Source organism: Dermacentor silvarum, chromosome 11 (assembly GCF_013339745.2).
Source record: "Dermacentor silvarum isolate Dsil-2018 chromosome 11, BIME_Dsil_1.4, whole genome shotgun sequence".
NCBI classification, from domain to species: Eukaryota; Metazoa; Arthropoda; class Arachnida; order Ixodida; family Ixodidae; genus Dermacentor; species Dermacentor silvarum.
The window spans coordinates 27,132,841-27,204,929 of record NC_051164.1 but is presented as its reverse complement, the minus strand read 5'-3'; the positions used below and the strand labels follow the sequence as shown (position 1 = coordinate 27,204,929).

Sequence of the window (72,089 nt, the reverse complement as noted above, 5' to 3'; positions counted from 1 at the left end):
AGTAGGTAAAAAATGACTTGTTTAATTAGCTACCAAACTCCGGTGGTGATCTTGCTAGCGATGTCCGCTGGTGCAGGTAATTCATCGGCAGTATTATTATTCAAAAAAAGTATTATAGGATTGCTTCTAAAATTGTTCGAAGTAATAATGAAACACGCACAAAAAGCGCGCACTGCATATTTGTAAAGGTACCAATATAAACTTTTAATTACATGCAATGCCACCGTTTTTATTGTTTTCCTCAACATTCGCGCTTTTTCACCAATGTCTGTGACATATTTAAAACAGGAGTCGTCTAACATGGTCATGCGCACCGCTTTTTAAGGCATGTTGCCATAGATTATGTAGATTTATTTCGGCCAACATGTGCACCACCATCTCAGCGGGAGTGCACAAGGTAGCATAATGAGCTTTGAGCAGAAAGGATCACTTACCACACATGTGTTTCATTGCATAACTGTTTTCAGCTGGAAAGTAACACAACATTTGTTCATCTTGACTACAGCCGTGCTTATTGTAACTTAGCGAACAAAACTGCTCCCGTATGTCATGTGCTGGAAGAGAAAACCGCATTACGCTGGAAAACATGGTTTCATTGGTATGGGTACAAGAAATACAATTATTCCACTATGCATTTAGGAAGTACACAAGGTAATCAGTCTCGCGTGAGAAAGCAGCGTTATTGATTTTACGGTGGTGTAACTCACCTGGCGCAGTTATTGCATTGACTTCAAAAAGCAAACATCACAAGTGAAAAAATCAAGAGCAGATCTGTTGAAACTTTCACAAGATTTTCATTTTTCACAAATACAGTATCGCAGCTAGTTCACGGTGGAACCCCTGCCTTCGTTGAAATTAGGACGACAGCGCCATCTACTGCGACTACGTCATCGGACCTGCCTATAAAGGATTGTCCGCAGAGCTAAGCCTTCACTGGGTACGGCGGACCAGAAGGTGGCATGTGGTCACGAAATCACCTTTTCTACTTCGTGCAGGTTAGTCCCAGCCACAACAGCTTTCGTAGTGATTATCGTGGCCTTGTGGTCCTGCCGTGCCCTCAACAGTGTTTTATGATTGCATATGACGTATTCTCGGTGTGTGTACTACTTTTGTGTGGTGATGTAGAGACTAGTCTAGGCCCTTCAACAGCAGAAATGCTGAAGGAATTGTTGGCAGAGCAAAATAAACTAGCTGAAGAAATGGCTGCACTAAGGGAACAACTAACATCATGGAAAAAAATCATGTCTGATCTTACTTTGCGCTTTCTTGAAGTAAAAAAACGGACTGCCCAGGTCGAATCACTCGAAAAATCAATGAAGATCTTGAAATATAAACTAACCGATCTGAAAGACCGCAGTAGACGATCAAATTTGGTTATTTTTGGAATGCAGGAAAATCCTAATGAGAAAGACTCGGATTTAAAGTAGAAAGTTCTAAACTTCTTTTCAACAAAACTACAGGTATCCTGCCTATCTGTTGGTAGAATTCACCGCTTAGGCAGACGAGGCAATACTAGACCAATTATACTTCAGTTTCAGGACTATAATGAGAAGCATGCAGTGTTGAAGAACGCACACAAGCTTAAAGGCTCAAAAATATCAATTCAACATGATAACTCACGTGAGACATTGCAGAACAGAAAGTTGTTATGGGCAAGTGCTAAAGGTGAAAAACAACACGGAAAGACTGTTTCGCTCATTAATGATAAGCTGCGAGTAAATGGGGGGCACTTCATTTGGGACGTAGACGCGCAAACCAGAATAAAGTCGCCTTTGTTTCATGGTAATTCTAGAATGGACTGACCTGTACGTTCCTCTAGTAGTCAACTGAAGATTATTAATATAAATGCGCATTGCGTCGTTAACAAATCAACCGAACTAGAAGCCATCCTGTTAGATTATGGTCCCCATTTTGTTGTTATCACAGAGACGAGGCTTCGTGACGACATTGATGACGTTAATGTTTTTCCGCCTCTTATATCAGGTTTATCGCCGTGACCGTCTTACTAGAGGTGGCGGCGTGGCTGTCTTGATAAAATATGGCATTCGAACATCACTGCTACGTCAGATAGAAAATGCCGAAAGAGTTACTTTGAAACTGTTCTGTTCAGGGGGCACTTTATTGTTGTCTGCGGTTTATAGAGCACCGGATGCACCACCTCGAGTTCTGAAGGATCTACGCAATCATTTAGCGTCGTTTTCGTGTAAAGAAGTAACGATAGTTGACTATTTCAATTTACCTTCTGTTTACTGGCGCTATCCATTCTCAAATACAGATCAATATTCTGATGTTGGATTCTTGGTGACATTATGCTAAACCTGGATGTGTTAACTTTTGATGTGAAACAAGGTCCAATGCTTTTCGAAAGTCACAAAAAATTACGTCAGTTTGACCAGACTTGTCCATAACACTTGCAAAATTGCGAATTTGTGTGGTTAGTTCTGTAACAGAGCCTACGCAAGTTTGTGATGCGTCCTCTTCAATCTTAGATATTGCTTTTGTTACTAGGACAATTGAAGAATGTACAGTCTCTGTGTATCCCGGTATTTCTGATCATGCATTGGTGTTGTTATCGTGCAGCCTTGAAAAACCTTGTATTGTTCCCTCCGAAATAGTTACTGTAAAATGTTTTTCTCGTGCCCAGGATGAAAGTGTTCTGGATTACATGGAAAAAATTCAACAGCTTTCAAGGCTCAGATGTCAATATACTTTGGGATCAATTTAAACGGATATGGACTTACTGTCTTGACAATTTCGTACCAAACAAAACAAAGAAAACAAGAAAATTGAATCCCAGGATCACGAGAGGTCTTACACCTAAAAAGAAAACTTAAGCTCATTAAAAAAAAGAGGAGCAGCCGCAGACATTGTTGAAGCTGCTCGAACGACATTTAATGAGGCGTTGAAACGTTCCATATGGCATTATTTTCAACATACCTTACGAATTTTTAACGAATCCCCTCAGAAGTTCTGGGACTTCTTGAATCAGAATGAAAAGTCGATTGATGGTGTTCAATTTGTTGACAAGGAGGCCATTGCGGAACATTTTAACTCGTATTTCCACAGCGTGTTTTCCATCCCTTCTGAAAGAGTCAGTCTTACCCCTGTATCTTGCTCTGATCTCGAAGATATTGTATCGCTACAAGGTATTGTGGCTATGCTTCTTAACCTCAAGACTAAAACATCACGCGGTCCTGATGGGCTTCCGAATGCGTTCCTTCGTCGTTACGCTGAAGTGCTCACCCCATTCCTTGCATGCATTTTTCGCGCATCGATATCTCCTGCGGATCTACCGGTTGACTGGTGAACGGCGCGTGTGATGCCCATACACAAGAAAGGTGACACTGCACTGATTTCAAATTATCGTCCTATATCTCTGTCTTCGTCATGCTGTAAGATGCTTGAACATATTATTGCTAATCACGTAATCACGTTTTTAACAGATAACAACATTCTGTCTTCATTTCAACATGGGTTTAGGAAGGGCTTTTCTACAGTCACACAACTAACCACACAAATTCGCAATTTTGCAAGTGTTATGGACAAGTCTGGTCAAACTGACGTAATTTTTTGTGACTTTCGAAAAGCATTCGACCTTGTTTCACATCAAAAGTTAGTTTTCAAGTTAAAATACATTGGCCTCCCACCTTTCATAATAAACTGGACTTTCGCATACTTGGCAAACCGCGTACAGTCGGTTTCTGCTAATGGTCACCACTCGCGTAGTTTTCCAGTTACTTCCGGGGTACCACAAGGTAGCGTACTGGGACCACTCTTGTTTTTGATTTTTATTAATGATATGTTTAACGTTGTTACTGAACCGGTACAAGTTCGTTTATTTGAGGATGACTGCATTTTGTTTCATGAGATTGCTTGCCGAGAGGATCAGGAAATTTTGAATAATAACCTTCACATCATTTATTCATGGGGTAATCAATTGGACACGAAGCTGAATGAAGAAAAAAACTAGTATACACGCAAATAACCAAGAAAAGACATAGATGGAAGTTCCCCTATAATCTTCCTACTCATCATCTCGTTGAAGTGAATGAATATAAATATTTAGGTGTGACAAGTACCAACAACTTAAGTTGGAATTCACATATCTCGAATGTATGTGCTGCCTCATTTCCTAAACTCTGTATTCTGCGTCATAAACTAAAACAAGCACCCCCGGAAACTAAACTTCATGCATACAAATCACTCATTCGGCCGAAATTGGAATACGCATGCACAGTCTGGGATCCACATAATAAACACAGTGTTAATGCACTTGAAATGGTTCAGCAGAAAGCAGTTAGGTTTATTTTTTCTAAGTACCGTATAAGCGACTCACCAACAACTATCATGCGCAATCAAGGTATACAGACATTACAACTACGGCGGAAAATTCTAAGGCTTAAATTTCTTTTCCTCCTCAAAAATAACAAACTCTCGATCAATCCTGCTCCATATGTGCGCACATTAACTGCAAGAGTAACCAGACATCACCACTCTGAAACTTTAACTCCCTATCAAACAAGAACTAACACTTTTAAATTTTCCTTTTTCCCCCATACTATTGAAGAATGGAACACAGTACCATTATCGTTGCTAAACAACACTGACTCAATAGACCTGATCAATTTTTAATCTGTTAATATCACAACAGAGATGTGAGCGTTTTGGTTTGTTTTCTTTTGAATGCTTGTATGCTTGTATTGTAATTCTGAATGCTCTGTTGTAATTTTACCCCTCCTGCTTGGGCCCGCATGGGCCTGCAGTATTTTGTAAATAAATAAAATAAATAAATAAATAGCGGCAGGAGGCGATGCAGGATCAGTTAAGACGGAGACAAGATAGTCGCAAGCTAGAGCTAGGGTTGCAAGAGGTGATCAAGTGTTATTTCTTGTTTGATAGGGAGTTAAAGTTTCAGAGTGGTGATGTCTGGCTACTCTTGTAGTTGATGTGCGCACATATGGAGCAGGATTGATCTAGAGTTTGTTATTTCTAAGGAGGAAAAGAAATTTAAGCCTTAGCATTTTCCGCCGTAGTTGTAATGTCTGTATACCTTGATTGCGCATGATAGTTGTTGGTGAGGTGATCACCTCAAGTGATACCTTGGGGTATCACTTGAGGGCATACTGCAAAATTCACAATGGAGAGACATGTGGCATTACCCTTTATACTGATGGCCCAGTGCGGGAATCTGACATTCTGCGAAAAGAGGATGGTAGCGTTGGGCGACACGATATATTCGCCGTCGTCCACAGGGGGACCAGGTAAGACGGAAGATCGAGGTGATCGAGACCACGATTACCGAAGATTGAGGTGATCGGCGACTGTCGTCTCCGTCAGTCCTGTCATTAGCGTTCGCTGCTGCAGCGTCTCGTAGCAATATATATATCTATATATATTATATATGTGTGTGTGTGTGTATGTATATGTATATATGGCGACTTACTATTATATTAAATGAAAGAGCATGGAAATGCGTCTGTCGGTTATTTTTATATTTACGCGACAAAGACCTATTTCTCCATCACACATGGTGTACCATGGGGGCCCGTAAAATTATTTGAATTCGCATTTATTTCTTGAAACTACGTAAAACCTCAAGATGATGCAGGGACGAAACGCATGAGTGCATGACACAGATCGGGCCCAATAGGAGCAATACAGCACTCATAAAATTGCACAATTGCTACGCACAATTCTAATAAACAAGGAATTGCACTTGGTGTGTAAGTCTGCAGCATAAATGTACCGCTAGTTAAGGCAACAGTATTATCGAGGTTATAAACAACAAAGTACAATCAACAAACTACAATCAGCAATATTCAAAAGAGCAAAAACAAGAAAGTTATATCGCATAGTTTAAAATTTTTTCCGAATAGGAATGTTCTGTTTGAAACCTCTCCGCATTTAGAGCTTTGGAGCAGTTCTTGTGAAATTTAAAAAGCTAGTGATTGATCAACACAAATGCTACTTCGCCAGAACGTTTACCATGGTGTCCGCCTTTCTCTCCCTCCCAACCAATTTTCGCAAGAACAGATATCGCCTGAGTTCTCAGTACTCCCGGGCCGCGAGATAAATTCTGATTTGTTCGTAAAACACACTGATAAAGCTCCGGGACACTGGCATAAGTAATTCTCTGCAAATGTCATAATCATTCATCTGACTGAAGTTCACGTGCATATTGCTCATAGCGTTCCCTTTATTTTCGCCAAGTATCAACAAAGTGCTTTGTTTAATTTACCCAGGATTTTGCTGAAACCAGCTAAAAACGTCTTATGAGGCATGAAATATAGAAAATGAATGACGGCTAAGTAATTACTTGCAACGCTTCTAACTACAACGGGAGGGTAAAACGTTTGTCACGCATTACACATACCATGACCCCCCCCCCCCCCTCCTGTTTATACGAAATTTAACCCTTTTGTACTGTACTTCTATGTCGCGAGCATAGCTGATAGTGGCCATATCACAGCTCTAGCACTTGAATAATATTTTTTACGAAGGCTGGGCTTGGTCCAACCGAATTTAACATTACGCAGAGAGTTTCCATGGCCTACCACGAATGTTCGTTAAATTCGGTCTTGGTGGCGTTTTAGTTCTGCCAGGGCAGCGGGCTCTATTTTGCCCCGCTCGTTAGACACGATCATAACGCTCCAGAACGCTTCAATACGTGATTTAATTCGAAAGCCCCAACAGCCCATCTATTATGAAATTTCTCTAGACATTACACATTACCAGGTACATACAGTCAGAAAACATAAAGAAGCTACCTCCCTTAGGTCAGTGAGGACACCAGGCGAACATAATATATCACGCATGCGAAAGTAAAAACAATAGCCTTTTTTAATATATATATAGCAACGATCTTGGAATAGTGGCCTCATAATTACAACCTTCCAGTATAGTCGCAGTTAAGATACAACAAGAACGGGCCTCTCAGTCATAAGAGGCTTATGATGCAGCGCCCGGCATCTGAAGACCTCACAGTTGATCACTGCCCTTAAACTGAATAAAATGATCAGAAAAAATGACACAATAAGAACCGAAGAAAAGATACTTTTTACATGCGTACTTACGCTCATTGGCCTTAGCTGCAGCAGCATTCCCATCATACGACTCTTGGCCACCGTGAACAAGCGGTACGAGTGCCAACAGGAGTAATTTCAAAGCCTTATCGGTTTAAAATCATTGGAGTCTTGATCAGAGGGAGACTAAACTCTGGACATCATATCCACTACCTGCTAATTCGCTCATTTCTTACATGCTAACTCCTACACCACTGAAGGATATTTTGGCAAAGGCGAAAAACGTTCAATTTAACTCAATATAAGTCATTATTCACTGCCCTTCTTAGCAGTTGCTCTATTAAAAAAAAAAGAAGGGTGTGGGGTGATAGGAAGCAGCTGAAATCTTAAGCACGTCGATAACATGTTTGTCTGCTACAACGTTGGCTGCACCCTTTCATCCTAAGAATGGAGGTTTCATACGACGCTCAGAAGCGAGAGACGCCGCCGTTTCCCGTGTGCTGTGGCGTGAAATTCATACGCGTACACAGGAGTTCGGGTGAGTACCGGGCGCCACGCGGTCTTCAAATCGTCCCAAGTGCGGTGCTCCGCGCCACGCTCGACCAGGACTGCTAATGAAGCGCCTATCGCTGTGATGCTCTCGGGATCTGTGAGCACGCTGACGTCCAGTCCCCATAAATCGCTTCTCGGTATGGTCTCTCCCAGATGCAGGCGTACCGACAAAGCACGATTATCCGAGATGCGGGGCGTGCCCACAGGAAAGGCTAGAGCTTCCCAACTTTCCAGGTAGCAGCTTAATTGAGGCGGGAAAAGAAATTTGTCTAGTCTGCTCGCGGACCTGGCTCTTTTCCAAGTTGGCCCAAATACGTCGTCACACAACTGCACCCACGCATCGAAAAGGCGAAACTGCTGAGCAAGCCGACGTAACGCACGCGTTCCTCGTTAGCAGCGGGACCATCCGGGTCCGCGACCCTCGTTTGGGCAACAGTTGAAATCCCCAACGTTGACCGTCGGGTGAGGCTCGAACATAAATGCATCTAATGATTCGAAGAATTCTGTGGAATTGGATCGGCGTGCGGGTGCATATATCGCTAGTGCCCTGACCCGTCGCGTGTGCAGCCAAAAGTCGACTGCTAATGTGCAGCCGTCTATACCGTACGTGCAGTGAGCTCCCTTTCTAAAATGGACGTTTAAGAACAGCACTCCTACTCCACAAGAGGCCGCATTTGTCAATGAAAAGAAAGCGTCAACAGAAAACCGGGCCGTAAAATGTGACACGTCGAGGCGTGTCCGGAAATTATTACACTCTTGCATGAAAAGCACGTCGACGACCCGCGCTCGCGGGTAGTGCAACACTGCTCTCTGTTTGTCGACGGAGCGAAACGCTTGTGAGCGAAAAATATTCTATACAACACTAAAGTAGGTCATTCTACCACTAAACTTGCTCAAACTTTGTCTTATATGCTTGACAAAGTTATTCCTCACAATTTAGAGAATGACAGCCCACAAACACATATCATCAGAGAAACCACCGACAACGCATGCCTTTTATGTTAAATCTTCTCAAACTGATATATTAAAACTGCGAAACAATAACAGAGCTAACGCAAGAGGCCGCGTTTCTGCCAAAATTTCGCCTTCGTGCATAGCGTTCCCCGCCAGCGCTCCACGGTTAGCATCACGTTTACAAAATGTACAGTTGGCCGAAAGCCTGAGAAGCAGTAAGGCATCTGCGAATGTTAACACATTCCACTCTTAAAGGCAAAGTTTAATCGTCCTGCAAGTATTAATGGAAGTAAAGTGCCCTGCACTCTTAACCTCCTGTTTAGAGTTACTTTATTTCACATCCAAAGTTAGAAATGTATGTCTAGGGCACATGCTTGGCGGTGGCTGCACCCAGTCAGGCACAAATATGAGTCCCATACAAAACCTAGTCGGGCATATCATCATCATCATCACATCAGCCTGTTACGTCCACTGCAGGACGTAGGCCTCTCCCTGCGATCTCCAATTACACCTGTCTTGGGCTACCTGATTCGAATTTCCACCTGCAAATTTCCTCATTTCATAACCCTACCTAGCTTTCCGCCGTCCTCGACTGCGCTTCCCCCCATATATGGCATATATATATCCCTCCAAATGAACCGGTCGGTTCAGCTAGCAGTCGCACTTGAGGCACGATTATTAGTGACAGACAGACCGATTATTATTCCCCGGCAGAACTGTGGAGCCATGCACCTAATTCTTGAACTTCCACAGTGAACTTCCACAGTAAACAGCCGGTAACATTTTAAGCATTGCATTATGGGCACAGTAGAAGGTGTATATTTGTGCCTCTTCTTGCGGAAGTACTTGTACGTAAAAAGTCCAAAGAAGAGACAAAGCCAGAGCGATATGCCAATGAGAACAGTGTCCCCTGCTTTTCCGGCTTACCTAAGGCTACTGAATTGTTAATTACGGTAGGCCGTACATATTCTCCTCATCGTATTGCTTGTGGGCAGTCCCAGGCAATCAGACCCAGAAGAGGAGACTGCGCTCTCAATATAGTGAATGTCTGTGCATAAAGCGACACTTACCGGATTTCATTCTTGTCGTCTTCTCGCTTCGGTCGGCGCGTGCGAACTGACTGTGCAGTCGTACAAACAGAAGTGCTTTTTATAGCGAACTGAGGGCAAACAATTCTCGCACAGGTGTTCAAAAAAGGAATTGAGGAAACTTTCTCATCTGACAATTTCGACATCGGCTGACTGTTTACTGGATGTGGAATGTGATCTTCAATATTATTCAGCTCATAAAGCAAGATATTATCAGGCATGACGAACTAAGTATTTATAGCAGTTGGTTAGGCGTTAGCAGCAGAGGCGTTATTGTGCGGTGCGTACAAGATACAGGGATATCATTTCTTTATTAGCATAATTCTTGTCCTTGAGCTGGATTATTCTAGGAAGTGTACATCACTAGCACAAGAAATCGAAACACGTATTTAACTAATGTGTATTTCGCCTTCAAAACTCACCGGCGACAAGTCGTGAATTAGAATATGGGCCGTTAGGTTAATAATTATGAAGTTAATTACCCAATTTTTGTTTATTCGTCCAACGTGTGTTTCGGTTTCTCTTGCAAGTATAGTCCGCCTGTGTGAGTAATTCAGTTGAATGACTACAATTATATTATCTGTAAAAGACTTTTTTTAAATATATGTATATATATATATATATATATATATATATATATATCATCAGTCTATATTTATGTCCACTGTAGGACGAAGGCCTCCCCCTGCGATCTCCAGTTACCATTTCTTGCTCGCATGGTACCAATTTCTGCGTGCAAATTTCCTCATTTCATCACCCCACCTAGCTTTCTGCCGTCCTCGACTGTGCTTCCCTTCTCTTGGTATCCATTTTTGTAACTCTAATGGTCCACCGATTATCCATCCTACGCATTACATGGCCTGCCCAGCTTTATTTTTTTCCCTCCTAATGTCAAGTAGAATATCGGCTATCCCCATTTGCTCTCTGATCCACACCGCTCTTTTCCGGCCTCTTATCGTTAATCCTAAAATTTTTCGTTTCATCGCTCTTTGTGCTGTCCTTAACTTGTTCTCCAGCTCCTTTGTTTACCTCCAAGTTTCTGCCTTATGTCAGCACCGGTAGAATGCAATTATTGCACACTTTTGTTTTCAACGACAGTGGTAAGCTCCCAGTCAGGATTTGGCAATGCCTGCCGTATGCACTCCAACCCAAATTTATTCTTCTGTAAATTTCTTTCTCGTGATCAGGGTCCCCTGTGAGAACTGACCTGGATAAACGTACTCCTTTACAGACTCTAGAGGCTAACTGGCGATCCTAAATTCTTGTTCCCTTGCCAGGCTATTGAACATTATCTTTTTCTTCCGCATAATAATCTTCAATCCCACTCTTACACTTTCTTTTTTAAGGTCCTCAATCATTTGTTGTAATTCGTCCCCATTGTTACTGAATAGGACAATGTCATCCGCAATCCGAAGGTTGCTAAGATATTCACCGTAGATCCTCACTCCTAAGCTTTCCCAGTCTAAGAGCTTGAATACTTCTTAGCATGCAAAGATATTGTGTCTCCTTGAATGACCCCTATCTTCACAGGTAACTTTTCTACTTTTCTTGTGGAGAACCAAGGTCGCTGCTGTAGTGGTTTACAGGATTTCTTTGACATCTGGGTGCATTTACATTGGGCAGAGCGGCCGGCGTGATAGTGTTCGATTACGTGAGCATACTACTTCCTTAAAATCCCTATCGGAACCCTCTATATACAGTGTTCATGACCCTGTTTTTGCGTACATTATTTATATAGGAACAAACGGATTAGGGAACAGGGCATATACAATTTTCTGATGGAGAGAATCTGTGTTTTCTCAGTGCGTGCTTTGTTTTGCGGACACCTCGTTTCTTAGAAAACACCGTGATGAGCGCACACTATAATGGCAGAGGCGCACATGAATATTAGGAGTAATACGTGTGTGTTATTCAGGTGTGAGCTTTTTCATCGAACGACGAGTTCACAATTATTGATTGTGCGTGAATGTGCGACGAGTATCACACACGTGGTCCCCATCGTTTTCTTTATGAAAAATCGTACAGCCATTTGCTTCGAAAAAAAAATGACCGTTTTTAGAAGGGCGCTTGTGCCGCCCTGTTTCTGTTGCTTGTCAGTTTGTGCGCTGCTCAAAAATGGCCAGCTGTGTTCTTGTTGTTTTTCTGTCTGTTTACATTGACTGTCCCGTGCGAGTCGGTTTCATTGCTGGCTAGACTGTGAGGATACGCGCGGCCGCTACTTCTACGTATACAAGCTCGCCACTCGATGAACACTCTGTAAAATTAGGAACGTGATTAACAAATCGCTCCACACCTCCGACATGCAGGTACTCCATTAGCTTCTTTTCTGTTGTCTTCAACAACAAGCGTCTACCACCACCACCAGACTCCCCCGTACCACACTACACCAATACTAGAAGAGCGACGCCAATTCAAGAGAAGCTTGACCGTGTTTCTCGAGCCAAGGTGAATGTTATCCACAAACAAATTGAACACATCCTTCAGAGAGACATCATTCAGAGGTCTTGTTGGCCCAATGCCGCTCCAGTTATACTGCTCAAGGGAGAATGGAAAACAAGGAGAATGCGGGAGATGGCGATTCAAGACGATGAGTAACACGATTACAAGGTGAGAGCAGGAGCCAACGCTTCGACAAGTGGACTTGTCTTCTTCAAGGCAGGAAGGTCTTCAAGGCAGGCAAGGAAGGAGGTTATTCATGTCGACAATCCATTGATCATAGTTGACTAAAGACTTCACGATGCAGGATGTGTATCTTCGTCATACCTGCAGACGTTAAAGATAAAGGCACCCGATTACACCTATATTTACTCCTTTTAAAATGTTATTGATTACGGTTACTAAGCACAGCCTTACGAAGGTAACTCGGGAAGCACTAAGGAGTAATTTATTTTTTAATGTTACTTTTCGCCCTACCCTTATTAACTTTGCACAAATACAGTAAATAGAACCAACTGCACGGAGTATTTAAATGTGTCCTCTGCAGCACTTCGTAAATCGTAATTGTTTTCAAAACTTTCTTTGGTAATCTTCCCTCGTTTGGCGTGTAGATATCCGCAGAGACCTTGAAAACTCGCTCGCTATTCCCGCTTGAGAGAAGAACCGCCTTGTAACTTACGCTTACCTCGCTCACTAGATATGATTTGCGAATGCACGAGCATGGTCGGACGGGACGTATATATTCTCCGCACTGTACTGCATAGCGCGAGACAGGAGACGCTGAACACTTTCAGTGGTCGAGCTCAAAATACGGAGATGAAAAGGCCACTCTGCATGAGAACCTGCAATAAAATAAAATGCGTGTCTGCAACACCTTGTGTTCCCATAAGGAGCAGTTATAATCTGCAAAGAAGCTTCAAGTTTTCTTTTTGCACTCATGAGAGAGACTGGTTTAAATGGCTAGTGGACACATATTCCAGTAACATTCAAAGAGCAATGTCCGGCCCCAGGCTAAACCCGCTATTTGCTATAGGCCACCACCACCGTAACGTTATTATGGTTACTCAATGCTGCAACTCTCGCAGGCTGGGTCCCCTATTAAGCGCAGCACTGTATTGTTGCGGCGGCTAGGGGAAGCCAATCTCGGAAAAGTCAATGAAAAACTGAAAAATCGTTCATAGGTTATTCCTGGCATGAATGTCCGAAAAGGCCGTCGCCATTCAGCCATAGACTCGTCGTTTAAATTTGTCGCCCACCATCTCGTGGACCTTGTCCCGGCCCTCTTAAATCATTAGCCATTTGGACCTGAATGACTAATTGTAACGGACGCAAGCAAACTTTCATGTGTCTTGAAAAGGTGGCCAAATATGAAATTAGTATAAATCTGTATATATACAGCCCTAAAATGCTGTTCACACGTTACAATCTACAAATTAGGTGAGAGGGACAGAAATTTTACTATAAGATAAAAGGTCACAAGTATGACTTCTAAGAAAGATGCGCAAATCTAATTGCCTGCCAAGTTAAGGATTGAGGCGTAGCTGCTGGACACTGATTGTGGTAAGGAAGTAACCCATATACATGTTTTCATCTCTTAGAACACTGTATTGGACACTGCAAAATTTAAGGGCTCAAATCTGGAAAATGTAACTCGGTACAACTAGTGAAAAAAAAAAAAACAGTAATTGAGTTACAGTGAGCGTTGCAAATTAAGCAACGTAATCAGTAACTAACGGAGATATTTAAAGCGTTGTCGCCGGTAAAGTTTTAATTTGTTAAATACTTTACTAATGGGAAAACCAGGGTCAAATATGGGATGACTGTTAACAAAGATTAGCAGTGCATATATATATTGTTGGAGTGTTGTGATAACAGCAACACAATAGAATAAAAAACAGAACCCCCCACCCTTCAATGAATGGCTGAATCCGCCACTGCCACCTTCATAATGCCGGACAGCCTCTTCAAGTTTACCGTGTTGCTTTTTGCTTTGAGTAATTGCTCCGGTCATCTTCGAATGATTGCTAGACAACGTTGTCATTTACATTCATGAAGACATTTAACAAGCAAAAGCAACGCTTCGAAATTATCGACTGCATACGGTGAGTTGTACCGATCCTAAACTAAGGAAGTACCACTTGAGCTAGCATCTAACGCCGCTTCTGCGTTTTTTCATCGATAAAGGAGGAATTCTGCAAGACTCCCAGAAGCTTTCAGTGCTGCGTGAATACAAACAGCCGAAGACGCAAAACACTTGGGCCAGCTTCTTAGCAGCTTGCGAGGAGAACAGCCAGGTTAACATTTCCAGCATAACATTAAGGTTTGTGTCTCTATTTATAAATTCGATCTGAATCATGACAAATGGGAACATTCTCGGCTGATCGTAGAATGCATATAAAGTGAAAGCGATGATTTGTTGGCAAACGCAGTGCAAAGAAGACAGGGACTAAGTAAACACGGAACACTGGACAAGCGCTAGTGTCCCTGTTTTCATTGCGCTGCATTCTCCAATAAACTATGAACCAAGTCGCCCAAATAAAAAGTTTGCTTGAACACAACAAAAATGATGTCATTTATCTACTGGTATAAAAATAAGCAGCCTCGCAATGAGCCCTGGGGAAAGCCTTTGAAAATATGCAATAACTGAGAAGAGTGGTTAGCATTAAAACACTCTAACGTATGTTTTACGGGAAATTAGTAGTAATTATAGTGGTGCAGTAGTATTTCCACAGCGCTATGAGTTGTAAAACAAAATGATTTGGTAAAGAAAGAACAATGTTCTGGAAAGTGTAAAATACGGAAATCCATGTCGTCATGTTAAATATCTCAATAAAGTTTATCAAATTATATCTCTTAAACAAGCGAAGGTATCATCGGTAGATAACACAGACCGGAATTCCCACTGAATACAATTTTATGTACTTCACAAAAATATCATCTCAGGTAGGGAAAGAAGGTTTTTGTAAAGAACAATTCGATTCTACATTATCAAAATTGATGCTTTCAAGTATAAATGTGGCTCTCTGCCACCCGATACATAATTACTAGAACTCGTTCGGATTGTATGATGAAAAGAAAAGGGGTCGTTGAATCATTCAGTAATGCATTTTGTCGATGTGATGAGGAATGCATTTATGAAAAGAGATTGAATGAGATCATGTATTTCTGAGTTAGCAATCGATCTGTAAATTGCCTCTTTTTTGCTGCTTCATCACTTCAACTGTATTATCATTTACAATAACTGAGGATGTTCCGCGGAATGTCCTAAGCTTTGGGACCTCCTACTGTAAAAATAATATTATCTATTTTTGTGTGACCAGTAATTAAAAAAAAGCTTAAACATTCTCCCAGTAATTCTGTTGACGATCTGCTATACTAGAATATTGTGCAAGCTATGTAATAATAAATATATGCCATGTTTACAGTTTTTATTTGTTATGTTGAGTTCATGTATGCTTTTAAATAGCCTGCGCTGAACGAACACACGAGCTAGAATTGCCCTATTTATTGTTTGACCTCTGAATTGTGAGACGCTGCTGATCAGCGGTTGCCGTTCGAGTAGAAAGTAGGTGTGCGATTACCGGGTAATAGTAAGTGCAACGCTTAATGCCGTACGTTCTTGCAAAGACATGACCAGTTGACCTTCCCAATACGGCCGTCGATAACATTCCTTTGGAGTCGCATGGAACTACACGTGCACAATTTCTGACGTATATACCAGCGCTGCTGAGCAAATGTTATCGCTCCAAACTCTACTACAATAGCGGTACAGATGTTCTACGGCCTTTTCATCTCTGCGGCACAGATGTAGGGGAGGACCCCGCAATGCGTCGGCTCTACGGGGCATCATTGCCAAAGCCAGAGAAAGTGGCAAACAAGCTACGTCAATACACATGCTAAATCGTGGCGACTGTAATGCGATGGCGTTATCTAGATCGGCCCCGCCACGCATTTGTTTTCACTGTTTACACGATCGGCTCGTGCTTGCTAACCACATCAAAATCCTTCTAAACATTGTTGCTTTAAAGACAATCTGTTTCTTAATAAGTTACCAGAACTTTCCGTATAGGGCATGTTTCTAGCGCTTTCCGTCGGGTAGCCCCGATGATCATGCTACCTGTGAAGAAGACGCGCCTCCGTCCAATAGCATCGCCAACGCTCGGCTCGCTCTGCTCACGCTGCTGGTCGCCGGTGTCTTTCGATACGGTGCCACACGCTGCCTCGCCCTTCCTTGAACTCGTATCGCCCTCGAAGGACACCGCCAATAAACCTCTTAACTCTCCTCCTATCCTTCGCCCTTTCGACCCGACAGCTGCAACTTAAGCACATACAGACGCTAGCGGGGTCAGTCTTGGCGCCGTCCTCGTGCAACGAAAACCCCGGCCACTCCAAATACGACGTCGCCTTTGCCAGTCGTACGGTGACAAGAGCAGAAGCCAATATACAGCGTGACTAAAAAAGTGTGCTTAGCTCTAGTTTGGCCGCTTGGCAAGTTCCGTTCATACTCCTACGGCCGCCCATTTGACCCAGTACCGGATCACCAGGCGCTTTGTCGGCTCGCCACTTTGGAAGATCCAACTGGCCACCTAGCACGCTGGCCACTGCGAATCCAGGAGTACGATATTCGCATCGTCTACTGCCACGGACGTTAAGCACACTGACGGATACGCCCTGTACCGTTCAGTTCCACCTTCTGACTCGGCCTGCGGAACCACTTGCACACAATTCATGTCATCTCTTGACCTTGACTCAATTGGCAACGCACAACGCCGTGACCCATGTATCGCTTCTCTTTTCGACTATCGTTCTGGATCATCGACTCATCCCTGTGTCCCTATCCATCCAACGCCAAGCTGTTCATTTCGCCATTGGTGATCGGCTGCTGCACCGACGCAACTACGCTCCCGAAGGCCGTAGATGGCTACTGGTCAATGCGCGCAGCTTAAGATCAAAAATCTATGCCTGCTTTCACGACGTTCCGCAATGTGGCCACGCCGTAGTATTTCAGATATTCGAACGTATGCTATACGCTACTACTGGCGTGGAATGTACACTTTTGTACGAAAGCTTGTTCAGTGCTGCCCTGACTTATTGTAGCTTTATTCCTGTTACAGTTTTTCTAGTTCGCGAATCGCTACCGCACATACGCTGCATAACTCGCTAGTAGATACTACACACGTGAATTGTGAATCCCCTTGCGTAACATATCCTGGTACTCCCGGTAGCCACGATTATTTATATCCTGGTACTCCAGGTAGCCACGATTATTTGCAGTTTTCCACTGGTGTCTGACTCTACGCTGCGCGGCCTTCGCGGCATCTAGTCGGCCGCCTGCCGAGTCCGTGCGTGTGCCAGTGTACGCATGGGGCTTGCGAAGTGCTCGCGCGGTTCTTTCTATTTGTGCGCTTTTCGTGCACTTCGCGCAACAGGGCATGCCATGGTTCTTGTTACTTGTGCAACAAAATTTCCTAGCGTACGTGAGACAGAGCAGAGGAACATCTATTTAGGCATGTGAGTGCACTAAGTAAGTTGAAGGTTAAAAGTACATAGCATTTTTTGCAGCTTAGAGTTCATGTGATGGGTTATTTACACAGCCATTTTAACCATGGCAGTGCGGAATGATTCGTGCATCATTAGTCTAAGTAGAAAATACGATTACAGGGTGACAGTGTACCAATAACCGCAGCAGTATCGGACGAATGCATGGTAACTGTATGTGGTTTCTTGAATGGTAGTGAGCAGTTGACAGGTGACCTAAAACGTGACTATGCTTTACGCGCATAGTGGCTTTAATTATTCTGGCTCCCATCCAATGAACCAAGTGATCGTTCTCATTCAGTCCAATGGCATCAACACAGTGGCCACTGGTGAAAGTGCGGGAGAACACATGAACATACATTTAGACATCTTCCCTCATCTGCTTTAAAGGGCGTTCACCAAATCGCTTAAGAAATGCGAGCAATCAGATTGCTAGCAAAGGAAGGGCGAGTGAACACAATCTACAATGGTATTACATAAGCTTGGTGCATTTAATGTAGAATATACATATGTGCTCATTTCATTGAGCAGCTTGTTCAAAACGATTCCCGCAATAATGTTTGGCCTTATTATGTTTGTCTTTATGATCCGTATTCAGTGTCATAGTTTAATGTTTTGTGTACATATCACATTCATAAGCCATAATAAATTTAGTATGTCTTTAACAATGTAGCTTAGTTTGTTGTTATATGTTTCATTGCAAGCTGCAAAAATTTGAAAGAACGTTTAGATCTTCCCACTTATCTAGCAAGCAAATCTAGAGGGAAGAAAAAGTTCAGCGCTACCTCTGGTGCTACCAAGTGAAGCGCAAGTACATATGCACGGTGTCCCAGCTAGCTTTAGCCAGAGTTAAAAGTATGCCGATGCACTCTAACGCGACCAAACCCATGTTGCTTACTATTGTATAGTGTAAGTCACTATTTTTTGTATTCTGCTTAATGACATAATTGGTCAAGAATAATTAAGAATCTCATGAAGCAACGAAGTTAGGCACGAAATTCCAATGGGAAAGTAGTACAGTGGTTTGCAAAACTTCAGATTAAACAGTTTCTAACTTTATATCATTAGAATTTCCCCGGTTACTGCAGATGCCCTCAAAATAAAAGAAAAATGCCATGTTTCATGCCCACTTGCGCGCCATGATTGCAGTGCCCCCAAATGTTCCGCGTACAAATGAACATAGCATTAAGGAGTGTGTGTAGTCGCTTAAAGGGCGACAGGCCAGCGATGCAGGCGTTGGCTGCGCGATTAACGCCAGCAACCGTTGTCGCTTGCGCTGCGATAACGCTTGCCCTGTCGCCTTTTAAGCAGCAACACACCCTGCTAAATGCTATGTGCGTTTGTACGCGGAACTTTTTGGGGCACTGCAATCACGGCTCGCAAGCGCGCATTTCACGTGGTATTATTATTAGTTTTTTTTGTATTTTGCAGGCATCTGCCTAAAGAACTCCCGATACAGCTTTCTGTTGCTCAATACTGTTCTACATAAAAGCGTTTTTCCAAGCGTGAAAAATGCCCGCGAATACATGCTAACTGGCGCGAGCGGGCATCGGCTGCTCCACCTACACGGGCGGGGTCCACCTTAGAACAGGAAATAACGCAGATCAGACAAATGTTACAACAAATAACGCGAGAAAACGCGACGCTAAGGGAGGAGATAAAAACGCTGAAAGAGGAAAACGCAAAACTTAAGAATTTAAAAAAAAGACGGAGATAACCTCTTACAGCCCCCCCCCCCCCCCCCCCCAGCTAGTACGGCGCCGACACCAAATCAAGCTCCGCCGACGCCCGTACCCACGCCGATGAGTCGAGAGATGCCGCCGCATAAGCGAAGGGCAAAGCCAAAAGCAGACGAGCAAATCGGCTCTACACTTCAAAGTAAAAGGCATGATTCCAAGAAATATTCACAGGTCTACAATAGCAATTAATCCAGATGCGCGCGGACAACAGCAGATAACGCAGATGCGTGTGGAAGTGTCGCAGCGGTTTGACGTCATCGAGGGTACAGTAGCGCAGCTGGAAATCGTGTGGAAAGACGCCCGACCCATAGGAGCGAGGCTGGTGAAGAGCTAGCCGTACTGCAGACCACCTGCGGCTGAGATCAACTGCACGGAGAACTCGAGTAACCAACATAGAGCTGTGTAACTAGTAAACAATTTGGGAGTGGAATTGTCGTAGGCTTCGCCGTAAGAGGGGCAACCTGCAGCAATTCGTAAAAACCAAGCAAGCAGCGGACGTTTTCGCCCTCCAAGATTATCGAAAATTATAGGGATACAAATCATATAGCACTTAAATGAAAAAGCAACAGTAACCACACTGATACACCGAAACATAGTGGCTGTAGAACACGACACCGGCGTACGAAACGTAGACAACGTCCTACTCGAAATCATACCCTCCCGAAAAAAGGAGGGAAGGCAATTCGTGCCGAACGTATACAGCCCATAAAGTTTGGCTCCCTTTTCCGCGAAGCGTTAAACGTGGTGAGCAGACAAGCACTGATCATTGTGGGCGACTTTAACGCACCACACGCTGCCTGGGGTTACACCACCGAGAACGTTAAAAGCCGCAACCTGTAGTACGACGTGAAGCACGAGGCGCTCACGCTAACCACAAGACCCTACCAGAATGGGCAATAGCGTCAACAGAGACACAACGCCGGACCTGACGTTTATAAAGAACATAGCCCACCCGAAATGGGCCAACACGAACGCAAATCTTGGCAGCGATCACTACATTCTGAACGCAATGCTACAAGCAGGCCCGCGTAAAAAGAAAGGCAGGAAAATCACGCTAACCGAGGCGGACACCTTTCGTAAGCTACGCCAGGACGATGCCACAGAAACTATCGAAGACATACAGAAGTGGACAGAGACACTCCAGCGTAGCGTGCAGAAAGCCACTAAAACGTTCCCGAAGAGGTAGGCATGGAGGAAATGGACAGCAAACTCCTGCACATGTAGGGAGGCAAATCAAAGCTTACAAAAGCGCTGGAAAGGTCACAAGCACAGCCGGCGCCTAAGGAAGAGAATCGTGGCGCTCGACAGAGAAATAGAAGACCACGCGAATCGGCTATCTCAGCAGCAGTGGGAAGCCACGTGCACTCTAATGGACCGACAGTTCGGAATGTCCAAAACTTGGAACATACTCCGAGGCCTCCTCGACCCAGAAGGCACCAAAATAACCCAAAGACAAAAGCTGCAACGGATACTACAAACATTGCAGTAGAGTAGCTATCTGGGTCAGTTGGTACATACTGAATAGTAAAAACCAGTCAAAAGACGAAGTACAGAGAAGAGACGTGGCACACACAACGACTGGACTAACAGTTGTTAGTCCAGTCGTTGTGTGTGCCACGTCTCTTCTCTGTACGTCGTCTGTTGACTGGTTTTTACTATTCAGGATACTACAAAGCCACGCAGGTACAGAGGCAGAACTCCTACGAGAGCTACACCAGATATACGTAGGAGATGCAACAAAAACACGACTAGCAGAGCACCAAGGGAAGCATAACGTCGACCTCGACGCCCCATAACGGAGGCAGAGATTCGATACGAGCTCGGATGACTCAATCCAAAGTCGGCCCAGGACCTGATGGTGTAACAAATAAAATACTGCGCAACTTAGACGACGAATCCATCAACACTCACACAAAGTACATAAACAAATGTTGGGAGAAAGGTACCATACCCCAGCAATGTAAAACCGCCCAAATCAAACTAATACCCAAACCTGGGAAAAAGCCACGCATAGAAAATTTGAGGCCAATTTCATTGACGTCCTGCATCGGAAAGCTATTGGAAAAAGTAGTTACTAACGCGTCTCGGCAAATAAATGGACGATAACGGGCTATACCCTCACTCCATGATCGGCTTTAGACCAAAACTCTCGACGCAAGACGTCATGCTGCAATTAAAGAACCAAATTATAGACGCTGAAACACACACCCTGGATTCGAAAGCCATCCTTGGTCTCGACTTACAGAAGGCGTTTATTAACGTCACCCACGAGGCCATATTGCGCAACTTGCAAAACCTCGACGTAGGCCAAAGACCATACGACTACGCGAAAGATTTCCTTGCTAACCGTAAAGCCATAATCACTAGGCATCAAGGGAACACCACAAGGCTTGGTGCCTTTCCCCTTCCTATTTAACGTGGCGATGCTCGGCCTGCCCGCAGAGCTGGAACGCATCGAAGGACTTCATCACAGTCTGTACGCGGACGACATCACCCTATGGGTGACGGGCGGAAGCGATATCCACATAGAAGAGATTTTACAGCAAGCAGTCAATACGGTAGAGAAATACGTGGAGAACAAGGGCCTAAGATGTTCTCCCCAAAAATTGGAGCTACTGATCTACAGACCTACAAGCAGAAGACGCGCAAGCATAATCAAGAGCGACCCAGCATCACAATATCGGTAGGGGTCACCCAATTCCCCAGGTAGAGCACCTTATGGCGAATTCCATTGGGAGAACAGGAGCAGGGCGCCGTGCAGAGCGGAGTCGGGCGACAGCGCAGTGAGAGCAGGCACACTCGACCCGCCACTGGAATACGACGTGCACTCGGAGAGCAGGTGGGAGGTGGACGTGTGAGGTGAAATGTATCATGTGAATAAAGCAATCGACGTCCCACTATTCTCTGCAGGAGAGCGGCAAAACACGCGTGATCGTCTTGTAATCTGTCGGGCGTAACGCTGTCACCGTTTGCGGCCACGTACTGCATACTTTTGTGCAGCGCCGACGCATCCCACAATGTTTCGGCCTACGAAGATCATCTGAAACTGCAACTTGAATCTGAAGTTGAGCTCCGTCGAGCGTCTCAAGCACTTCAGCAAGGCGAAGACGCTTTGCTGCCGCTGTCCCCCGCGTATCCAACGAGAAGCAAGGCGGACTAGAAATGCCAGGATCTGTCGCTAAATCCCTGCGAAGCTCGCTCGTATCACCGACGTCAAAAACAGCGATACCAAAACACCAACTACGCTTGGCTGCCGCCATTGCCGCCGCGCGCGCCTACTGAAGCAAAATAAAAGGAAATGAGGAGGATATCACGGTTCAAGTCACGTGACTTCCTTCGTACTCCGCTTTTCAGGCGAGAGCAGTCCGAACTGCTCCCGGCTGCTCTCGGCGCACCGAAACTACTCTTGTTCTACCACTGGATGACGGCTCTCCCACTCCGGTTCGACCACTGAAACACGTCACCTCAGGAACAACCACTTTCAGCGTGCTTTTGAGTGCTCCTGTTCTCCCAATGGAATTCGCCATTAGAATACTCGGACTCCGACTATCTAACGGACATAAGAGAAGCAATAAAAATACTGCATAACAACATCCAGCAAAGCATCTGGTTGATTCGCAGAATCGCCAACAAGAACTACGGTATGAAAGAACACAACCTAGTGCGGCTGATCCAAGCCTTCGTCGTCAGCCGCATAGTGTATGCGACCTCAAGTTACACGTGGCGGAAAAACAAAATAATAGAGGGAATCATCAAAACGCCTATAAACAAGCCCTCGGCCTACCGATGACCACGTCTAAGGAGAAGTTCGAAGCGTTAGGAATGCACAACACGCTAGACGAGCTCATTGAGGCTCACACAATCGCACAATACGAAAGACTCGCGCAAAGAAACACGGGCAGACACATCCTACACAAGCTCGGTATGACGTACGCTGGACAAAGCGGGGATAAATACGACATCCCAAGGGAAACCAGAGAGCGCATCATCATACCCCCATTACCCAGAAACATTCTCCCCGAACATCACCGAGAGTGGAGGAATGCAAGAGCGAAAGCACTGCATAAGAAGTTTCAAAACGATGGGGACGTGGTCTATGTAGACGCAGCGGAATATGTAGACGGTCGACACGTCGCAGTGGTCGCCTCAAATCAAGCGGGCCACCCGATACATAAATACTAGAACTCGTTCGGATAGTATGATCAAAAGAAAAACGGTCATTGAATCATTCAGTGATGTCTTTTGTCGAAGTGATGAGGAATACATTCATGAAAAGAGATCGTATATTTTTTGAGTTAGTAATCAATGTGCAAATTGCCTCTTTTTTGCTGCTTCATCACTTCAACTTGTATTATAATTTACAATAAATGAGCATGTTCCTAAGCTTTGGGATCTCCGACTGTAAAAATAATTTTGCTGTCTATTTTTATATAACCAGTAATTGAAAAAAACCTTAAACATTACCCTAGTAATTCTGTTGACGTTCTGTGATACTACAATATTGTGCAAGCTATGTAATATTAGATATATGCCATGTTTACATGGTTTATTTGTTATGTTGAGTTCATGCATGCTGTTACATTGACTGTTTTGAACGAACACATGACATAGAATTGCCCTATTTATTAACGCGATAGCGTTAAGGGCCCCGTGTCGCCGAAAATCCAGTGGCGATGTCGGCGTTCGCGCCGGCGTCCGCGGCTGAGAAAATTATCCCCAACCACGCAGGGCCTCGGAATGTATTTAGGTATATGTATAGCGCACGCCTTCGTATATGAACTGCGATGTATGCGGATTATATTGCCACACCATTCTATTACTAATTTTGCTCATCCCTTGTATCACGTTCTTGACAAAGCTATTCCCCGGAATTTTGAGAATGACAATCGACAAACAAATGTCATGAAACAAAACGCCCACAGCGCATGCCTTTTGTGTTAAATCTTCTCAGACTGAAATATTAAAAGTGCGAAACAAACGCGGAAAGTTGAAAATTATGCAATTTCTTTGGCGCGGTTGTGCGTTCGCCGCGATAGCGTTCGCCGCCAGTGTTTGCCGGTAACCATTACGGTTGCATAAGCTGCAGTCGTCGGGAACCGTGAGAAGCAGTCATTAAGGATCTTTGAATGCTATCTGGTTCCACTCTTAAAAATCTAAAGCGAAGCTTAAGCGTCCTCCAATTTTTGTTTGACCTCTGAAGTGTAAGACGCTGCTGATCTGCAGCTGCTGTTTGATTAGCAAGTAGGTGTGCATTTACCGGGTAATATTAAGTGCAACGCTTGATGCCATACGTTCTGGCAAATACATCAGCTGATCTTCCCAATGCGGCCATCGATAACATTCCTTTGGAGTCGCATGGAACTACACGTGCACAATTTCTGACGAATATACCAGAGCCGCTAAGCAATTGTTTTGGCTCCAAACTCGACTACAATAGCGGTACAGATGTTGTGCGGCCTTTTGATCTCTGCGGCACAGATGTAGGGGAGGACCCCTCAATGCGTCGGCTCTACGGGGCATGATTGTTGAACCCAGAGAAAGTGACAAACAAGCTACATCAATGCACATGCTAAATCGTGGTGACTGTAATGCGATCGCGTTGTCTAGATCGGCCCCGCCTCGCATTTGTTTTCACTGCTTACACGACGGGCATGTGCCTGCTAACCACAGCAAAATCTACCTAAATATTGTTGATTTTAAAGTCAATTTGTTTCTTAGGAAGTTACCAGAATTTTCCGTATAGGGTATGCTTCTAGCGCCCGCGGGCTAGCCCCGATGATCTTGCTACCTAAAAATTTCTATCTTTATGTGCCCCGTGGGCCACTGGCGGCCGTGAGGCTCCAGATAAATATATATATATATATATATATATATATATATATATATATATATATATATATATATATATATATTGTGAGCAAGTGCTGCTCGCGACAGTACAGTACGGACAGTATGGAAGACGACGAGGCTCTCTGATGTCGCGCGGATTTGTTTTGCCATTTTGCATGTTTTGTATGCCAGTGGCTGCATTCTAAATATCCCTGTAAATATATTTTAAACCTCTTTCTTCACAACATTTTGGTGGTGCGGGGTACTCCAAGAAGCAGAACGGATTTACTCAGCGGGTGCTCCTTGGCTGCATTGACAATGCCAGCTCAAGTCGAGAATGCTTCAGGCACGTCGCAAGCCACGCCAACCGTCATCCTGGTACAACCACATGACCCTGGCACCTTTTCCGTCACAGACAACACCGACATTGAAGACTGGCTTCAGCTCTACGAACGGGTGAGCGCGAGTAATCACTGGGACCAGACTGTCAAGCTCGCTAGCCTATTTTACCTTGCGGGAATGGCACGCGTCTGGTTCGAGACCCACGAAAAGGAACTCACCAGCTGGGACCTGTGCAAGCAAAAGCTCACTGATTCGTTTGGCAAGCCTGATGGCCGCCGGGCGTGCCACGCAGAAAGACCATGCGTGCCGAGCTCAGACGTGCAATGAGTCCTATGTGACATTCAGGACGTGCTTGCTCTTTGTCGCAAGGTTGACGATCAGATGCCGGAAGCGGTAAAGGTCGCGCACATCCTCAAAGGAATTCCAGATAACGCGTTTACACTCCTCGTTTTCAAGAACTCATCGACAGTGCAAAACGTCATTGCTGAATGCCGTCTATTCGAAGAAGCCAAAAGCTGTAGCATTGCTCAACATTTTTCTCGCCTTCTTAATACGGCTGCAACGTCTACATGCGTGGACCCCCTTTTCCCACCTGTGCCGCCTGCATCCAACAGCATTGTGCGCATCGTCCGCCGGGAGATTGAAGCTGCATCTCCTGTTCCTAACCAGGTTCGCAGGCCAGACGACACCCACACAACAATATCCGTAATCTAGACCGTTGTGCGGCAAGAGTTGGCCAATGTCGGAGTCCATTCACTGAGCCCAACCCACAGACCCGACTACCGCTCATCCGGCGTACCCAATCTACCACGAAGTTCGTACGCTCGTCCTCGTTATCGGAACCCAGAGGAATGGCGCACTTCTGATGATAGGCCTATATGCTTCCGCTGGTGACGCGTTCGACGTATTTCTCGCCATTGTCGCAGCTCTTCGCACACACAGCCTTGTCAGAGCAATCGCAATGCCTGACGCCCGCCTGGCAGTCCCAGCCCGCTGCCACACATTGAAGAAGGCACCGCTCCAACATCTCTGCCCAAACCGTTCCCCTTCGCCACGCCCACGTCTTTCCCGCTCGCATCTGCCTCGTCGCTCTCCGTCTCCTTACTCCCGCCGCTCCTCGGAAAACTAACGGGCGCAGCTCCTAGAGGTGAGCCTGCCACGACGACCCGACCCGAAATTCCTCTGCTTACACTGCCTGGCCATCACAACCTTATCAACGTGGACGTGGACGGTATAGCTCGTGGCAGCACTGATTAACACAGGAGCACACATATCAATTATGAAGTCGAACCTCTGTACGCGCCTAAAGAAAGTCCTCACTCCTGCCCCGCTCGCTGTCGTCCGCGTGGCCGACAGTGGAACTCCAGCTGTCACTGGGATGCGTGCCGCCCGTGTCAATGTAGCCGGACACCATACTTCTGTTTTGTTTTACGTTTTGGAGCAGTGCCCACACGAAATGATCTTAGGCCTTGATTTCCTGTTGGCACTTTCGGCCGTTATTGATTGCTCTGCGGGTGTTGTCCAACTCGCCCTCCCGTGTGCCGCTGACCCTCCGGATCCTGCTCCGAGTCGACTATGCTCCACCGATTACCTTCACCTGACTCACCGAGCCGTGACCTATACTGCCGTTTCAACCGATCCACCTGTCGCCGACGGCGATTACGTCGTGTCGCCCAAAGCCACCGTACTCCTGTCTCAGAACGACGCATTCCCCCGAACGGTAGTCCGCATGAATGACAATGCCACCTATCTTCCTGTTGTGAATTTCGGCCTCTGTCCTCAAGTGCTACCTCAGGGCATATCTCTTGCAACCTTGACCCCGTCTTCCAACTACCGCATTTCTGCCTTGACTGGTGATACTGCGTCCTCTACCTCTGTTGGTTCGGACCCTACAACCCCAGCATTACAACCTTTCTCGACAATGATCGCTCCTGAACTTCCGGGCCGCCATGCGGACGCACTTCATTGCCTTCTCGCCTCGTACCGGGACATTTTCCATCTCGATGACCGGTCACTGGGTCAAACAACCGTTCTAAAACATCGGATACACACCGGCGACGCCAGCCCGATCCCCCGACGGCCCTACCGCGTCTCCCCTACTGAGCGCCAAGTCATACAGAAGGACGTCGACAAGATGCTTGCCCGAGATATCACTGAGCCTTCTTGCAGCCCTCGGGCGTCTCCGGTCGTGCTCGTGAGAAAGAAGCATGAGAGCTGGCGATTCTCCGTCGACTATCGCCATCTCAACAAGGTAACAAAAAAGACGTTAATTGCCTGCCATGGATAGATGACGCCCTCGTTTGTTTACATGGTGCAAAATATTTTTCTTCGATAGACCTTCGCTCCGGGTACTGGCAGATTGCACTTGACGACATGGACCGTGAAAAGACTGCATTTATTACACTTGATGGCCTCTATCAGCTTAACGTGACGCAGTTCTGGTTATGTAATGCCCCGGCTACATTTGAACGTGTACGTGTGATGAATGCTCTCCTTCACGGTTTTAAGTGGTCAATCTGCCTGCTACCTCGATGATGTTATTGTCTTTTCACCAAATTTTGCCACACACCGCGAGCGTCTTCCGATAATTCTTTATGTTTTCCGCAAGGCTGGGCTTCAGATCAATTCATCAAAATGCCACTCCGGCCGCCGGCAACTTACTGTGGTCGGACACCTCGTCGAGTCTTCCGGTGTCTGCCCCGATCCTGAGAAAGTTCGCGCCGTCAAGAATTTCCCCGTGCCGACCTGTGCCAACGACATTCGAAGCTTTCTGTGCCTCTGCTCATACTTCCAGCGGTTCGTACGCAATTTAGTTAACGTTGCGCTCGTGATAAAAAGCATATACATGAGTGATTGAAATAACTTTATTTTCTTTTGGCACGTAAAACCCCAGAAAGAAGAAATAACTTTATTCGAAATCCGGCGATTGGGAGACCCTGGCCTGGGGCAGCCTAGATGGCCATTGGGAGCTTTTGCTCCCAATGGCCATCTACATAGTACACAAAAAACACGGAGAGACGTGTTTCCTTGAGGCTTTGTTGTGCGCCGAGAGTCATGGCCTGCGAAAAGTCTATCACTCTGCCTCACGGTGCAGCACATCGTTGCAGAAATTTTAAACTTTAATTAAATTATGATGCTTTACGTGCGAATCCCACAACTTGATTAAGAGGCACATGGCAGTGGGGAACTTCGTTTCAATTTTCATCACATGGGATTCTTTAGTGAGCCCCTAAATCTTTCTACACGAGAGTTACCGCATTTTGTCCCCGTGGAAATGATGCGGCTACGGTCGGCATTGAACCGGTGACCTCGAATGACCCCAATTGCCACAAAACTATACGTTGGGTACAGAAGTGTTCAGTTCATGGGCGGTCAATAAAATGCCGTAGTGCTGTCTAGACGTTGCGGTGTTTTAATGCGCATTTGCGTCCGCACGCCCAACGTCAGTTCCCCAACTGAAATTGACCGACGGCTGATCGTTGGTAAACAACTTGGCAGTGCTCGGCAGCCGGTGGTTGGTTGGCCAACCACCATGTTGGCCAGAGACTTTAAGCCAGCCGCAACTCGTGCAAAATATATAGGCGGAAATTAATGTCGAACGAGATGATGTCTGCAAGGTCGGCATACGGCGTTGGGCCTATGTTGGCAGCCATATGTCGGCCGATGAAAGGCCAACACAAATCCCGACCCTGGCCCGACCTTACTGACCAAGCTTGGGCCAGGGTCGGCCAGGTCGTCCATCCACGTTGGGCCAGCATAGGGCCGAGGTCGTCGTTTTTTTCTGTTGGGTTGTCCGCTTGACAAATTTGAACGCCTTTACTTTTTCAGAAATACTAGAAACGCACCACTGCGTACCTTCAATATAAATTGATCTGGTTTCTCCACAACTGCTGTCATGTCTAGTAGTAGCCTTTCCTTGCCTTCTTACGTCGCCTCCGTTTCCCTACCTCCCCTCTCTATGCGACCTGCGAACGAAGAGTAACAAAGCTGTTATTCACTCGTTTGGTGGCAGCGTCCATTTTACCCATTCTCTGCCTTCTCTCGCCTACCTCCTCCCTACCACTCTATCTATATCGCCGCTCTGGACTGCTGCAGGTGAGTACAAAGGTAAGCGCTGCAGCTCCTGCAATGCTTTTGCGGGCGGTTACGGATAATTACAGCAGCCGACAGTGCATTGTGGCGGCGCTGTGGAAAGATCCAATCGAGTTTCACGCGTCGCGTTGCCTCTCTGCCCCCACCTACCGACGCGGCGTGCAAGACCGGCCACACGATCATCGGTGGGAAAGTCGAAAAAAAGAGAAAAGACAACTTCGCTTTAAAAACTACGTAATATTGGCGGTGGTAATATTGACATTATTCAGTCTAGAATAGACCGCCTAAAGCAATTCCTTGTGTATATCAAGCTGCATACACATAGGATGTTTGAAGTTGCTGAGAATTTCAATTGGAAGGGCAAATTTTACAATCTTGCAGAGTACTGAATGTCGTTTTTATTGGACAGAACAAACTTTGCTACAGAGATGCATGTTTGGCAAACTTTTATTTGCTTGGCATCTACTTGCCCCACCACATCCTAAGAAGGCATTCATCCTAATGAGGTTTGTTAAGAAGGCAAGGTGCCCTACTTTTGCGGATCTGTAACAAAGAACCAAAGTTTGTGCGTTAGTTCGATCAACAACCAAATACATCATATAGGTTCAGGGGCGGATCCAGGTTCTTTCTGAGTGGGGCGGTCAGCTTCTGTCAATGATGATGATGATGATAGTAGCCTTTCTGATTTACCGAAATGCATCGTTTCTGCTCACGATATACCCGCGTTTTATACGGCTAGAGCAACACCTGTAGCCCGCCGTGGTGGCTCAGTCAGCTCAGGTGTTGCGCTGCTGAGCACGAGATCGCGGATCGAATCCCGGCCGCGGCGGCCGCATTTCGATGGAGGCGAAATGCAAAAACGCCCTTGTGCTTGCGTTGTAGTGCACGTTAAACAACACCAGGTTGTCAAAATTAATCCGGAGCCTTGCACTACGGCGTGCCTCATAATCAGAACTGGTTTTGGCACGTAAAACCCCAGTAAGAGGAAGAAGCCCTTTAGCGAAGCCAGGTATCGGTTTCTCCGAGCTTATAGGAAAAGGACGTTACCCAATACAGCCATGTGCTTGGCGGCTGTGCCTGATAATACAGGGTGTTCAAAACTAAGATTTATATGGTTTTCTTAAAATTAGGCACGGGGAGGCACGCGAAGACCACCTGTGTAAATAAGTTATGTGGCCAGGTGGGCACAAAGTGAGATGATAATTATCGCTGTGAGCAGCCGAATTAACTAAAGTTGAACAATTATTTTTTCTTCGACTGCAGTAAGTGGGTATGTTTGCATTGAAAACTTAGAGACAGTCGTGTTTCTACACAGTATCGATCGGAAGAATTATTCTAGCGTGTTCGTGCTCCGAGATATCCGACTCCAAATTTCAATTGTCGTACTGCGCAGAGTTATCGAGTCGATGCGGGAGTGGTTTATGCTTTGCGTTGCTGTGGAAGGGAGGCATTTTGAACATTTTTAGTTCATTGACATCCTGATGGGTGAAGTGTTGTCATGAGATTTGTGCATGAGAACACCAAACTTAAAGCGGCAGTATGTATGAAATATTCGTTAGCATAGCTAAAAGGTTTCTGCGGTTGATGGTGTAGTTGTTGCTTTTGATTTCAATAAAACTTACAATACTTGGAAATAAGCAGTCACTTTATTTGCGTATAGTCTAGGCAATGACCATGCCCGGTCGTGTAGTCACCATTACGCACGCCCATTGCCCTCCGGCTTCTCCGCTCGCGCCATTATCTCGGCGTGGCAGCTGTCGCCAGCATTACAGGCTGCGCGGTCGCGTGTTACGACAGCTGTTACGGGTTCTTCGATTTTTTTTTTTTCGCCAGCCGTGAGGGGAAGGGGGACAGTTATTATCTTTGCCAATGCCTCCGCCGCGTTGTCAGACTAAACGCCGCACTCAACAGCCGCGTCACATCATGGAAGAGCTTTGCGCCAATCCTCCCTCTCTTGCATGCGTAATCATGCGAACGACAATTAAAATTTGGAGTTGGATATCTCGGAGCATAGACATGCTAGAAGAATTCTTCCAAATGAAACTGTGTAGAAACACGACTGCCTCTAACTTTTGAATACAAACATACAAACTTACTGCAGTCAATATAAATAGCTAATTATTCAATTTTAGGTAATTCGGCTGCTGACAGCGATAAATATCATCTCACCTTGTGTCCCCCTGGCCACATAACTTATTTGCGCAGGTGCTCTTTGCGTGCCTCCCAGTGCCTAATTTTAAGAAAACCATAAAGCTTAATTTTGACCACCCGGTATGTCTAGCCTGTATTGTTTCTTAAAATAAAATTTGGGATGATCTTTCGCAGGTTTGTTATAAATGCGTAAGCACGGGTCCGTCTTTGGAGTTCTGTTGGGACACCTTGCTTTCCTTAAGAAGATTCTTTGTGTTCGGCTGAGACACCTTCGTTTGCTTTGGAGCTCCAACGCGGCAACCACTACGCTGGTTGTTTACGATATGCGAATCACCGCGTATGAAGAAGACTCATGACGCCAGCCAGAAGAACGATGTGGCCTAGTAGCCGAGAGCTCGAGCCAGGGTCTACATGTTTTGTTTCCCACGCGACGTCATCCTTTTACACAAGGCGCGCATCTGCTCCCGTTTCTCTAACCACGCGTGGTTAACGGCCAACGCCAGCGCGCTGGCGTTGGCCGCCGACGTCACGCTCCTCCACTTCGCAGCCGCTGCTCGAGGCTTCGCCACGCTCCGCGAGAACGGCCACTCAGATAATAAACGGATCCGGCGGCTTTGAGCCTCCTATGCTTAATGCACGACAATAAAACTGCGAAGTTACAATGAAAAACTTGTAGCGTACGAACGGTACTGTGCTCGTACTGGGTATTGTCAACGTGTAACTGTGATCACACTTCTTCTTTCTGGGGTTTTACGTGCCAAAACCAGTGATCACACTGAGTGCTACAGTTAAAAAAGTTGCCTATGCGTAGTTCTCATTTTAGCTGTTAGCTGTTATTATTTACATGTGAACACTTCAGCGACAGATCTCTTTCATTAAGCAGGTTGGTCGCGGAACCGATGACAGCCAATGAGGCAACCAACGACACCTCAATGGGGAACAGAGTTGATCAGGCGCGAAGGCGCTCGCGCGGACATCTGCGTGCTCGGCAAAAGGGACGTCCCCTCGTTCATTCGACGCCACCGGTGGGACGAGTAAGGCACGGCCGGCGCCAGGAGGTCCAATGTGTTCATGAGAAAAAATAACTACGGCAACTTCGCGACACCACACCCCTACGGAATACAAATAAGCTCGTGAGCGAGCTAGCTTGCTACATGGCTGATACCATTGGTACTCGCGAAAAATAATTTTGAAGAATGCTGGTGGCCATATTTTTTTTTTTTTTGCGACAGGGCCATCCCTCTGTCAGCGAGGGGGCGATGAAGAAATCTGAGGGGGGGGAGGGGGTCAGGACATCCGGACATCCCCCCTGGATCCGCGCCTGTAGGTTGGATGGATGGATGGACACACCTTTATTCAAATCCGGCGAAGTTTAATGACCCGGGCTCAGGTGTTCAATGAGGGGACTTCAAGGCCTTGCCTCATCGCCGCCTGCCGGGCCCGCTGGACTGCCCACTCTTGTGTCTTGAGGTTGGAGCTGCGCAGAGCGGCGGCCCACTTCGACGCAAGAGCCTCCGACTGCAGTAACGCTCTAATTGCCTGACATAACTTGCAAATAGCACTCGGGTATTGCGTGGGGAAAATGTGCTGCAATCGCACCGGATATATAGGTTGACTCCGTAGTTGCAGCTATATTGCTGTAGTCATCTGCCATATACGTGAACTTTACTGCGATTAACATACTTGATATTCTACATGCAGTTTGTTACTTGCGGTCTACGTTTAGGTTAAAAAACAGGAAGAACAAGATAGCTTCTTCTGCTTCTGCCATCGGTCCGAACGATTCTCAGGCCTTTTACTCAAGGCGAGACTGACCATCTTCGAGGTGCTAAAGCGGAAAGTTCGTTGTTGCTACAGCACCTCTTGCTGAGTTGTTAGCGATGCGGTCGGCCAGCTCGGCACGATTGTCGAGGGACATGTCTTCTTGTGTGGCAGCCAAGGCGACCACACGATTCTGCGGCAGGCGCTGAAGGAACAGTTCACACAGCAGCGGGCTGTTTCCGTACAGTCTACAGTAACTAAGAAGCCGCCGCATACGACGTAGAAGTTCAGACGGTCGACGAGCTCCTGTTCGTTGAGAATCTGCTGAAGCCACCTGTGCGCAGACAAGTACTTGCGATCCTGCATCGTCGATTTGAAGTGGTAATAGGGTGTGGTGTCATGGGTTGAGTTCACAACTCTTGAAACTCCTCAACCACCTCTGTCTGTAGAGAGTACCGAGACAGTATGGAGAAACCACGCGCGCTGCGGGGTAATGTGCCGAAGGTCGAAGATGGCCTCCACCTGAGTAAATCAGGTTGCAGGATTTTGTGGCCCAAAGGACGGCAGGTGAATCTCCAACGTGGCGAGGCCCTCTGCGCTGATCGTTGGTCTCTCGTTGGTGGCATCATTCATGACGTGGTGCTCGCCGTACGATCACGTCCGGGTCACCACGATATAGCGACCGAGGTTAGGTCCACTATAACAATGTGTGTCAGCGAGCGGAAGATCTGTGAACCGTTCGGACCGATGGCAGGAGCAGAAGAAGATTTTATTTTCCTCCCTTTTTTTCTAACCTCGCAGCTCGCAGCACGTGGCACGAGACACACGTGCCGGAGCGCGCCATATATAAAAGGCTGCCGAGGAAGAAGACGATGGCTGATACAATCCCAACTTTCACATCCAAAAGTATTTGGCACACAGTCCAAGCAGAATTCCATTGATGAACAGCTTGGGAGCGCACCACTTAACATTATTCAGTCCCTCTTGCAATGGAACTGTCGTACATGCTTGTACTTGAAATGTTTTTAATGCTGACACACTTGCTGCCCTGGACAAGTACGCCTAGATATTTGCACTGGTGCTCCATTTTGTTCTAGTGGACACGTATCCTGCACTGCGCTGGTAGATGAAATGTTTTCAATGCAAATGCAGTGGCTTCAGCCGAAAGACTTGCCCACATACTTACGCTGGCATATACAGGGCGTCCCAGCTAACTTTATTTAGCCAGAGTTAAAAATACGCCGCTGCACACTAAGACGATGCGACCAAATGCATGTTGCGGACTATTGTTTGCAGTAAATCACACTATCTTTTGTATTCGGATCAATTGCATAATTAGCTGATATTAAATAACCAACTCCTCAAGCAACGAAAATTCAAACTAATAAGTTGTAGAGCGGTCTACAAACCGTCCTATTAAAGAGTTTCTAACTGTCTATTTAAAGTATTAGTTTTTTTCCTCTTACTACAGATGCTTGCGAAATAAAAAAATACCACGTGACACGGTTTTGCAAACCGCTCTTCTTTGCTAACTTCGTTGCTTCAGAAGTTGGTTATTAATCTTAACTAATTATGCAATTAAGCAGGACACAAAAAATAGTGACTCACGCCATACAATAGTAAGCAACGTGGGTTTCGTCGCGTTAGAATGCATCAACATATTTTAAAACTCTGGCTAAAGTTAGCTGGGACACCCTGTATATGCATTTGCTCTTCACTTGGTAGCATCAGAGGTAGCACTGAGGTGTAGCACTGAAGACTTCTCTCTTGGTGTGCTTGCTAGATAAGTGGGGAGGCCTACACATTCTTTCAAATTTTTGCAGCTTGTAATGAAACGTATAACAGCACAAGTAAGCTACTATGTTAAAGACATGCTAAATTTATTGTGACTTATGAAAGTGATATGTACACAAAATATGCAACTAGAACACTGTATCCGGATCATAAAAACAAACATAATGAGGGGAACTATAAAAATTACTGCAGGAATTGTTTTGAAGAGTCTGCTCAATGAAATCACTTATGTAGATTCTACATAAATGTACCAAGCATATCAAGTGAAATTAGCGACAGCTTATGTAATACGATATTAAATTGCGTTCACTCTCCCTTCCTGTGGTAGCAGTGTGATTGCTTGCATTTCTTAAGCGATTTGGAGAACGCCCTTTAAAGCAGATGAGGGAAGATGTCCCAATGTATGTTCATGTGTTCTCCCGCACTTTCACCAGTGGCCGCTGTGTTGATGCCAGTGGACTGAATGAGAACGATCAGTTGGCACATCGCCAGGGAGCAAGAATAATTAAAGCCGCCATGCACTTAAAGGATTACCATGTTTTAGTTCACCTGTCAACTGCTCACTACCATTAAACACACCACATTCAGTTACCATGCATTCGTCTGATACTTCAGCGGTTTTTGGTACACTGTTGCCCTGTAATCGTATTTTGTACTTGGACCTCCCCGCAGAGACCAATTTATGCAACTAATCATGCACGAATTCATTCCGCACTACCACGGTTAAACTGGCGGTGTAAATAACCCATCACATGGACTCTAAGCACCGAATGCTATGTACTTCAACTTACTTCGCTTCAACTTACTTAGTGCGCTGACATGCCTAAATAGAGGCTCCTCTGCTCTGGCTGATGTACGCTAGGAAAGTTTGCTGCACAAGGACCAAGATCCGCGGCATGCCCTGTTGGGCGAAGTGCACAAAGAGCGCACACATCGAAAGAACCGCACGAGCATTTCTCAAGCACCGTGCGTACACTGGCACACGCACGAACTCGACAGAAGGCCGACTAAGTGCCATGAAGGCCGCGCAGCGTAGAGTCCGACACCAGTCACAAACTGCAAATATTCGTGACTACCTGGAGTAACAGGATATTTTACGCAAGGGGATTCACGATTCACATATACAGTATCCACTAGCGAGTTATGCAGCGCATATGCGATATCCATTCGCGAACTAGAAAAACTATAAGAAGAAAGCTACAATAAGCAGCGCAATATATCGCAACCATGCCGAGGTGCCAAAGAAAATCGAATGTTCCTGTCTCACATTGGAAACAATTGAAGTTCCTCTAAAGACCATGAAATACCAATAACGTAAGATAAAACGGGCCAAAACAGAATCGAGAGAACCTGAATCGCAAGCGATAACAGCACGGTGCGGTATGCAATATTCTATGGGTGTGCTGTAGCACAAGGCAAGGGAATAGGACGGGCACTTCACCTACCGTAATGAATCATTAACAAAAAGCCTGTATGTCAGTTCTCTTGTCTGCAACATTCTTACGACACGGGAAACTGAAATTCTGCGATCACAGCTGTCTAGAGGATATAGGCAAAGTGCGCAGACACAGCAATTCCCGCCTTTCTTCGGCTCCTGCCAAACTTGATTGTTTCACTCCTGACGGAAGATCCCGATGCCAGGCACACAAAAGCAACATTTCTTCTGACCTTCATCCTCATACTGAGCTTAACGCTTTAAATACAACATCAGTGAAAAGGTTGAAGAGCAAATTAGTGCCCTCCACTCAGCGCTATTTAATGCAAAACTAAGCTGTTCAACAAATTAAAACCATACAAACAAATCACTGCACACGCAGTGTCGAATAAGACAGCACAACACTGCAATACTTGCGAGACTCTAAAGAAAATCACGAGGACATTGGCCACACTTGTTTGTAGTGCCGCGCGATGAGGAAAAGGACGCAAGAAAAGCAGTCGAACTCGTGATGGGAAAATACAAGCTACCTTTATGAAAACTAAAATCAAACTACATTTACCGAAACTATAAAATCAAACTACAACCACACAGAACCTTACGCCACATGACACGACATACATACAAGGCTAGATCAGCTATGGTTGATAGGAGTCCGAGAAAGAAATAGTCAAGAGAGCTCACGGTACGGTGTACATGAAACGAGAGCTTGCCGAAGTGAGGGGCGATGACGTGATGACGTCGGACACGCCTCGATGTTGGAGACGATACGGAGCGATCGAACCGGACTGAACCGGAGACGACCGAACTGGAGACGACCGCTCACTGGCGCACATCGGTCAGCCTGCATCCGAGCCGCAGTGCACGTTGGAGGAATGGTCAGCCTGCCCAGCGGACAGTTTGCGCGCGAGCCGCAGTGCTCGGCGCAAATGTGGCCATTAGCTAGGCCACGAACGGTGCTCCGCCTAACAGCTGACCAAGGAGACTCCTTGCCCGCGATCCGCAATGCTCGCGGCAAGTGGTAGCACAGCAGGCCAAGCCACGCTCCGAGCGGCAGTACTCGCGCTGACGAACGCCTTGACGAAGGGCAATGGTCGGGCGGCAGCTCCATGGACGGCCGCGTTCCTTGGAGCCTTGATTGTCGGCATCCGACACGTCAGTCTGCTGTCTTCCGTCTCCCGCTTACTAGCCGCGTGTCTTGCCATGAAGCATTTCGCCACGTGCTCGCCATACGTGGCCCAATACCACTGGGCCATCGCTGATTTGGCGAGATCACTCACATGCGTGGTCGAATCGTGAAAGAACCCGCGCGCACTTCGTCGTCATCGTTTTCTTTCACTCATCACAATGACAAAGGACAGCACAACCGAAAACAGACAGAAACAGACGACCGCCCAAACCAAGCGCCATTACGGAACTATGCACAGGCCGGTTTCACGCGGGAGCCGGCAGCCGCGGCCACAAGCTTGGACATGTACACCGCGGTCCTGTGACCAATGTGACGATGATATCACCACCTTGATTAAGGGTTCGTTGGTGTTCATCGGGTGTTAGTAGCCTCCGAGATTTCTTGCGCGTGCAAATCTCGGAGGTCCTGGATTGTTGAAGCGCACGGTGTGCGGGCTTGGCATGCGCATCGTGCGTGTCGTGTGCGTTGCGCGTTTCTATTTATCCACTGCGAATCTCGTCGCCCCAGATGCCGCCCTCTCTTCCGTTGTTCTTTTTGGCGCGCTGGCTCGTTTGTTCGATGCCACTCTGTCTCAACCTGGAACGTTGAGCCGGAAGTTGCCACGGTGCCTCTCGCAGGCCTTTCATTACCGCACCCCTTCCCCCCTATATTTTGGACGCTGTCACTGCCGCATGTGTTGCAGCGTTTTAAGAGACGATCGGCGCTTCTGAGCAGGTGGGATCACACCACGATATGCGCCCAAGCGTGGCGAGCCCTTACCGTTTGACTTCCAGCAATATTAAGCGCATATATTTCTGTGTCCGGCTGTTTTTATGCTTGATCAGATGTCGGCGGTCGGTCGTCGGAGTGTTGATTTGCAAGGAAAACGTTAGTTCGTTTGCTTTCGCTAACTATATTTCCCTCGGATCTCTCTCGTGCTTTCGTTTGCTCGCTCGTTCGGGCTATTCGCTTGTACTGACAATCACCGACGATGGTTGCTGCACATTTTTTTTTCGCTCACAGTATCATTCGCTACAAAATATTCTGCAGAGCACCGTTCCTAGTAACGGCTGTACCGATGTATTCCTCCGGCGGCAACGAAAGTGGCGGCATCGGCTGTACCGATGTACCTACTAAGTACCGCAGCCGCCATGGAGGATAACGTGGCCTTCGTAGACGCAGCGCAGTACGGATATACGGACCACCTTGTCTCGGTAGTAACAACATTCAAAGGCTTGTCGTGTATGACTTTATCAAATTCAAACGCTGATGGTGCCGAGCAGGTCGCTGTGGCACTAGCTCTCGCTGCCACCGACCGCACCGCCATTTACACTGATTCGCGCGCAACCGCACGGGCCTTCATTTGGTCAGACAAAAAGCAAATCATCTGGTTCCCGGCACACGTTGGCCGGCACGTACACGGAACCATCCTTAATGCCAACGAGTTGGCTCATTCCCGGGCGTGAGGTCTCACATTCCACGCCGGGGAGAACCACTCGGAGGCTGAGGACGTTACTAGGTACTTCAGAGATCCGTTGTTAACCTTTAATGAAATCTGCAAACATTACCAGTTGGAGCGGCGGAAGTACCCACTCCCGCACCCACACTTAAACAGAGCTCAGTCTATCACTCTACGTCTGTTACAGACGGAGGCGTATGCATCGCCTCTAAAATGTTCTAAATACATGGATGGCATAGAGCCGGGGTGCCCGCGCTGTGGCCACCCCAAATGTACCTTACAGCACATGCTGTGGCAATGCCCTTCGTTGCGCGAGAGCAACGAGTCTCCCTCTACGGAGGCGGACTGGAACTATCTTCTCACTAGCCAAGACAAAAGAGACCAGCTTAGGGCCATCCAGAGGGCCGGCGACATGGCCGTGGAGTTTAACCTCCCCGTCCCGTCGTGGGAGTGGCCCACCGGTGTCACCCCCTAACTGGGGTCGAGCGCCGCCTCCGGATATAATAAAGTTCTTTGCCTGCCTGCCTGTACCGATGTATTCCTCCGGTGGCAACGAAAGTGATGTTCGCTCATAAACTCGATACTTTTATTTATGCGTAATATTGTTACGCGAACAACGAGTCAGTAAGACGGGCAACTATTTACAGGATGTATTTACAACAGCGGTTGCAGCGCTGACCGGTTAGGTTCACAGCGCGAGCCCAGCTCGTTCTTCCTCTTCTTTTCTCGAGTGATGGCGCCCGCGCGCCTCGGTCAAACAGTCAAATACCACACGCGTGTAGCATAATCCCCCGGCGGCAGAAGCGACGTCCCGGAGCGTCTAAATGTCATCACTGGGAGGGTGATACTGCTTCAGTCGTGTAACGTGCACGATATCGCTGAACTGGGAAGCAGATGGAGCGTCAGGGGCGATCTCGTATGTGACGGGAGTCACGGCACGAAGCACTCGGTAGGGGCCTGTGTAACGCGACAGCAGTTTTTCTGACAGGCCGACCTGACGCGACGGAGACCATAGAAGCACCAAAGAACCAGGCGGGAAGTGCACGTCTCGGTGTCGCTGGTCGTACAAACGCCTTTGACTCTCTTGGGAGTTCAAAAGGCGGTCACGGGCAATTTCCCTTGCGTGAGCAGCGCGGGCGACGGCATCAAGTGCATATTCACTGGTGGGTGCCGCGTCAACAGGGCGAGTTGTGTCGAGGGGCAGTGCTGGTTCTCGGCCGAACAGGAGGAAAAATGGGGAATAGCCGGCTGTGTCGTGGCGCGAGGAATTATAGGCAAAGGTGACAAACGGCAGAGTGAGGTCCCAGTCTGTGTGGTCTGAAGAGACATACTTCGCGAGCATGTCTGTGAGAGTGCGATTAAGACGCTCCGTGAGGCCATTGGTTTGCGGATGGTATGACGTGGATAGCTTGTGCCTCGTGGCACAGGACTGCAGGATGTCCGCGATAACTTTTGACAGGAATGTCCGGCCACGGTCTGTGAGAAGTTGTCGCGGAGCTCCATGTAATAAAATCACGTCGCGTAAAAGAAAATCGGCAACATCTGTGGATTATGCTACACGCGTGTGGTATTTGACTGTTTGACCGAGGCGTGCGGGCGCCATCACTCGAGAAAAGAAGAGGAAGAACGAGCTAGGCTCGCGCTGTGAACCTAACCGGTCAGCGCTGCAACCGCTGTTGTAAATACATCCTGTAAATAGTTGCCCGTCTTACTGACTCGTTGTTCGCGTAACATCGTGGTGGAGGTGCGGGGTACGTGACCAACTCGGTGGCAGCGGAAGCAGATCGGTTTGTCGTCGGGGGTACGCCATTCAGCAGGATTGCGTGGTCGGGGAGCGAAATACTGGTCGTTGAAGGACGTGGCCATGGGAATGGATGCCGAATCAGGTCGGGAGACAGAGCAGGCGGTAGGGATGCCAAGGTTGGCAATTTCTTGCCGCACAACTGCTTGTATGACGGAAATAGTAGGGGCCGCTGGGTCAAAGGTACCGTCGAGGGGTCGTGGATGAAGGGGGGCCGGACTCGCCGCTTCAATCTCACGGCGAACGATGCGAGTGACGTTCTCTTGAAAAGGTCGTGTGGCAGGAAGAGCGGAGCAAGAGGACGTGGCAGGGGTGTTTGGGAGCAGGGAAAACTGTGGGACGACGCGGCGGCTTTTGGCTACCTCGAAGCGGCGGCATTCTTTGACGATGGCGTCGACAGTAGAGACGTCGTTATAGACGAGCAAGTTGAAGGCGTCGTCCGCGATGCCTTTTAGGATATGGCCCCCCTTGTCAACCTCGGTCATGTGCTCGTCGGCTTTCCGGCAAAGCGCGAGCACTTCCTGTATGTAGGCGACATATGATTCTGTCGACGACTGGACACGGGTAGCAAGCTCCTTTCGCGCAGCCTGTTGGCGACCTGACGGGTTGCCAAAGAGGTCGCGAAGCCGCTCTTTGAAAGTGTCCCAGCTGGATATCTCAACCTCATTGGTGCGAAACCAGACAAGCGGTCTGCCGATCTGCTTCCGCTGCCACCGAGTTGGTCACGTGCCCCGCACCTCCACCACGATGTTACGCGAACAACGAGTCCGTAAGACGGGCAACTATTTACAGGATGTATTTACAACAGCGGTTGCAGCGCTGACCGGTTAGGTTCACAGCGCGAGCCCAGCTCGTTCTTCCTCTTCTTTTCTCGAGTGATGGCGCCCGCGCGCCTCGGTCAAACAGTCAAATACCTCACGCGTGTAGCAATATGAACAAAGCCTAATAAATACAGCGCATAAATAATTCTTACAAAATGGTACAGGAGACGAATTTTAACGTCGTCGGTAAACTACATATCAGTTTGTGAGAAACTCGGAAAACAAAACGCGAGAAAAAGTAAAGAAATCAATTAGGTCAGGCAGTGCGGTCAGTGTGTAGCAGCTCTTCGAATTTTGCTGCGTTCCCTTCACTAGCGACGTACGATGACAAGTGGTTCCATTCGACGATAGGGCGTGGTATGAATAAATTTGCAAAGCGATGAGAGCGACATATCGGTCGTTTAACTTTGCACTGGTGATCGCGGTAAAGAAAAAATGACTGCAAGGCCCTGAAAGATACTGTCAAAAAGGATTGGGTAATGATAAAGTTTATGAAAAAGCGAAAACTATTGATGTGGATGCGCTGTAAGGATCAGCACTAACACCAGCGCGATATGCTGAATGGCAGCGCTGCTCTGAGGTCAATGTGGAGACGTTGTCCGTATGACGAAGAGCGGCTTCAATATTACTGCACTCGCGCTGCATTTCTTCGTGGTGTAAAACACTTCCCGTTGCGGTGTCAACTTCATTCGCTATCCTTCGTCGCTTCTGACGAGAGGTCAACACAACAAAAGGCTTCGTTTTCCTAGCCGAACTAATGTTAATGCAATACGAACACAGCAGCAACTGACACCACGAATGCCGCTCGATAAATGACGAATTCTCCCGCCAAAAACATCACCGTCGAAAACCCGGTACGCTACGTAATTGAACAGATACGGCTAGTCTTATGAAAACGCTTTCTAAACGTATTCACCCCTCGTTTTTAAGCTGTCATGCCTGCCACGTTCTTAAAGCGTTGATTTTGGTCAAAAATCTGTTTTAGACGTTGAATCCATTAATACGACGTTTTGAAGACTGTGTGCTACCTGGGCGGCGGCTGCTGCATACGCCGTGTGGGTGCCAATATCTTGAAAGCGATCTGAGATGTGGACAAAGTGCGCGGTAGCGTGGGCCTCATCTTCAACGCGATGTGCTTTCGACGATTAGTTCGCGTGGAAGCGAGACGCTGCATCACGGTCAATTGGCTCACTGCTGCTGGCACAACATATGTTGCTGGCACACCTGTATGTTGTCTTCTGGTGCAATTGTAGATTCGGTAGTTGGTGACGGTGCCAAGCAGCGTCTGCTTGCTTCCCAATGCTTCCCATTGCTGCTTGCTTCCCAAAGCAAGCAAAACCGTGCTATCGCTCGACAAACTTGGTTTAACTGCGTTCAACCACGGCAAATTTTTTCCCAGTGTGTTGCCTCAGGCATAAGTTGGAAGTGCCAGGATGGGCGTTTTTCAATCTTGCTAGACATTAAATAGTTTATGTCCTCATATGTAATGTTCCTGTGGTGAGTTTTTCCATAGAGTCCTTGTTCTTTAAGTTTGACAAAACTCACTAAAGAATTGAAAATCCTAATCTATTCCGCAGCTGTGAAGTGGTGGCGTGGAGCAGAGGTAGAGCGACGGGCCTCTAATTTGAAAGGTCGTAGGTTCAAATCCTCCTCCAGTCCACTACATTCTCAAGCTTGTAGTGGCGCCTGATACCGACAAAAGAAATTGCCGGGAGCTGTGGGGCTGTACTTGTCCAGGTACAACCAAATTACGGAGGCCCACTCAGCTTCAACAAATGCACTCCCTCCCCAGAACAGGAATTGGCCTTCCTGGTGCAGTATTTGGCCACTACCTCCATCATGACCCCTGCAATTAACCTATGGGCAGCGGCTACGTAGCACCTGCCTAAGGCGGCGGTCTCACCTGCGACGCGGCAGAGGTTGCTAAGAATCTCTGGGTCCGGACAGGCCGCCACTGGAAAGTGAACCTTGCAACGTTCAACATGCGGACGCTCTCAAGAGAGGCTACATTAGCAGGGATTTTTGAGGAATTATCCGGCATTTGCTGCGACATTATTGGCCTTAGTGAGGTTAGACGAACTGCTGAGGCTTATACAACGCTCACAAATAAGAGAGAATGCGAGTTAGGATTTTTAATTCATAGGAACATAGCGGGCAGCACTGACGAATTCAACAGCATTACTGAGAGGGTAGCAGTCGTCGGAATAAGGCTGAATAGGAGGTACAAAATGAAGGTAGTACAAGCCTATGCCCGACCATCCACTTACAATGAGTGGATGGTCAGAATGAGTGGATACATGGGCGGCTTCAATGCAAAAGTGGGAACCCACCGTGGTCGCTCAGTGGCTATGGTGTTGTGTTGCTGAGCACGAGGTGGTGGGATTAAATCCTGGCCACGGCGGCCGCATTTCGATGGGAGCGAAATGCAAAAACACCCGTGTACTTAGATTTAGGTGCACGTTAAAGAACTCCAGGTGGTCCAAATTTGCGGAGTCCCCAACTACGGCGTGCCTCATAATCAGATCATGGTTTTGGCACGTAAAACGCCATAATGCTTAAATGTGGGGAAAACGCAGGCTGGTGAACAAGCAATTGGCAACTACGGCATCGATTCTATGAACACTAGAGGAGAGATGTTGGTAGAATTTGCGGCAAGGAATAGGCTCCGAGTAATTAATGCCTTCTGCAGGAAGCGTAGCAACAGGAAAAGGGGTAAGCCCTAATTTAGAAGCAAGAAATGAAGTAGATTTCATACACATAGTGCGCGAGATCAGCTGGCATCCCAGGTTGGCATCTCATGCATGGCACATTTAAGCGCTGGCAATAGGGTGTGCCGCTGCGGCGCCTCAATGCTAATTGAATTAACTTGAAATTTGTCACGAGCTTGGTTCTGTCGGGTTTTTTTTAGGCTGACCGTTGTAAAGTTAAGCCATGTTAAAATAAAGGGGTCATTGCTGCTAGACGCGCTGAGAAAGGTTTTACGCGTGTTTACCCAAAGTTCTAGAAGTAGACAATGCAACAAACCTATTCCTCAAAGGGGCAATTTTACAGGTGATGCGAAAGTAAATTTTTAGCTATGCAGGCTATTGGGGGGCTAAACGGAGCTTGCTGAACACTTGTTTATTTTGCTGCCAACAGTGGCGGTGATTTCTAATTTGGGGAGATTTGGGACATGTGTTGTCGCGATGTGCACCGAAAGTATCTATTATGCAGGTTAGGATGATTTTATTTATAAATAAAGTAAATTATTATGTAATCTTTCTCGTTCCTTCCAGGGGCGCATTATACGAAGCGCACACTTTGTTTGCCCACTTTGGTGGAAGAACTAAACCTGGGACTGATATTCCCTATACATAGCTTTAAGAAGCATTTTGTGGATCACGTAAAAGAAAGTAACGTAAATAAACGCCGTAAATAAACTTACGAGTTGTAGCGCGTAAGTTGGCAAGGCGTATCATACCGCTGAGAACGAATTTTGAGAACCACGCAAATTTCGAGATATACATTTTCAAAGGGTTTCACGAAACGCGTTGATGTTCCGAGTATTTTCGTGCTTCAGTGCATAAAAGAGCGTTTTCTTGAATACGTAAGTGGAACAACTGCGCATTGTATCGCGATAGCAATTAAATGGACACTGCAGGCTTATTCCTGCCGTCGCCGTCCCCTTGAGGTTCCCTATAAAGTCCAAGGGCGATAAAATCCTCGCACAGCGCCGTATGCCAGTGAAAGCATGCAAGGGTGACCACGCGATCGCGGCTCAATCTAGCGCACGCAAGAGAAAGGAGCGGGGAGGAAGCGTGCCGTCTTTCCACACGTGCAACGCTCCGGAGGTGAGGTTGAGAGGGGAGGGGGCGCGGTCGACTCCGGGCTGCTGTACCTTGAAAGCCATCTGCGGCAGGAATTGGGTCCGCCCTGCGCTGTGTTTTCTCACCTTATTTCGCGTTTATGCGAGCGGCAGCTCGAAGGTAAATTCGCTCCCTGCTACTGCGCGCTTACTCCAGCATTTTGACAGCGAGTTCCCGCGGTCATCGAGTGAGATGCGTTCATGTTTTCTTGTGCGCGCGTGGCATCATGCTTGCTAATTTAGTCAGTATGCCTATGTTTACTTTATACGGCCGGTACGACTGCTACCCTTACTTGGTATAACTGTCCACTAATTTGCTATCGCACTCGATGCTTCGCCTTTCGGGTGAAACTGCGACTTCTTTTTACTACAAGTTTGACGGTGCTTATCGGGAATCTGTGCCGTCCATGAGAAGTAGTTCCCAGTCGATATGCATTGTATACCCACTAGCTACAATTCGTAGACTGGCATATGTAGCGTAAGTATCCGGGACATATTGCCACATGGTGTGGCACAGCAAGGGGACTGAGGAAGAGGAGAACGAGGTTCGTCTCGGCATCGCGCGGCGACGCTTACGCTTCGTGAAGTGCAAACGCCTGGATACTCACTCACCGTGTACTACAACAAGGTATACGCGACAGTTTTGGTGGAGCTTGTTGGGTACACCCAACTTAGGCGGGAGACCCCACTGGGCAGCAAGAACACCTCCCCACAATTAGAGCTGACTCCAGTTCACCGTACAAGCCGGCGAATCCGAGGCCTCGCCCCAGAATTTGGAAACCTCCAGGAAAAAGTGATGATCGCGACCACTGCGAACACTACGGAAAGGGTGACACCGACTTATCCTGACGCTGTTGAACCCCCGAGTGTCCACGGCTTTTCATGGCGACACATTTGAAGACGTGGAAGATTGGCTGGCGGAGTTCGAGCGCGTAGCTGCGTTTAACGAGTGGGACGACAAAACCAAACACAGGAACGTCTACTTCAGCCTCCAGGATGGCGCTCTCACGTGGTTTATGAACCGCGACAGTGCGCTGTCATCATGGCCTGAGTTCAGCGAAAGCTACTGGAGACTTGCTTCAGCCCCGTTCGCCGGGAAAAAGCGGAACGAGCCCTTCACTCACGCGTTCACAAGCCCAACGATAGCGTCACGATGTACGTGGAGGACATGACGCGTATCTTTCAGCGTGCCGATACGAGCATGTCGGAAGAAGGTGCGTCATCTCATGAGAGGCGTAAAGGAACCGCTCTTTGGCGGTCTAGTTCGGAATCCGTCTAAGACTGTTGCGGAGTTTCTCACCGAAGCCACCGCGCTGCTGAAGACGCTTCTACAACGGTTCAACATGCACGACCGACATGTAAATGCCGCCTGCACTCTGGATACGCCAGTAGGCTTCGGGTGCGACGTCGCCTTGCTTTTTGAGTTGATTTGCTCAGTGGTTCGCGACGAGCTCCAGAAGCGCCACGGTACGTCGTCACCTCCAGTCAGCTCCCTCGCTAGCTTCGTACGCAACAAAGTACAGCAGGCACTGGAGACATCTCTCTCCTGCAGTGAAGCACCGCCTCTACCAAGTGAGTCCCGGCGCAAGACTTACGTAGAAACATTGCTAAGACCCCCCTCCCCAAGCGTTCGCACCTACTTATGTTGCGTCGCCAGTCGCGTTGCAATCGGCGCAAGCCGCTTCGACGACCGCCGAACTCCCGCGAGGAAATCAGAGGTATGGCGAGCACCCGATCGAAGACCTTTGTGCTACCACTGCAGTGAAGCTGGTCATGCGTATCGGGAGTGCCCCTACTGACGACTCGGACTGCGGAGTTTTTCTGTCCATTCGTCTCGAGCCAGGTTCGGCCAGCGGCCTCCCGACATCGCAAAATTCCTTGACCAGCGCAGGCCGGGCACATCGCAGAGGTAGTCACGCTCACCCTCACCGCGACGATATTTCCCTGAACGACGGATGGGCGATCACCAAGTCCATGCCGGGTAAACTGATGTCTGCGAGCTTCCGAGTCGAGGCCGCTGATACTTGACGTGCTGAAGACCTCGTATGTCCCTACCGCAGAACAACGAAAACACTATGACGCCAGAACCAGTTCCCCCTAATAAGATTTCACTGGACATACCTGTGTTGATGACGGCAGAAAAATGAGCGCACTTGTAGATACCAGCGATGATTACTCTATTCTTAGCCCTTTATTGACGAGTGTTGCCTACGGGCAACATACCAGAAAAAAAATCATCTCACCTAGTTTCAGCATTAAGTACGAAGTTCCTGGCTAAATATCTTCTGCCAACACCGAATGACAGGCAGCAAGCATCATATATCGGTTTAGAGCAGGAACACTGGTTGAGGAAGAAGTTTGGCACGCGACTCACTGTCTTTTGAAAACGAGGTCAGAGGAGAAAAGCCGAAGCAAGGTATCTAGCTGCAGTGGCGTCACACATGTGATGTAAAGCAAATGAAATGTACACCTATGGTTCACATATGATGAGAGGTGTTTGTACAAATTGAAAACAAAGCCTTAGGTGCCTTGGGGTGAAGCCCACTTCCAATTTCCCGCCTGGGGTTTTCCCCCTATTGCTGAAAGAATTTGTACAAAATATTTTTCCTTTTTGTTAATTATGCCTATTCTTGATGTGTTTTGCACATTTAGATATAAAATAATAATTTTTTCTCGCTATTTATATGTCTCGTCCTTAAAGGGCTAATTAGTGGCGAACTGGCGAGCGTTTTGAAAAAAGTTACGGTGCCCTGGAATTGGCCACCAGTTCGTACGACAGGGGGCCACGTCGCCACACCGCTTGACATATGCAAGGCCACAGTGTAAATTCGTGGTGCTGCTTTTCACGCCACTTGTCTGGTTCTAAGCGAGTGTTCCCGCGATTTAATTATTGAGATGGACTTTCTCCCGGAATATGGCGCCATTATTGACCTCCGCGAGCGCTGCATCAGTTTCTTGACAAAAAGGGCAACAGCACAGACCGACGCCATTGGGCGCAGATCCGCAATTTGCGTTTCGGACGACACCGTCACGATAAAACCGCGTGCGAGTATGATGGTTCCGGTCAAGTCCGACAAGCTACAAGACGGTGAAGTCAATGTAGAAGGCAACATTTCTATGTTGCTGACCCAAGGTAGTTGTGTTGCATGAAGCCTTGTGGAACTTCGCGATAGCCAGACAGCGGTCCTCGTTACCAACTTTACCTTTGAGCATCGGCACATTTTTCGTGGGACTGCCATCGCCTACGCCGAACCATCAACTAACATCGTCGAGTGCTTTGCTTCTAAAGTGGGAACAGGCGACGGTTCGCTCGGAGGCATCGATGTAAACTCCGTGCTTATGGACGACCAAAAGAGCGCACTGCAGGAACTCTTGAACGACATCCGCACGTGCTTCGCTCCGTCTACTAAGGTGGGCCAAACGCCAATCACGAAACACCGAATAACGACATCCGACGACGCACGCCCCATCAAACAACATCCCTATCGTGTCTCGCCGAAAGAACGTGAGGCAATTCAAGACCAAGTCAAGGGGATGTTAGATGATGGTGTCATTCAGCCTTCGCACAGCCCGTGGTCCTCCCCGGTCGTTTTTGTGGAGAAAAAAGACGGAAGGCTTCGTTTGTGTGTTGATAACAACGCCTCAACGATGTTACCAAGAAGGACGTGTACCCGCTATCACGTATGGATGACTCTTTAGACAGGTTGCGGTGATCTAAGTATTTCTCGTCTCTCGATCTAAAGAGCGAGTACAGGCAAATTGAGGTAGATGAACGAGACCACGAAAAAATTGCTTCCGTCACTCCAGATGGCCTTTACGAATTCAGAGTACTTCCTTTCTGCCTCTGTGCGGCACCAGCGACTTTCCAGCGAATGATGGACACCGTGCTCGCTCGTCTGAAGGGGCAAAGCTTTTTTCCTGGTTTTTTTTCGACCTGGTTTTTTTCGGCTACATTTTACGACCACGTGAAGCGGCTGCGGCATGTTCTCGAAGTCATCCGATCGGCTAACCTCTCTCTTAAGCCTCAGAAGTGTCATTTCGGCTACAAGGAGCTGATCTTTCTGGGACACATGATCAGCGCGGAAGGCGTTAGCCCGGATCTTGCGAGAACTGCCGCTGTAGCCGCGTTTCGTTTCCAACACCGACCGACAAGAAAGGTGTCCGACGCTTCCTGGGCCTCTGCACATACTACCGGCATTTCATCGAAAACTTTTCGAAGATGGCGGAGCCGCTGACTCGCCTCACGAGGAACGATGTATCGTTTGTCGATACCTCAGGGCAAGAAACTGCTTTAATCGAGCGTTGGTATTGCTGTCGTGCTTGTACAACGGCAGGAAGGCATTGAAAGAGTGATTGCCTAGGCAAGTCGCACACTATCGCGTGCAGAGACCAACTACACCACCACGGAGAAAGAGTGCCTTGCCGTCGTATGGGCGCTCGCCAAATTTCGACCTTACCTCTACGGCAGCGCATTTAAAGGTGTAACCGACCATCACTCGTTATGCTGGCTTGCAAACCTGCGGGACCCTTCTGGAGGACTGGCACGATGAAGTCTACGTTTGCAGGAGTGCGACGTGACCGTCGTGCACAAGTCGGGCCCCATACACGAATACGCTGACGGACTCTCGCGCACCCCTATCGACACTACCGACCTAGACATTGGACGGTAGTGTCGATAGAGCCATTGGTCCTTTGGGCCGTAAGCGTTACTGATTTGTCCACACTGCAGCGTGCAGACGACACACTACGACCTATCTTCGAACATCTAGATGGAAGAAACCCATCAATACCCTGGCATATCGCTCGAGCATTGTCGTCGTTTTCTTTACGACATGGCGTCTTGTACAAGAAGAACTCCGCTGCAAACGACATGACCTACCTTTTGGTCGATCCAGAAGACCTCCGTGCCGAAGTTTTAATCGCCTGTCACGACAAGGCTCCGTCTGGCCATTTGGATTTAACGCGAACGCTTGCTAGAGTGCGCAAATCCTACTACTGACCGAAACTTGCCCAGTGCATTAAGCGGTACGTCCAAGCCTGCTGTGAATGCCAGCGCCGAAAGTCACCGGCTATGAAGCCTGCCGGATCGCTGAATCCGATTGACCCACCTGGCAAACCTTTCGACAAGGTAGGCATGGATCTACTGGGCCCGTTTCCACTGTCATCTTCTGGCAACAGGTGGATAATCGTCGCCACTGACTATTTAACGCGGTATGCTGAGACAAAAGCGCTACCTCGAGACACAGCTTTTGGGGATGCCCAGCTTTTCACACAGCGCATCGCCCTACGGCATGGTGCCCCATCGCACGTATTCGCAGACCGAGGGAAAGCCTTTACAACACATCTCATTGAGGACGTTTCTAAACTCAGTTACACGACCCATCGAAGGACAGCTGCCTATCATCCGTAGACAAACGGCTTGACCGAACGACTGAACAAATCGATGACTGACATGCTGTCCATGTACAGGGTCGACCACATCTAAGGTCAACACCTCATTAGTATTCAAGTCGGTAAAACTACAGCGTTTATTCTACTTCACGAGTGAAATGTTCGTTATACGATGTGTAATCATGGTGTCGATAAACACAATAATGATTTTTCGAATTATGTACTGAACATCAGCTTCTGTGATGTCTTGAATACTAATGAGGTGTTCACCTTAGATGTGGTCGACCCTGTGCGTAGTCGTACAGCGCAAGACGTGGGACGAGATACTCCCTTACGTAACCATTGCCTATAACACTGCCACACATGGTGTAGAAAACAAGGGGACTGAGGAAGAGGAGAACGAGGTTCGTCTCGGCATCGCGCGTCGACGCTTACGCTTCGTAAAGTGCAAACGCCTGGATACTCACTCAGCGTGTACTAAAAGTTATACGCGACAATATGTCGCGTATAACTGTACCATTAACTCTACCATTTGACAATATGTCGTGGACGCTCTATCATTTCACCAGCGCTTGAAGTCTCTGTTGCCCCAGTAACCTGCTTTCGCTATAGTAACTCGTCCCCACCGTAACCTCCTTGTCTGCGCACTGCTCGTCACTTGGTTAATTAAAGAAAAGCTCCCACAGCAGGCACTGTTATTGTCTTAAACACAATCAAAAAGAAAGTCCTGCAAACGAGGAGAGCGTCTGACTGCGCTTTTCAAGAAGTCGCGGGGCCTCGTCCAGGTTCGCGCCTACGGTTTCGTGAATTTTACGCAAGGCGACCGAAATTCAATCACAACGGAGCAGGTTGACGTTAGCACGACCCAGGTTTGTACTGGTTGCAAACAGTTGCTAAACAAGCACAGATTTTCTCGGAAGCACCAAGAGCAGGAGGAGGGCATTGTAGGCTGCAGGCGGATCTAGCCTTCTTAGCCGTGCCACTAACTGCTCCGCCCAAGTGCCTCCTTTACGAAACGTTTGTGAATGTTCGGAAAGGGAGCCGAACGCGGCTGAACAAGATGGCGCTCACAGCGAAGCCAAATAGGACACAAGACCGCAACCGGTCATTTTTGCGCGCACCATATGCCGCACCCGGTCGCCAACTCCCGATATAACGCCCTAAAATGAATCTCTCAATCATTACCAACCATTGGCCAAGTATACATGACTTAAAAACTGTAGTAGTCGCAAGACATTCTTCCTATATGTCCGGGCCTGACGAGGAAACACCATGCGCTCACACCAGAATTTGGAGAGCCTACACGCTGGAGTGTGTCAAACAAAAGGTGCGTTCTGTAGCAAGTCCAGGACACTCCAACAAATCGCATTCGACATCACCTAAAGTCTTAGAAGTGTCACATAACGGAGGCGCGGCTAGTCAGGGTTTGTATAGCAATGCTCGAGTATGCGGTGACGAGGTGCAGAGGCGATTTCAGCAGGGATACCCCAATGAAAACGTCGCTGAAACCAATTCTGAGAAAGCATAGGATCCGTATAATTTTAGCCTAAAACAACCATGTATAACTCCAACAGAAATACAAAACAGGAATCGTTATTTATCTGTTTCTATAATGTTGTGAAGAGTTGAAGTATGAATTTTACCTCAATTATAGGTTTCTTTTTTAAAATATTCATCCAGTGCAGGAAACGCTGTACTGTTAAATGTTACACAAAAATTAAAGGAACACTTGAAGAAGAAGGAGCCAGACTTTCAAGACCACATTGCTAAGGAATGTGTTTAAGTCCTTACAATTTTGATGGTATTGCAGAGATATATAAGAAAATTTTTCACTTTAGAGGGTTAAATTAGCACACTTACAGCAGACACAAATACTACGCTTTTCATGTTCACCAGCACAATTCACTCTACCCAAAGGGCAGTCTTTCGTCCAGAAATCGCTATATGGTCTGGTGTTACTGCCATCGGCTGTGAGAGCTGGAAAATAATAACATTGTAGAGTTAGCAAAAAGGGACAACTTTATAGTTTTTCACATTAGTTCTACACGTCCATTGATATGGGAAAGCAGCCGCTAGGTCATTTGCGGTAGCGAGTTCAGAGAAGTTGCCTCACTTGATGGAAAACGTCTATTGAAAGTTCACAGCACTGCAAGACCTTTTCATGCATTAAAATTCCTTAACTCTCGTAACTAACAGATCTCTCCCCAGATGTCGAGTCTCGCTTTACTCCAGAAACTCTTCTGAGTTGATGGGCAATTTGGGCTCTATGGTATACTTGTTAAGTCAATAGTTGAACCACGTATTTAATGTATCATAGATGTCCATACGTCACCATTACGTGTTTGTTCTCTATTTTTCTACAGCAAAATTGTCGCAAGATCTCGTGTTTGCCTTCTTTTTCACATGCTATATGATCATGAAACTTTGGTCACAAGGCCATATCCCAACCACAGTATACATGACCTCGAATGTATCACCTTTATAGGATTGGCCTTGCATCACGTCAGGCTAAATGACCCGGAACCTTTCACTGGAACCATCTTCCCAAACACGTATCTATCGAGGGAACCACCTATTTCAAGCAGCTTTAGCCAATATTGTGTAATTAGACATCCTTGTATTTAAATTCTTGAGAAACTTCCTTTGTGCATAATCTCAAATAGCCGTACTTCTATAGCCGCTCCTGGAGTAGGCGAGTAACGAAACCGTATAGAACGCCGGTAATTCATTTTATAGCGATATCAATTGTACGGACACTCCAGGCGTATTTATGCCATCGCCGTCGCCGTGAGGATCGTATAAAGTCCAATGGCGATAAAATCGTCGTCGCGTGCCGTATGCTGTATGGGCAAGTGAAAGCCTGCGACGGAGAATCGCAGATTGTTGCTCAATCTGGCGCTCGCAAGAGCGGGAAGCGGAAAAGAAACGTGCCGTCTTCCGCTGCGTGCAACGTACCGGGAGGAGCGTAGAGTAGGAGGGGGGGGGGGGGGGGGGCGCACCTTCCATCACCTTATAAGTGATGCAACACCTTCCATCACCTGATAAGTGATGGGAGGTGCTTTCCGTTCCCCAAGACCTCTCGCATGTCCTCACTGGAGCTCCGATCGGGTGGCCGCATAACACCACCGGCCATGCTCGCTCCAGCGAATTCAGGCACGTCCGATGCCGCCGTTCCATTGCAGCCTTCGCCATCCGTCGTGACCATCACAGCAGCCAGCGTCACCCACAAGTCTCCGCTGGTCAATGAGGGAATGACGTTAAAGACTGGCTCCAATACTGCGACCTCGTAAGCGACTTGAACATGTGCGACACGTTCACAGAAGTTGCGGAACGTCCCGTTCTACCTGTCGGATGTTGCGACAACCTGGCTTTGGAAGCATGAGCCAAACCTTCCTGGCTGGGTGCCGTTCACGCAACAGCTTCGGTAGAATTTAGGTGTTTCGCTGTTCGCGCCGAGGGCGCGAAGAACTCGATGAGCGCATGTGCTGGCATTGTGAAAGAGTGTGAACGCCGCTATATCCTAGAGCGACCGAACACCCCCCATTATTAAATGTATAACACCGTCGCCGTCGACGTCCTTGCTAAGCAGGATCCTGCTACCATTCTGTAAGTCATCACTACTTGACAGCGACTTGAGGAACTCCACTCCTTCGGCTATGCACCGATACCGTGGACATTCTTCTCCCTTCGGCCATGGACTTGTGTGCGTTGATTCACGACATCGCTCCTGAAGAGCATCAAGGGCGGTGTTCTTCCTGCGCTCTGGAAAATAAATTCCCTCCTTAAATTGCGCGAAATTATTAGGCAAGAGATCCCGCCAGCTTTGGGTCTATTGTGCTCTGACGGCCCCTGCACTTGTCAGGTACCAACTTATGCCGACACTGCGGTGCTCTCTTCAGCCACTACCGTCCCTATGTCTACACCAGGAGACCACGCTCCAGTGCCTGGGTGTCCCCACCAGCGTGTTTACAGCGTTGATGTTCCACTCTGCGTTCTGCCCGACCCCTTTACTATCGATGCGGCTATCGAGAGCAGATTTCTCGATTTTGTCGAAGGTGTCAGTAGGATGAGCAACGTGGCTATGCTCTTGAGGAACGTACAGGCACACGTCCAGTAATGGGCTATAAGCGCACGTCCTATTGCTGTACCTATCACCAGCTACGTTCTCCTCCTTACCCTCTGATATGCCTGTGAAGTCTGGTGAATCTCGCCGCAGGTCACCTTCTCCACGTCGTCGTTCAGTGTCGCTAATTTAATTAATTTAATTATGGGGTTTTACGTGCCAAAACCACGATATGATTATGAGGCACACCGTAGTGGAGGGACTCCGGAAATTTGGACCACCTGGGGTTCTTTAACGTGCACATAAATCTAAGTACACGGGTGTTTTCGCCTTTCGCCCCCATCGAAATGCGGCCGCCGCGTCGGAATTCGATCCCGCGACCTCATGCTCAGCAGCCCAACACCATAGCCAATGAACAACCACGGCGGGTTGTTCAGTGTCGCTTCTCCGGCCCACTTCTCATGTGACGAACGCCCACTCGGAAACGCCCCTTTGCAGTATTAGGAGGAGAAACTGCATCCAGTGGACAGCCTACAGTTCCTCCAGAGCGACCGTCGAACTTATCAGTGTTTATAGATGGTGCACCTGTCGAAGCTCTCGCTGACACAGACGCTGTTAAATTTATTATTCCCGCCGGCTTTAGTTCCCGCCTCCGGAAAGTGACCACGCCTTACTCCGGCCCTTCTCTTCGTGGAGCGACTAGCGCTATTATTCGTCCAATCGCGCAGTGGACTGTTCGTGTCTAGATAGACCGAATTCGTCACCACATTGTTTTTGCAGTCTTTCGTGAGTGTACCACGAACTCATTTTCGGGTGGAACTTACGATCTGCTACGTCCGCTTCTATCTCTTGTTGTCAGCGCCTCATGCACCGGCTATTCTCTCCCTAACCACGAAGAACGCATTCGCCTAGTCACCTCCTCCGACTACGTTCTTTGGTCATCTAGAGAGCACATCATACGTGTCAACCTCAAAAACATTGTGCATGGCGACGTACTAATTCTAGTCTACGACCACATCCTATCTCGAGGGATTCTGATTACCCTGGTGTTATTACCCCTGGTGTTTGTAGCATCGGGACGATGCTCTTTAAGGGCAGGGTATTGACACGTATACATGTTTATCTTTCGCCGATGGCCGCTTTCCACCGGCTAACAAATGTTAAACGTTATCGCTCGGCGCAGGACGCGCCTGTACGGAAGTTTCTAAAACGTTATCGATGCTTCTTTCCGTTGCCTGTTTTCACCGACGCTTATGTTATCTGATTGTATGAGCGACGCGAATTGTCTAGAACTTTGTGGAAGACATGCGCGTACCAGGGATTATTCTGGAACCTTCGATGACTCAGGTATAAAAGCCGACGCGTTTTGCCGCTGATCAGATTTTCGACGATCGCCGACTGTGTTCGCCGCTATCGTTGTGCTTTGAGTGTAGCTTGCTTTTGTGGGCACAGGTTCGCCCAATAAACAACCAGTTTCGTCATACACAGTCTTGCGACTGTTTTATTTACCGTCACTACTACGTGACATTATTCGTTTCTCTGAGGGGTCTGCATTGCTTACCGCCTTGAATCAAATTCCTGAACCCCAAATGTTGCCCATGCATCAATTGCCACTTGCGCTGCTGACACTGATCCCGTTGCAATTGTCGGACCCAGTGCCACCAAAGGCAAGATCACCACCAAGCAATGCCTCTTCTGCGCCATTGTAGGAAACCGTAAGCCCTGTCCTGACTCCTGCCCAGAATGAAGATCTCCTCGCCCTATTTAGCCAACACGTTTCCTCGTTCGACGTCAATTAGCCCGTCCTCAGTATGATTACCGGCGCTACTCACCGCATACAGACTGACGGCTCCCGCACTGTTCACTGGAGCCCATATCGCGTGTATTTCGCAGATCACAAAAATTATCAAGGAAAACGTATCCGACGTGCTAGACATAATTTATTAAGGGCCATCCTGTGCCCACGACTCAAAGTCACTACTGTCGTGAAGAATGCCCGTCAGTTCCATTCAAAACTGGCTTCGAACTGTCCTATACTTCCTCCTCGCGTGATACCTCTTGCGCATGGCGCTTGCGAACCGTATCCAACCGGCTGCTCGTGCCACATTTATCGCTGCCTGTTGTTGCTGAACTACACCACAGTACGGCGCACACAGTGTTGTTGACAGATCAATGTTGACATGAAAGTCTTGCCGCGATCACTCAACAGTACACGAGGTGCACCATGACGCAGCACAATGACATCCAGAAAGAAGTTAGCAACGTCTGAGGTCGAACTAGAGCGTAGAAGTTCGGTCTCTTTGTACCGTGTGAGGTGGTCGACAGCTGTCACGATCCATCGGTAACTTCCTGGCGTTATGGGCAGAGGTCCGACCAAGTATATTCCAACGATGGCAAAATGTGTCTCGGAACATGGGATGGGCTGTAAAAGGCCAGCAGGAGGCGAAGCCGATCGTTTCCGCCGTTGAGACTGGACGCTAGAAGCGGCGTACTTGGCCACAAAAGTAGACATGCCTGGCTAAAAGAAACGGCTTCTAACGCGCTGGTATGTTTTGTGGAAACCGAAATGGCCAGCAGATGGGTCGTCGTGAAAGGCTTCAAGGATTTGTGCGCGCAGCGAACGCGAAAGAACAGGTACCCAGCGGTGTCCGTCGGTGCTGTAAATGTAGCGGTGCAGCACATCGTTGTCGATCTTAAGTTGTAGCAGTTGTCGACGTAATCGGGCATTCAGTGCAGAAATAGTACACGAAGAAAACTGAGTGCCGCGATTAGTAGGTGGCGTGTCCGTAACCGCTAGCGGTAATAACTTAAGTGGAGACATGGTCTCATCATCATGTGGCGCGGAATGGAGAGACATCCTCGAAGATAAGTGGCAGGCATAGGTCGCAGTGTCGGAGAACACTCACTCACACTCACTCACCATGATTTTTTCCAGACCCCGCACTCACTCACGTTCACACTCACCTCCACTCACAATCACAGCACTCATCTCCACTCACACTCACAGGCAATCACTCGCACTCGCACTCACCTGCACTCACACTCACTGGTACTCACTCGCACTCGCACTCACCTGCAATCACACACATTGGCACTCACTCGCACTCGCACTCACCTGCACTCACAATTACTGGTACTCACTCGCACTCACCTGCAATCACAATTACTTGGTACTCACTCGCACTCCTCCTCACTCACACTCACTGGCACTCACTCGCACTCGCACTCACCCCACTCACATTCACAGACACTCACTCGCACTCACCTGCACTCACACTCAATGGCACGCACTCGCACTCACCTGCACTCACAATCACTCGCACTCACTTGCACTCACACTCACTGGCACTCACTCGCACCCACCTGCACTCATACTCACTGGCACTCGCTCGCACTCGCACTCGCTCGCACTCGCACTCACTTACACTCACATTCACTGGCACTCACTCGCACTCACCCCTTTGAAATGAGTGCGAGTGTGAGTGAGCGCCCTCATGAGTCACTGTGCCGATCTATACCGCTCACAATTCGTGTATATTAATACCGAAGCTTCCAATTTAGCACCTGTTGCATCGTAAGTACGCCAAGGCAGTGTTTTGGACCAAGCTTTATTTTTAATATACATAAAAGATTTGCCTTCCCGATTACATGGTAACATCCGTCTATTCGCGGACTATTGTATTTCGTACCGTGAAATTAATCACAGTGATAATCACCAGATACAAAATTCTGCCTTTTCTTGGTGTCAGGAGCGGCAGATGACTCTAAATGCCGAAAAATCTGTAACGCTAACAGTAAGAAAGAAACAGATATCTGAGTTTACTTACATTATTAATGAGACACCTCTCACTTGGGCATTTCAGCGTAAATATTTAGGTTTCACTTTAACATACGCTCTCCGATGGGAAAGCCATGTTAACAAAATAACCTCAAGTGGAAATCAATGTACATGCTGAGCACTAAACTGACTCTTCTTTCTGAGAAGACACCTTCGTCTTGCGGCCCCAGATAAAATTTGCTGGCCTACAAAATGCTTGTTCGAACAGTGCTGGAGCACGCCAATATTGTTTGGTTTCCGTACAACAATATAACTCACTGCAAGAATGGAAGTAGTGCAGAGGAAGGCAGTAAGGTTATGTTTTAATAAATACAAATGAACGGATTCATTGACAAATTATTAAAGAGAGCTGGTTATTAACACTGCAAAGTAGAGCAAAACTAGCACGACTAAAGCTTTGGTTTCAATTTATTCATGGTGACATAAACATTGACGTCAGCCCCAAACTCTCTCTGTCCATATCTCTGTCATTGACATTAGACGTGTGCATGCTTGCCGCCCATGCTCGCTAAGCTCCCCTTCGGTCGGACTGAGCAAGAGAGCGGGAAACAGAGGAGAGATTGACTGTCTTATAGTTAGTCAACCACTTAACGTCGAAACAAACACAAAAGGGAGAACAAAGCCGGTATCTATCATTGCATCTTCGCTTTTTCTCCATATATGCGAGCGTGCGTGTCTGTTATCTGTGTTGACTTGGCTAGTCCCTGTTCCGCTCTGTCTGTTTATATAAGGAGCCTGTACGTGTACGTTTAAGAGGGAAGCAGGAAGAAAATGAGGAGCCATTCCACCTGAAGGCGGATGACCAGCGAAGCTGTAGCAAATCACACGGCATTAAACGTGTTCACTCAGTGGAAGTCATGGCAAAATTTGCCGGTCATGATTTGGATATGTCTGCCATCATCGCTCCAGCCCATACATATTCTCTGGTGTATTAAAGAAAATGTGGCAGTTTTTGCGATAGCAAATTAGTAGAGAACTATACGAAGCAAGGATAGTAGTTTAATGGGCCGTATAAACTTGTACACATTCGCCTACTAACTAAATAGACAAGCACGTTGTCAAGCGCGAACAGGTAAACATGAACGCATCTCGCTCGATGACCGCGGAAACTCGCTGTCAGAACGCTGGAGTAAGGAGGCGCACCTATAGCCGCGAGCGAATTGCCTTCGTGCCGCCTCTCGCTTCAAAGCGAACTAAACGTCGAAAACACGGCGCATACGAAGTAACCGGCTCTAGTTGAACATTGTTCACGTCTCAAATCGCTCTGAAGAGGAGGCGCGCGCGCGCGCCCTGTTTCCACGTCGCAGATCGCTTTCGAGATACGACACCCACGCGGCCGCCGCCGGAGCAAGACGACCCCCCCCCAATGCCTCACGCGCGACAGAAGCAGCGCGCTTCCGCCCCACCTTTTCCCTCGCGCGCGCGAGATTGAGTAGCAAGTGTCGGCTGACCCTCGCAAGCTTGCACTCGCACACGCAGCGTACCGCCGGCACGCTGCGACGATTTTTCCGTGTTTGGACTTTATACGGAACCTCACAACGACGTCCACGACCACGGCAGAAGTTCTTTTGGAGTGTCCATAAATTGCTCTCGCAATATAATATCCGCTCATCTCATTATACATTGTCTCACTCATGCCTGATCATTGGATTCTTACGAACTTAGTGAGTGGTTTCTATCCTGGCGTGCACAATCTGCTAGTGCCATAAGTCATCAACGCTAGTGAGCTTGTACACACAACGTGCCTCCATTTTTCCGCAAGCAAAGTGAACCGATATCACCTCTACTTATCGTTCAAGCACTCACCACGTTCCCACTCACTTCCACTCACAACCACTCACTCATGTTCACACTCACCTGCACTCACACTCACGTTCACACTCACCTCTACACACCCAGAAGCACTCACCCCGTTCACACTCACAGCACTCAGTCACGTTCACACTCAGCTCCACTCAGCACTCAGTCACGTTCACACTCACTTCCACTCACACTCATTGGCTCTCACCTTCACTCACTGGCACTCACCTCCACTCACTCACACTCACTGGCACTCACTCACACACCTCCACTCACCCTCACCGGCACTCACTCGCATTCACTCACACTCGCACTCACTTCACTCACACTCACTGGCACTCACTCTCACTGGCACTCACCCTCACTCGCACTCACACTCACTGGCACTCACGCACACTCGCACTCACTTCCACTCACAGTCACTGGCACTCACTCGCACTCGCACTCACTTCCAGTCGCACTCACTGGCACTCACTCGCACTCGCACTCACCTCACTCACACTCACTGACACTCACTCGCACTCACCTCCACTCACACTCACAGGCACTCACTCGCATTCGCACTCACCTGCACTCACACTCACTGGCACTCACTCGCACTCGCACTCACCTGCAACACACTCACTGGCACTCACTCGTACTCGCACTCACCTGCACTCACACTCACTGGCACTCACTCGCACTCGCACTCACCTGCACTCACACTCAGTGGCACTCACTCGCACTCGCGCTCACGCCTTTGAAATGAGTGCGAGTGAGTGTGAGTGAGTGCACTCATGAGTGAGTGCGCCGACCTATGGACTGACAGGGGGCTGTGAGACAGCAAACACCGGTGAATTCTTTTCAGGGGTGGTGACTGTCTAAGAAGATGTAGATGCTGGAGCAGGCAAGGTGCATGTCGCGATTTACCTGCTGGTCTGCTGAGCGCAGTTGGAAGAGGTGGCAACCCGAGCGGAGCTCCAGGGATGTAGCGTAGGGAAAGCTGAAGAGAGACTGGAGGGACAGGACTGAGAAACTGGACAGCACACTCCCCACTTGTGAGACAACGTTTAGGCCGTCAGACTCTCTTTATCCTCTCAAGCGAGAGCCCCACCACCAGGCCCAAATGGTGATGATAATTATGTACAGATGAGAATATGAAGCGTATGAATAATGCTCACACTAAGTATATATATATAATAATATAATTATATAATATATATATATATAGTGTAGCGACTGCAGATACACAGGCTTACAAAAAATAAACTATTTTATAAAGGGCGAACTTGTGCCCAGAGCTAAAGGGGATTACACTGATGTCTGCGCAGCGAATGTCGTCGAAAAACGTCCTCTGTCGCGTGCCACTGTCTTCGAACGCCGCTCGCGCCTCCCTTGATGAAAACCAGACGCTGTCGTTTCCCATTGGTTGGGCAGCTTCTAGGTTGGAGCTCGTGCGCACGCAGGGCGGTAGACAGGCGCACTCGACGTGTCGAGATGGACGCTGTTGGCGTTCAAAGCGACCTGCGTGGCACTATTCCCCCTCCTAGTGCGTATCGACCCGATGCGTAAAAAGCGACATAATACGTATGTGTTGTAGATAAACTAACTTGTATCATGGGTTGTACCGCAGCCCGCTGCTCCCAATTTATGGCGCACCCATGACAACCGCCCTATCTGTTATTCGTGTGGCCTGCCTGGGCATGTAGCACGGTTTTCCCGCCGGCGCGGATGGTATCCTTCGGATTCCGAGGGCACAAAGCAACGGTTTCGACTCTCCGTTCCGTTCCGCTCCTGCCGTTCAGCACTTCGAAGCCTCACCTCCTGCTTGCCGACCCTTCAATACCCTTCGGTCTCCGTCGCACCGTCGGCGTTCTCTGCCACCGCAAGCTATCGAGAGGAAAACTAAAGAACGCAGTTCCGGAGGCAAGAACCGCGATCCCAACGAACTCCTCAAGACCTCCTTTATTTCCTGCGAACGACCTTGAAGTTTATGCAGAAGACATTGCCATTCATGCGCTTGTAGTCAGGGGAGCAGCAGTATCAGTGATTTCGGACCAGCTTCGTCTTCAACTTAGAAGCGACTTTTCTAAGTCGCGACGCCATATTCTGCCGTTTCATTACGTACAGCAAGCGCTGCGCCGATTGAACCCTTAAGAAAGTGTACCGTGTGCGTTGTTATAAGTGGCACTTATACCGTGTTGAGTTAGTTATTCTGCGTCGCTGCTCCCATGCCATGATTTTAGGATGGGACTTTCTGTCATCTCATCATGCCGTTATTGATTGTGCCCGTGCGCAACTCGCTCTGTCGCCATTCGGCAACCACATTTTATTGCGATAGAAATTATATGGACACTTTAACCGGAATTCTGCCATCGTCGTCGCCGTCGCCTTTAGGTTCCGTATAAAGTCCAAGTGCGATAACATCGTCGCCGCGCGCCGTATTCCCCCGCGCGCTATCACGGAGAGCGAATGCACGGCGGACAGCAAACGCGACCGTCGCGCGAAAGGCCATGAGGGTATGGGAGGGAGGGAGGGCGACGCTGAGTTCGGGCACGAAATGTGTGTCTTGCTACCAGGCGCAAGGGGAACTGGCCACTCAATCTCCCACGCGAAAGCAAGAAAACGGGAAGGCAGCGCGGGAGGGAGGGGGGGGCAGCTTCTACTCTGCCAACAACTGCGTTTGTACTTTGCCCGGCTGTCGCGGTCGCCCGCACCGTCTCCTATCTCCACACGGCTCTGACCATTTGCGCTGTGCATTAGCCGCTCAGTTTCCGTTGAAGCGATAGACCGCACGAACCTCCGCCCGCTGCGGTGGCTGCGCTGCTGCTAGCATTTTGACAGTCGTTGTCTGTGGTCATTCAGTGTTATCTATTCATGTTTGCTTGTGCGCGCTGACACCACGCTTGTTATTTAAGTTAGTAAGCGAATGTGTTCAATTTTATGCAGCCGATAAACTACTGTCCCTACTTTGAGTAGCTCTCTACTAATTTGTTATCGGAATTAATGCTTCGCCTTTCGGGCGAAACTACGACATTTTTTGAAGATACTGACGACGTTTTCGATCGTGTGTTCGTCACCACCGACACCGAGATCGTCCATACTCTGCTGCACTTGTACCCGTTTCCTGCGTCGGGTTTCGCGACTCCACAGTTCTTTTCACGCCGTCTAAGCTTGTTGCTCACCGTCATCCCTTCTTGTTCCTTTTGCCCTTCTTGCCATTCGACAAGGTTCCAGCGCACTTTATGTCTCAAACCTGTTTCCTTGTCCTGCTAGCCTGCTCCACGATGAGTGTCTTGGTTATGCTGACGACATCGAACCAAGCTTTCTTTATGATGTTCCTGACGACCCGGCTTCGTTATGCTGACGACATCGAACATAGCTTCCTTTATGATGTGCCTGACGACCCTCTTCACCTCTTGTTGACGCTATGGCCCTTCAAGTTTCTCCTTCGACGCCGCCGCGTGACACTACATTTTCCAGGTGTATTGATCCCAACCTCACTCCGGTCAGCCCGCCCAGATCGTCAATCTCCTTGACCGCTTTCGCACGACATTCGACCTACAACAATCTCGCTTAGGCCGTACTTCCACTGTTTCCATCACATCGACACCGGCTACCATGCGCCCTAACGCCACAGGCCGTATCGTGTATCCACGACTGAGCGTAGCGTCATCGCTGAGCACGTTGGAGACATGCTCCAACGTGGTGTCATACAACCTTCGCACTGTCCCTGGGCTTCTCTGTAGTGCTGGTCAAACAGAAAGAAGGCACAATTCACTTTTGTGTGGACTACCGGCACCTCAATATGATCACCCAAGGACGTTTATCCACTACCCCGTATGACGACGCGCTCGACTGCCATGGCGCCGAATCCTTCTCATCTTTAGACTTACGATCCGGGTACTGGCCAGTGCCAGTGGTTGTCAGACCGTCGAAAACGGCCTTCATCACACCTGACGGTTTATCGAATTCACCATGATGCCATTTGGCCTGTGTAACGCGTCTGCCACATTTGAACGAATGATGGACAACATATTGCGCGGCCTCAAATGGCAGATATGCCTGTGTTATATGGACGACATCATTATCTTTTCACCGGACTTTCCTTCCCACTTACTCCGACTTGAACGCGTCCGCAAATGCATCGCCGATGCTGGCCTCCAGCTTAACTTGAAGAAGTGTCGCTTCGCCGCCCGGCAGCTGGTCATCCTCGGTTGTGTCGTGTCGAAAGAAGGTGTACTCCCTGATCCGATGAAACTACAAGCTGTTGCCCAGTTTCCACGACCACAGACCTTGAAAGCACTGCGCAGCTTCATTGGGTTAGCGTAATACATCCGCTGTTTCATCCGCAATTTTGCCAGCATCATAGCACCTTTAACGCAGCTTTTCGTGGTGGCCACAACCTTTCGACCTGGTCACCGGATTGCAATGCCACATTCACAAAATTGCGTCGTATTGTGACGTCTCCACCAGTCCTGCGCCATTTCGACCCAAGGGTTCCAACTGAAATCCACACCGATACCAGTGGTGTCTGCCCTGGTGCCGTTCTCGCTCAGAGAAAGGCTGGCTTCAATGAGTACGTCGTCGCCTTCGCCAGTCGTGCACTCACTAAACCTGAATCGAACTATTGTTTAACAGAAAAAGAGTGCCTCGCTATAATTTGTGCCATAACCCAAATTCTGTCCCTATCTCTATGGCCGACCATTTGACGTGATAACTGATCACCATTGGCTGTGCTGGCTGTCGTCCTTAAAAGAACCATCCGGTCGTCTGGCTCGACGGGCGCTTCGACTGCACGAGTATGACATTCGAGTGCTGTACCGTTCTGGCCGGAAACACTCGGATGTGGATGCCTTGTCTCGTTCGCCACTAACAGACGAGGTTAGCTCCCCGAAGGCGTCATTGTTCGAGTCTTCCCTTGCTGCCACGGACAGTCTTCTGGAGCAGCAGAAAGACCTATGGATTGTGTCCATGATGAGTTTCTTATCCACCCCATCGCCAACCACTACCAATCGCGCAATACGTCGCCAAGCACACCACTTCTCCATTCGCGACGGGCTCTGTACCGTCGTAACTACCTGCCGGACGGCCGCAAATGGTTGCTTGTCATCCTCGGCATCTACGTTGGGATATTTGTGCAGCGTTCCACGACGTCCTCAGTGCGCACATGCAGGTGTACTAAAGAGATACGCGCGTCTCCCCTTCGTTACTACTGGCGAGGGGGTATCGATTCATCCGTCATTATGTCCGTTCCTGTCTCGTTTGCCAAAGCCGCAAAGATCCCCTTGTTGTTCCACCGCTCCACTGCAGCCTTTGCCTTGCCCAGCACGTGCTTTTGATCGAGTCGGCATCGACATTTATGGTCCTCTGCCACTCACATCCGACGGCAACCGCTGGGTAATTGTGGCCATCGACCATCTTACGCGCTATGTGGAAACTTCCCCTTTGCCCAGCGCTTCCGCACGCGACGTCGCCTGGTTTCTCCTGCGCCGCATCATCCTTTGCCACGGAGATCTCAGGGATACTACTCAGTGACAGAGGCCGCGTCTTCCTCTCCGACGTCATCGAGGCTCTCCTCAAAGAATGCCGCATCATTCATCGCACCACTACTGCATACCATCCGCAGACTAATATGACCCAGCGCTTTAATCGCACTCTTGGTGACATGCTGGCCATGTACGTTGCATCCGACCAAAGCAAATGGACCATGTTCTACCATTTCTGACCTACGCTTACAATACCGCCACGCAGACTACCACGGAATTTTCGCCCTTCTTTCTACTGTACGGACGCGAACCCTTTTCCCAATGGCTACTATCCTTCCGTACTGCCCTGACACCGCGGAAACCACTACCTTGTCTGAAGCTGCTGCACACGCATAAGAGTGTCGCAAGCTGTCCCGTATCTTTACGTCAGAAGACCAGCAACGCCAGAAGCACCTTCGGGAACCTTCCCAAGCTCCTGCATCCTATGCTCCTGGCTCGCTAGTGTGCTTTGGGTTCCAGCCCCTACCCCTGGACTGTCACCGAAACTCGCGTCGAAGTTCCAGGGCCCATACCGCGTGATCAGCCAATCGTCTCCAGTCAACTGTATCGTGGAACCACTCGAGCCAAATGAGGATCATCGCCATCGAGGACGCGAAATTGTGCATGTCGAGCGTCTCACGCCGTACTATGATCCGCCTGTGTTGTCGTACCTATAGGTCGCCGGGACGGCTTCCTTTTCGGCGGGGGAGATAACTGTACTGCAAAATAAGGAGCAGTGGGCTGTGGCTATGAGAGGGAGAACGACGACGAGGAAGATAAACCTTGTTTGGTGCTCGATCGGCTGTGGTACCTCTCTCTGCTCTATCGTGCTAGTCGCGAACGCTTACTTCCAAAGTGCTTCGCGACAATTTATTCATTCATTCAGTCATTCTTTCCATGTTGGACATTATGTTAATAGCTCCCGTCGTCCTAGTCTACCTCTTTCCTGGTCCCTTTCCAACCCCCTAGCTCACCCAACCCTCATTGGCAACCACCGTTCAGTGTCAGAAAATGTATCCAGACAGTTACAGAGCGGTCAGCAGTAATTTTAAAATATGTTTAAATGAAATGCAATTACTCGTGCTAGTACGTGTTTTGATGGCTCAAGCTTGTGTACCGCATTTCGTATTTTCATCTCCGTGCTAATGTGTACAGTGTAAAGCGCCTACCGCGATGAAGCGACAGTCCATGTGTGCGTGTCGAAAAAGTTTTAACGATGTTAATGTTTACGGTGGCGTGTTCGCCCGATGCGTGATCGCGGTGTCGGCTGCATTGTTCCCGGCAAAGGCGGTAGCGTGTAGATGCCGCGTTTCTACTTATCACTGATACCTACTTCGAGACCTCGAACTGTGAAGTCTGGTCGTCTGTAGGCTAAGGTTTCTCGACTGACGAGTCTCGGTTCGCCACTTAAGGGAAATACTTGGCATTCAATAGCACTTACATACCAGCGTATTCACATTTCAGGTACCTTTCAATTGACTGTGGCACGAACTCTGCAGCCCATGTGAGCTTTGTTATATAGGTGTGATTTTTTTACATATTGATACTTGGCGAACGGTATTATTTTAGCGACACATGCTTGGAATGTCGTCCTCATACCAGGAACAAAAAGTAACTTGACCCTCACAATTTGGCCACTTTGTGTGGCTGAGCTGAGGTCTGGGGTTCGATTCCTGGCACCGGCGGCCCCATTCCAATATAGTGAAAGCAAACATTTTCTGGCACCTTGTTTTCGCAGGGAAGAAATTTTGGGCGTGTTGGTAGGTCTTTGTGTAACTGGAATTCTTGGCTAAAACAACACAAGGACGAGGAAAGAAGCGCTCGTTCCGTGTTCTTCCTCGTCCTTGTGTCGTTTAGGCGCTATGAGTACAAGTTAAAATCACCTTGTTTTCGGAGCACGTTAGGGAACCTCAGGCAGTCAAACTTAATACAGATCACTTCACTACGACAGTTCGAAAAATCCACTCTAGATTTTCGGGACGATAATCACCACAAAGAAAAATTTGCCACTAAACACACTACTTACCTTACAGCGATTGAAAAAAGAACAAAAAATATATGCAATATACGTACGCGTTTGCGAAACTGAAAAAAAAAAGAAAACCAAGTAAACACGAAGCATTGCTGCCGGTGTCGGACATCAGCAATCTTGAAATAGGCGCGAATCAAGAAATTGACTACTAGTTGTTTATTATTAGAAATTGGGTGTTTTATGCTAATTCAAAAATGACATAAACTTTAGTAATCAAAATATTCTTACGGCACAACCTAGATTGGCGCCAAAGTCAGAAGATGATGGGTCGAGGTGTAATCGGTCTCGACAGCTATCTTGTTGTGTTCATTTCATTTCACTTTTATTTTCCAGAAAAGTACAAATTTCTCGTAGGAATACCTGGGCAAAAGTTGTTTTTCGACAACTTGACTGAGCCCGGGAAACCTCAAAACTTTTAGCCATGGTGGCATTCACGAGATGAAACAGATTAATCATACATCATAACCATTATAACACATACAGGTGACATGCACATATTCTTGCACATATACTCACGTATACACTAACACACGCATTTATTGTATATAGGCAAATAAACTGATTAGACTTCAACAGCTCACAGATATACGAACAGTAAAATTTATAATATATCCATTTCAAATAATAATAATAAGGGTCGAAGTTTAGTCGTGATTGAAAATAAAACCTGTTGTACAATCTGCATTGCATCCTGATAGTTAACAGTAATATAAGGCTACATGTTTCGGAAATGTTATTTACATAGGTCGGCGCACTCACTCATGAGTGCACTCACTCACACTCACTCGCACTCATTTCAATGGCGTGAGCGCGAGTGCGAGTGAGTGCCACTGAGTGTGAGTGCAGGTGAGTGTGAGTGCAAGTGAGTGCCAGTGAGTGTGAGTGCGAGTGAGTGTCAGTGAGTGTGAGTGGAGGTGAGTGCGAGTGCGAGTGAGTGTCAGTGAGTGCGACTGGAAGTGAGTGCGAGTGCGAGTGAGTGCCAGTGACTGTTAGTGGAAGTGAGTGCGAGTGAGTGCCGGTGAGTGTGAGTGGAGGTGTGTGAGTGAGTACCAGTGAGTGTGAGTGAGTGTAGGTGAGCGCCAGTGAGTGTGAGTGGAGGTGAGAGCCAATGAGTATGAATGGAAGTGAGTGTGAACGTGGTGAGTGCTTGTGAGTGTGAGTGGAGATGAGTGTGAACATGACTGAGTGCTGTGAGTGTGAACAGGGTGAGTGCTTCTGGGTGTGTAGAGGTGAGTGTGAACGTGAGTGTGAGTGCAGGTGAGTGTGAACATGAGTGAGTGGTTGTGAGTGGAAGTGAGTGGGAACGTGGCGAGTGCTTGAACGATAAGTAGAGGTGATATCGGTTCACCTTGCTTGCGGAAAAATGGAGGCACGTTGTGTGTACAAGCTCACTAGCATTGATGACTTATCGCACTAGCAGATTGTGCACGCCAGGATAGAAACCACTCACTAAGGTCGTAATAATCCAAGGATCAGGCATGAGTGAGACAATGTATAATGAGATGAGGGGATATATTGTATTGCGATAGCAATTATATGGACACTCCAAAAGAACTGCTGTCGTGGTCGTGGACGTCGTTGTGAGGTTCCGTATAAAGTACAAACACGGTAAAATCGTCGCAGCGTGCCGGCGGTATGCTGCGCGTGTGAGTGCAAGCTTGCGAGGGTCAGCCGACACTTGCTGCTCAATCTCGCGCGCGCGAGGGAAAAGGTGGGGTGGAAGCGCGCTGCTTCTGTCGCGCGTCAGGCATTGGGGGGGATCTGCGACGTGGAAACAGGGAGCGCGCGCGCCTCCTCTTCAGAGCGATTTGCGACGTGCACAATGTTCAACTAGAGCCGGTTACTTCGTATGCGCCGTGTTTTCGACGTGTAGTTCGCTTTGAAGCTAGAGGCGGCACGAAGGTCAATTCGCTCGCGGCTATAGCACCGCCTCCTTACTCCAGCGTTCTGACAGCGAGTTTCCGCGGTCATCGAGCGAGATGCGTTCATGTTTACCTGTTCGCGCTTGACAACGTGCTTGTCTATTTAGTTAGTAGGCGAATGTGCACAAGTTTATACGGTCCATTAAACTACTATCCTTGCTTCGTATAGTTCTCTACTAATTTGCTATCGCAAAAACTGCCACATTTTCTTTAATACACCAGAGAATATGTATGGGCTGGAGCGCTGATGGAAGACATATCCAAATCATGACCGGCAAATTTTGCCATGACTTCCACTGAGTGAAGACGTTTAATGCCGTGTGATTTGCTACAGCTTCGCTGGTCATCCGCCTTCAGAGGGTGGAATGGCTCCTCATTTTCTTCCTGCTTCCCTCTTAAACGTACACGTACAGGCTCCTTATATAAACAGACAGAGCGGAAGTGCCAGTGAGTGTGAGTGCAGGTGAGTGCGAGTGCCAGTGAGTGCCAGTGAGTGTGAGTGCAGGTGAGTGCGAGTGCGAGTGAGTGCCAGTGAGTGTGAGTCCCAGTGAGTGTGAGTGCAGGTGAGTGCGAGTGAGTGCGAGTGCAGGTGAGTGCGAGTGAGTGCCAGTGATTGTGAGTGCAGGTGAGTGCGAGTGCGAGTGATGATGATGATGATGATGATGTATAGTGTTTACTGGCGCAAGGGCCAAGTATGGCCAAAGAGCGCCAAGAAATGGTAAAGAGTGATCGATGGATGATTAGCGCTGAGTAGATGTATCACGGCTGTATATGGGCCTAAAACTGGTCGCTGTATAGATGCGTAAAGCATGTACTCGGAATAAAACTATGACAATGACTATTGTGAGATGTGCTATGTATATAAATGACATGTTTAAAACACTCAGTTATTGGTTATTTCCAAGCAGCACTACTGCCTCACCAGGACCCTTGTGCGCAAGGGCCTGGAGGCGTGTGCTATACATACTAATGCCGCAACATAGGCCTCTATAGCGAGGCCGTGCTACGGGTCACATGGGTGTAAAACATTTAGTATGCGAATATCGTTTAAAAAGCCTAGCAATGATTTTGTGTCAAAGAGTGGGTCTTTGCCAAGGAATAATGCCGGGGTGTAATGGAATATGTCGTCTGTATGCTAATGGAAAGAACTTTTTTCTTTGCTCTTCTACCTCCCGGCATTCAAGCAGGACGTGGAGCACAGTTAGCGTTTCGCCACATTTCCCACAGGCAGGGGGATCACTGTTTGTTAAAAGATAAGAATGTGTGCCATACGTGTGGCCTATTCGAAGTCGACAGAGAGTGACCTCTGTTCGTCGTGTTTTTGTTGTAGGTGGCCAGCTTCCTAAATAAGGTTTTATTAGATGAAGCTTGTTTGAATGCTTTGTGTCCCACAAACGTTGCCAATAGCACCTCAGTTTTTTTCCGCAGAAATGGTTTCAAGTCTATGGCAGGGATAGCGATGGGAGTGTTAGCACTTGGTTCTGAGGATGTGGCCATTTTGTCGGCAAGCGTGTTGCCTTCAATGCCTCTATGCCCAGGGACCCAGCATATTGTGATATGTTGAGAAGAGTAAGCCTTGCATTGAGCCGAGTAAAGTTCTGCAATTATGGGGTTTTATGTTTATGTGACGATGATAGGGCTTTAACTACACTTAAAGAGTCAGTATAGATGACTGCGTTGCGAATCTGTGTATTATCGATGTACTTTACA

General features: G+C 47.8%; 1 long non-coding RNA gene across 1 annotated transcript; it reads right to left on the bottom strand.

Annotated features, from left to right (window-relative positions):
- Nucleotides 1–30,024: 30,024 nt before the first annotated feature.
- On the bottom strand, nucleotides 30,025–53,166 carry LOC125941625 (uncharacterized). The gene is made up of 2 exons (XR_007464495.1): nucleotides 53,078–53,166; nucleotides 30,025–30,135 (listed from the first exon to the last, which is right to left on the bottom strand). It is a non-coding gene; the product is annotated as an uncharacterized LOC125941625 (long non-coding RNA).
- Nucleotides 53,167–72,089: the final 18,923 nt, after the last annotated feature.